This window comes from Oncorhynchus nerka, linkage group LG19 (assembly GCF_034236695.1).
Source record: "Oncorhynchus nerka isolate Pitt River linkage group LG19, Oner_Uvic_2.0, whole genome shotgun sequence".
NCBI classification, from domain to species: domain Eukaryota; kingdom Metazoa; phylum Chordata; class Actinopteri; order Salmoniformes; family Salmonidae; genus Oncorhynchus; species Oncorhynchus nerka.
Window position 1 is genome coordinate 23752092 of NC_088414.1, and position 72089 is coordinate 23824180.

The following is a 72089-nucleotide window of genomic DNA, read 5'->3' on the forward strand; positions in this document are numbered from 1 at the left end:
GTGTGTGTGTGTGTGTGTGTGTGTGTGTGTGTGTGTGTGTGTGTGTGTGTGTGTGTGTGTGTGTGTGTGTGTGTTACTAAATTGCTCCATCCCCCATGTACAAAGTATGTGTTTGTTCAAAGGGAGACTGTGGCTATTCCTTTGTTGCCCTCCGCTGTCCCACATTAGGAATCAGACGTTATTCCCCAGGCAGCCCAGGGTTTCAGACGCCCCACTAATTGGCTGTAATCCCCTTTTTAAATGTGAAAACCCGCTAGCCTCCAGTCTCACAGTTTACAAGCAATTAATGCATGGAACACCAATATCGCTGGTCACAACTGGTGTCTCAATATTCTGATCTCGGCCCATTTCTGGGGCGGTTGACTCTTTCAACGTCATGGACCCAGTGTAAACAGACATGCAGCGGGGCCTGGTGGGGGTGAAGTTTGGAGGAGGGATTTGGTCGGAATTGTCAAGTGTCCGTGGAGACGTGGGCTTTTGGAATGGAGGGATTGTTCCTAGGCACTGATGAAATAATAATGCACACAGAGATTGGAGGGGCTGAAATCTGCACATGAAAATCGTCTCTCTTTGCGCTCCTTACGTATAATGTGCCGCCGATGACAATCCCTGCCGCTCACAGTTTATATGCAAATAACTTCCCTCTCTGATCCTCCTCCTCCTCCTCCTCCTCCTCCTCAGAGAGTCGCCAGCCGAGAGAGATAGAAGAGAAAAAGAGATAAGGTGGATGAAACAGAAAAGAGGGGCTTTTTTGTTGTGTTTTGTTTTCGTTTGTCTTGTTTATTTTTAAAAGTATTTTTAAGAGATGATAATATATTAACATTTTACCATTTGTTTTTCCCGAAAGGAGATATGCAGAGTCTCTGTACATTTTGGAAATTAGAGACTTTTCCTTTGTGTTTAATTGGAACATATCGCTGGGCAAAAGCATATATAATAAAATCTGTTGTGTAAATGAAATGTTAAGTAATAATTATATTATTTTAGTCTACAAACATCTCTCCTTCACCTCTGAAGTAAATGTTTTATTTATCTTCTGTCCACCTGTACTTTGTCTTATTCTCTCTGGTCTCTCCATTCTCTATCCTCCTTCCTCTGTCTCTCCATTCTCTATCCTCCTTCCTCTGTCTCTACATCCACTGCCCTCAGCCTCCCGCTTGGCCTTCCTGTAGAGTTCTAAGGCCTGCTCCTCTCAGACGAAAGAGAATAGGAGAGGAGGATAGAGGGAGGACAAGATTGAGGGGGGAAGGGGGGGTGAAAAGAGAGGAGGCATGTCAGCCTGCTCTCCTCAGTCACGGACAGTTAGTTAAAGCAAACACGGGTGGGCCCCCGAGAGACCGCGGGGCGGCGGGGAGTGCCAATCACGGCCGAGCCCAGGGCATTCCTGAGCACTGCACGCCTTAAGCAACTTTTTATTAATTTAATAAACATCCCAGAGAAACTGAGTGGTATGGATGCCTCTGTTTCTGTATGATATGTTAGATTAAAGACAGACACAAATGTCAAGTTCAATAGCCTTGTTCAAGCATTGTACAAGTTCCTACATACGGGGTCCAGGGAACAGCCCAGCTAGTCGATTACCTATCAACTAGACTCTGTAACAGCCTCCTCCCATCTGACACCACCCACCAGCCATTAACCGCCAGCCACCAGCCACCAGCCACCAGCCACCAGCCACCAGCCACCAGCCTCCAGCCTCCAAGCACCAGCCACCAGCCTCCAGTCTCCAGCCTCCTCCCATCTGACACCACCAACCACCAGCCACCAGCCACCAGCCACCAGCCACCAGCCTCCAAGCACCAGCCACCAGCCTCCAGTCTCCAGCCTCCTCCCATCTGACACCACCAACCACCAGCCACCAGCCACCAGCCACCAGCCACTAATTTTATTTCACATACACACACATTTACTGAGGTAGTAGGCCGAAATAAACACATTTGTGGAGTGGTTTAAAAACGAGTTTTAAGGACTCCAACCTTAGTGAATGTAAACTTCTGACTTCAACTGTATATCTGTAAAGTAGAAACATAAAAAGCATGATATATATTCAAATCTAGTACTATGATGATGACTATTATGATTTTACTTCACAGAAAATAAAAAATCAATCTGATATTGACAAGATCAGAGATGTATGTAACAAATAAAATAAAAGTTTATTGGTCGCATACCTAGATGTTACATCTGCTTGAGTTTTTAGCTCCAACAGTGCAGTAATACAATATCAATACAATACCAATATGCAAATAATCCAGAAAGTCCAAAACAAGAAGGAAATGCATCCCCCATACAATAAACATGTATCCAAAATGAAGTTGCAGGGGTCTTTTTGATGCATTGGCCAATACAGTACTGTAGCAGACACTTTTATCCAAACTGACAACAGCGGGAATCAATTTAAAAAAGAAAAAAAAATGTATTCACATTTTCAAACAGTCCATTTATATTTTCCAACGGAGCTATACATTTGGGTGAGGTTTTTTTCTTACCTGAGTTGCCTCGTTTCACTACCAAAAATAAAATGAAACCATCTAGTGTTGAGCGAAATAACAACACAATGTCAAATACAGGTAGCCTAGTCAAATAATTAACATCCAATCATATTAACCGTTACTCTCTCGTGGTAATTCCACTAACGGGAATGCCTGACCGCTTGAAAGATGTTTTGGACACTACAGTGAAAATGGTTCACTTTGTTAATAAAGCAAGGCCCCTGAACTCTCGTGTATTTTCTGCACTATGCAATGATATGGGCAGCGACCATGTAATGCTTTTACAACATGCAGAAGTGCGCTGGTTATCAAAGGGCAAACTATTGAGGCGTTTTTTTTTTAAATTGAGAGACGAGCTTAAAGTTTTCTTTACTGACCATCATTCTCACTTGTCTGACTGCTTGCACGTTGACGAGTTTCTCACACGACAGGCCTATCTAGGTGATGTTTTTTCTCGCCTGAATCATCTGAAGCTAGGATTACAGGGACTCTCCGCAATATTCAATGTGCGGGACAAAATTGAGACTATGATGAAGAAGTTGGAGCTCTTCTCTGTCTGCATTATCAAGGACAACACACAGGTCTTTCCATCATTGTATGATTTTTGTGTGCCAATGAACTCAAGCTTACGGACAATGTCAAATGTGATATAGCGATGCCCCTGAGTGAGTTGGGTGCGCAATTACACGTGTACTTTCCCGAAACGGATGACACAAACAACTGGATTCGTTATCCCTTTCATGCCCTGCCTCCAGTCCACTTACTGATATCTGAACAAGAGACCCTCATCGAAATTGCAACAAGCGGTTCTGTGAAAATTGAATTGAATCAGAAGCCAATGACAGATTTCTGGATAAGGCTGTGCTCAGAGTATCCTGCCTTGGCAAATCGCGCTGTTAAGACACTGATGCCCTTTGCAACCATGTACCTATGTGAGAGTGGATTCTCAGCCCTCACTACATACAGGCACAGACTGTGTGGGAAGTGATTTAAGACTGAGACTCTCTCCAATACAACCCAACATTACAGAGTTATGTGCATCCTTTCAAGCACACCCTTCTCATTAACATGCGGTGAGTTATTCACAATTTGGTGAAAGATGGTGAAATAATTGAAATTATTGATTATTATTATATATTTATTTGTGCCCTGGTCCTATAAGAGCTCTTTGTCACGTACACATGGTTAGCAGATGTTAATGCGAGTGTAGTGAAATGCTTGTGCTTCTAGTTCCGACAATGCAGTAATAACCAACAACTACTACCTTATACACACAAGTGTAAAGGGATAAAGAATATGTACATAAAGATATATGAAGGAGTGATGGTACAGAGCGGCATAGGCAAGATGCAGTAGATGGTATAGAGTACAGTATATACATATGAGATGAGTAATGTAGGGTATATAAACATAAAGTGGCATAGTTTAAAGTGGCATAGTGATACATGTATTACATAAAGATGGCAAGATCCAGTAGATGATATAGAGTACAGTATATACATATGCATATGAGATGAGTAATGTAGGGTATGTAAACATTATATTAAGTGGCATTGTTTAAAGTGGCTAGTGATACATTTTTACATTCCCATCAATTGCTATTATTAAAGTGGCTGGAGTTGAGTCAGTGTGTTGGCAGCAGCCACTCAATGTTAGTGGTGGCTGTTTAACTTTCTGATGGCCTTGAGATAGAAGCTGTTTTTCAGTCTCTCGGTCCCTGCTTTGATGCACCTGTACTGACCTCGCCTTCTGGATGATAGCGGGGTGAACAGGCAGTGGCTCGGGTGGTTGTTGTCCTTGATGATCTTTATGGCCTTCCTGTGACATCGGGTGGTGTAGGTGTCCTGGAGGGCAGGTAGTTTGCCCCCGGTGATGCGTTGTGCAGACCTCACTACCCTCTGGAGAGCCTTACGGTTGTGGGCGGAGCAGTTGCCGTACCAGGCGGTGATACAGCCCGACAGGATGCTCTCGATTGTGCATCTGTAGAAGTTTGTGAGTGTTTTTGGTGACAAGCCTAATTTCTTCAGCCTCTTGAGGTTGAAGAGGCGCTGCTGCGCCTTCTTCACAATGCTGTCTGTGTGGGTGGACCAATTCAGTTTGTATGTGATGTGTACGCCGAGGAACTCAAAACTTACTACCCTCTCCACTACTGTCCCATCGATGTGGATAGGGGGGTGCTCCCTCTGCTGTTTCCTGAAGTCCACAATCATCTCCTTTGTTTTGTTGACATTGAGTGTGAGGTTATTTTCCTGACACCACACTCCGAGGGCCCTCACCTCCTCCCTGTAAGGCCGTCTCGTCGTTGTTGGTAATCAAGCCTACCACTGTAGTGTCGTCCGCAAACTTGATGATTGAGTTGGAGGCGTGCATGGTCACGCAGTCGTGGGTGAACAGGAAGTACAGGAGAGGGCTCAGAACGTACCCTTGTGGGGCCCCAGTGTTGAGGATCAGCGGGGTGGAGATGTTGTTACCTTAGTTTGTCTGGGAGCAAGACATCCTGGTCTGCGACGGGGCTGGTTTTCTTTTTGTAATCTGTGATTGACTGTAGACCCTGCCTCATACCTCTTGTGTCTGAGCCATTGAATTGTGACTCTACTTTGTCTCTATAATGACGCTTAGCTTGTTTGTTTACCTTGCGGAGGGAATAGCTACACTGTTTGTATTCGGTCATGTTTCCGGTCACCTTGCCCTGGTTAAAAGCAGTGGTTCGTGCTTTCACATCGTCAATGCACTTTCTAATAAACTCGCTCACCGAATCAGCATATTTGTCAATGTTGTTCTTGGACGCAATGCGGAACATATCCCAATCCACGTGATCGAAGCAGTCTTGAAGCGTGGAATCAGATTGGTCAGACCAGTGTTGAACAGACCTGAGCGCGGGAGCTTCTTGTTTTAGTCTCTGTCTGTAGGCTGGAAGCAACAAAATGGAGTCGTGGTCAGCTTTTCCGAAAGGAGGGCCGGGGTGGGCCTTATATGCGTCGCGGAAGTAGGAATAACAATGACCGAGGGTTTTACCAGCCCTGGTTGCGCAATCGATATGCTGATAGAATTTAGGGAGTCTTGTTTTCAGATTAGCCTTGTTAAAATCCCCAGCTACAATGAATGCAGGTTTCCAGATATGTGGTTTCCAGTTTAAATAGAGTCAAATGAAGTTTGTTCAGGGCCATCGATGTGTCTGCTTGGGGGGGAATATATACGGCTGTGATTATAATCGAAGACAATTCCCTTGGTAAATAATTCTAAGTCTGGTGAACAGAAGGACTTGAGTTCCTGTATGTTGTTATGATCACACCACGTCTCGTTAATCAGAAAGGCCCCGCCACTCTTCTTACCAGAAAGATGCTTGTTTCTGTCGGCGCGATGCCTGAGGAAACCAGCTGGCTGCACCGACTCCGTTAGCTTCTCTCCAGTGAGCCATGTTTCAGTGAAGCAAAGAACGTTACAGTCTCTGATGTCTCTCTGGAATGCTACCCTTGCTCGGATTTCATCAACCTTGTTGTCAAGAGACTGGACATTGGAGAGTAGTATGCTAGGGAGTGGTGCGCGATGTGCCCGTCTCCGGAGCCTGACCAGAAGACCGCCTCGTTTGCCCCTTTTACGGCGTCGTTGTTTAGGGTCGCCGGCTGGGATCCGATCCATTGTCCTGGGTGGAAGGCAAAACACAAGATCCGTATCGTATAGTGTGTGTGTAGCAGGCTTACAATGTTGGCAAAAAACAACATTTGAGAGTGTGCTGACCCTGGTGCTATAGGGGGTACACGCAACTGGAGGTTGAATGTTTGACTATAAAAAGTTTGGGAACCACTGCTCTAATGAATTGAGCCACGTGCAGCACCTCTACATGACATAAGTATAATACAATACTGTAAAATACAATACATGATTAGAATACAGGTGGAAGATGTATGATTGCCATCCCTATGAGCGTACCACCCTCCTTCAGGCCATGGATGAGGCAATGATTTCAATCCAGACCTATGACAGGCTTGAATTTCCCATACCAAAAGGTTATTCCCCAGGTGCATGAACAAGTAGCATATTTACTGCGATTTCAATGAGAAACTATGTCCAAATGCTCAAGACAGGCTTGAGGCAAATTAGTGCTAAACATCATGTTTCTTTCATTTCTTTCATTTTATGATATTTGAAGGATCTCTTCAATGATCACACCTTTGATCACACCCAAATTATGGACATTTGATGTTCAGTCAATTTTAATGAGTCGTGCAAGTGTATTGCCTAACGTGAAAACAGTGTAATGTACTGTAATTTACAGTACTGTAGCATACTACATTCAAGGGGCAATTTAGATTTTTTTAAATTACTATTTTATTAACTGGTTGAGAAGATATCAATATGTTTTGGTGATTAAACCAGTAAACTCATTATATTTCACAGTAAACTTATATTATGGATCAATGGTTGTGCGGTGAAAGACGTCTACAAACAAAATGAACGCACAGTGAGAGATTCTGAACGGAAGAATGGCTGTGTCACAAGTGTTACTAGTTTGAAGTGTTGTACTAAGAGTTTAGAACATTCACCACATGCTTGTGAAAAGAGGCACCAAAGGGATTTCAAAAACTGTTAGGAGGTAATACACCTCTCAGATGATGAGAGGTGCTGGAGCAGAGGACCACAGGTGTGTGAGGATACAGCAAGCTAACTAACAACCAGCACAGCAGCACACAAATATGCAGAGGGGAGACATAACCAGGCCCTTGTCAAACACTGGAGGTGCCCATTCCCCCTATATTATGACTTTTGTGTGTGTGTGTGTGTATGTGTGTGTCTGTGTGTGTGTGTGTCTGTGTGTGTGTGTGTGTGTGTGTGTGTGTGTGTGTGTGTTTCCATCTGCATTTCTTATTTTTGCACTCTGTGGCCCTCTGTCAATATCTCTGTTTTTCTCTTTCTCCCCTCTCTCTCCCTCTTTCACCATTTCTCACTGTATCACTCCATATATTCATGAATTCCTGTTTGTGATGAAAACTTATGCATGAAAACAGAGGGTGGAAAAAACAAACAGAGAGTGAATGGTGACGGAGGTTCGTCTGGCCTGGGCACCGCGCGTAGCGGCAGACGCAGGGTGGTCCTGAGGGACATGCCAATGCGGGAGACTATGATTCCATCTCTCTCTCTCCATCTCCTTTCCCCTCTCTTTCTTCCTTTCCACCCACCCACCTTTCATCCCCCATCTTTCTCTCATTCCCCCACCTCCCCCCCCTTTCTCCTCTCTCCCTTCTCTCTCTCCCTCGCAGTGTCAAAGCGAGTTACAGGCAGAAGAGCACTCCCTCTTAAATAATTCACAAGTTGATTAATAGACTCACAAGGGTATAATTAGACAGGGGAGAGACAGTGGCTAGTGTAACCAGTACAGTGCTTAGGGGAATTAGAGAGGGAGCGGGGTTACTGAGGAAATAGAGAATACGGAGGGGGTGGAGGGGGGCACCTTTCTGAGGCTAGGCGGTGTGTGAAGCAGCCTCTCCAGGAGCATTGAGCCAGGGTTTGTTTGATGTGTAAATTGGACAGTTTGAATCCGTCTCCTTTAATTTTTCACAACGTACAGGGCCCCCTGGGTACTCCACCACTAAAATAAAATTGTCCTCTCATCTTCTCACTTTTTAAACCCCTTTTCTTTTTTATTCGCTGTATCATCTCCATACTTTTCAGTTATCCTCCTCCGATCAGAGTATAGGGTTTCACCTGTATTCGTGTCATGCAGCCATCAGCATGAAAATGCACTTACACTGCGTCTAAGGCCTCTTTTGTATTCTGAAAGGGATGTGCTTTCCACTGCTAGACCCGTCTTCAACACAAACAAACAAACAAACAGAACAATGAAACAACAGATCTCACTTTTCAGCTCAGACATCATTTCGGTTGTTGCTGATCTCTGTCTGCTTCACTTCCACTGTTAAAACAACAACAACAACAACAACAAATCTACTGAAATACATCCAGACAGATACACAGACGCAGTGTCTTTTCAGAGGCTTTTCTCCCCTTCTGCAAAGTCACTTCTGACTGACTTATGATACTCATATCGGGGCACATGTTGTTCTTCCTCCCCGATCTCTCATTCTTTGGTGTTTCATTGTCGATTTCTCAGATTGTTTTCTGCAGACAGACAGACAGACAGTCCTCTGTGTGTGTGTGGTTTCACAGTGAGGATTGGAAATGTGTGCATCCAAACAGGCCCGATGTGTCCATCCAGATCTGGGCTCTGATGTGCTGCGTGTCTGGCCGCATGTCGGCTTGTCAGCTCTAATTTATCCCTCTCTGTTCTTTCTATTTTCTATCTTCTGTCTCCTCCAGATGTTGCGCCCGGTGTCAAAATGGATCTCTAGATTTTCCACTGCTGAAAAAGGGGGAGAACATATTCTTCTGTTTGTACAAGCTGATAGATACACTTTGAAATTCAATTCCATTTTCTTTCATGCCACAAGACACGCAGGAGGAGATGAGCCCCATTTGCTGAGATCTGTCTGCGACCTTGATGCCACTGGCGCTTTCTTTCCTCGGTTATTTCTTTAGGTGTGTTGACTCATTTATTTGACTTGATTGCCCCCCCCCAAAAAAAAAAATGTATCCAGTGCTCTACCTCTCTGAGTCTATTGAGTCTATTGAGTCAATGTCATTGGCCCTTTCTTTGTTGTCCCCTCTAGCAATACCAACTAACGATGTTCTGGCACCAAAAAGCCCTGGTACGTGTTGTTCTCCTGCCACGCCACCAGGGGGCGCTGAGAGGAGCAGTAGCCCCTGCATGTGTTGATTTATTTATCTGTGATGGATTAAAGCCTGTATACCTGATAAAGGGGATGTCAGAACAGCTTTGACAGCCACAGAGGCGGCAGAGTGTGCACGATTTGGTCGCCGTGCGGTGCCGGCAGATACAAGGAGCGTCTCTGGCATCTTTGAAGTCTTGACAGACGAGAGTCTCTGAACATCCCCTTAATCTTGCCTTCCCTCAGAGAAGCAGCGCCAGCCAGGTATATGAGCGTGCTCACTTCTCTGGTTGCCTTGTTCTCTTAATGACACAAACCATTCAGCGACCATGCATGATAGCATTTCATCTAGCATAATGTATGGTGGCTGCTTTCTTCAAACGCCCCAGTGCCTCTCTCTGCATAAGCCAGCTGGAGATAGCAGCAGACACAGACAGGCCTTTGGCACACTGGGATATTGTGTGATGTGTGCGCTGTTTGATTGTGCCTCATTGTTTTTGTGAGCCCACTAAAAGCAAACACAAGGAAACTGCCGTGTAGAATTGTCTGGAAAGCACATCATTGGAGATGTGCTTTGTACCTGGACGGCTGTGTGTGTGCCTGTAATGGCCTGTAGTAGATATCGACGACATGTATGTACTTATCATCATGACAGTGCTAATGGAGAGCACTGAACCTTTAACCATCATAACCATGCTACTACTTCAACACCTACTGTATACCTCATGTCTCATACTGTACCTGGAGGATATAGTCAACCATAAGTGAAGGATATAGTATTGATACCCTTTACATGTCCTTCTCTTTGGTTAGTCTCTACCATATCTATCTTTTCTCCATGTTGATCCTCTCTCTCATCGCACTCCCATGACTTGCAGTTACCCCTTTCTCTCTCTCTCCTTCCCTGTGGTTGAGTCTGGAACTGGGGCTGTGTAGAGTAGACGTAGTTGATGTGTAGTGCTGCTGAGGCTGCTGCTGCTGAGAAGGCTTGGTGGATGTGTGGAGCTGCTTTGAAGGCTTGGTGGAAGTGTAGAGCTGCTGAGAAGGCTTGGTGGATGTGTAGAGATGCTGGGAAGGCTTGGTGGATGTGTAGAGCTGCTGAGAAGGCTTGGTGGGTGTGTAGAGATGCTGGGAAGGCTTGGTGGGTGTGTAGAGCTGCTGAGAAGGCTTGGTGGATGTGTAGAGCTGCTGAGAAGGCTTGGTGGGTGTGTAGAGATGCTGGGAAGGCTTGGTGGGTGTGTAGAGCTGCTGAGAAGGCTTGGTGGATGTGTAGAGCTGCTGAGAAGGCTTGGTGGATGTGTAGAGCTGCTGAGAAGGCTTGGTGAATGTGTAGAGATGCTGGGAAGGCTTGGTGGGTGTGTAGAGCTGCTGAGAAGGCTTGGTGGATGTGTAGAGCTGCTGAGAAGCCTTGGTGGGTGTGTAGAGCTGCTGAGAAGGCTTGGTGGATGTGTAGAGCTGCTGAGAAGGCTTGGTGGATGTGTAGAGTTGCTGAGAAGCCTTGGTGGATGTGTAGAGATGCTGGGCAGGAGAGGGCACTGGGGTTAATTACTCCGTTACTGGGTGGCTCAGGAAGTGGCTGTTTAAACAGGCCTCAGTCAGCAGGGGACTAGGCCTCATTACTCCAGCTAAAGCTGTGACCCTTCCCCACCGCCTAGCCACCACCTCTTACCGCCGTTTTTTTAGGCATGCCAGAGAATATTCTCACAGAAGAGGTAGAGAGAGACAGAGAGAGAGAGGCGAGGTGAGAGAGAGAGAGAGAGAGAGAGAGAGAGAGAGAGAGAGAGAGAGAGACAGAGAGAGAGAGAAAGAGAAAGAGAGAGAGAGAGAGAGAGAGAGAGAGAGAGAGACAGAGAGAGACAGAGACAGAGAGAGAGACAGAGAAAGAGAGACAGAGAGAGAGAGAGAGAGAGAGAGAGAGAGAGACAGAGAGAGAGAGAAAGAGAAAGAGAGACAGAGAGAGGGAGAGAGAGAGAGAGACAGAGACAGAGAGAGAGACAGAGAAAGAGAGACAGAGAGAGAGACAGAGAGAGAGAGAGAGAGAGAGAGAGACAGAGAGAGACAGAGAGAGACAGAGAGAGAGACAGAGAAAGAGAGACAGAGAGAGAGAGAGAGAGAGAGAGAGAGAGAGAGAGAGGGGAAAAGGATGGAGGGAGAGGGAGAAGAACAGTCAAATAAAACAGAGTGGGGATCTTGGGTTTAACTTGTGTGGCTCTATTGCATCATTACCTGAGCTGTGGCAGGGCTACAATTATCCCCCAAATACCCTGGCGTAACTAGAATAGCATCTACGAATCCGATTACCCCCTTCAACCACACCTCCAACCCCCGCACCCTCTCTTCCTCAGGTGTCTGATGGCACTGGCTGATAATGACGGTGCTCTCATTTGCAGAAAGGACAGTGAGTTGAAATGGGGTCGAGGCTGTCTATGAACAGGACACGGTGGAACAGTACAGAGCTGTCACTTTACTGTATCAGTTCTTATTATTTATATTCCCAGGAGGCACAAGGGCAGGTGCTATAACTTCTCATTATTTCATCGTCTTAACATTTTGACCTGAGTTGTCTTACATGTACGGTATGACAGTTTGTGGCAATTAGTTTGTCTGACCATCCAAGGAAATATCAAAACACCCCCTGAAATGGAAATATAACACAATTGTACTGCAGGTGTGTATAAAATATATTTGTCCACCTCCCTATAGACTTTCCTCATCCAGAGGACTTAAAAATGGATGTTCTCCAATTATAAATGAGAGCTGTGTGTGGGAGAACTAATCCAAGGGTTTTGATAAATGAGTTGTAAAGGCCTCAGTTGTGGCCTGCTGAACTGCATGATCAAGTTTCAAGTCAATTCCTCTTTGTCTGCTCCTAGAACTCAACTAAAAATAAATAGTCATTTTGACTGAAAGACGCTTTCTTTCATATAAACACCCGCACGCCCGCACACACACACACACACACACACACACACACACACACACACACACACACACACACACACACACACACACACGCAAATGTCTCTGGAGAGGCTGTCAAACACTATCAATAAAAATCCAATTTGATATGAGGGAAAATGCTTGATTTGTGGGAGACATTGGATCTCCAAACTATGTGATTTTAGCTCAAATCCTGAACAGAGCTTCCACAATATAATTGAGGGCAGAAATCAATAAAAGCAGCTGGATATGGCTGGCGGTGAGCTGTGGTGTGCACAAGCGCATCCATATTGAGAGTTGTTGGCTGTTCGATCTGTGTCTGGGATAGGCTCAGCTTCACTAGCCTAATCACACATGGCGCCGGTCGATGCCAGGACTTAGCCATTGGCGCTCTCCATTGGCATATGTTAAACACAACTCTCCCTTTCCCTTCCCGGTTTAAAAAGCTACACCTGAGATCCTTGACCATTTAAAGCCAAAAAACAGGGATTATTTTAAACATAGCCCGAGGTGAGGGTGAAATTCTCTGCTCCGGTGACCTGGGTGTGTGCTGGGTCGGGCAGCGTAGGAGAGAGGGACACACAGGATATTTATGGTATTGATTTTTCAAAGTAGATACAGCGAGATTTAGAGGGGCTTGACTCTTCAAATTCTCAAGAAGGGAAGTAGGAGGGAGGTTCAGAGGCATTCATCTGCAAAGCTGTGCTATGTTGTGGAATGAGGCCTCAATGTATATCAGAAGAATCATTAAGCCAGGGTCAAGATGGAGCTGCTGCTCCTCAGCTTAGCCTCTGCTAGCTAGGTGGTCGTAGTCTGTGTCAGATAGGAAAGCGGAAGTGAGAACTGACAAGAGTTCTCAGTGATGTAGAGATGGTGATTTCTCCCTTTTCGTTTGGCGTGAGCAAATAGAATGAGCATCTTGCAGATTGATCGTGGAATATTGTTGTGTACTAACTCATATTTCATGTCCAGACAGTGCTCAATTTCATTCACCAGATTGACCTGCTATCCTCTCTGTGAATGTAAGCTTACAAAGGATGCACTTATTTATTGATAGAAAAAAATGATGCGCTGTTCAGGTTAGACATAATTAAACTCTTTTCACCTTCTGTATCCCTAGTCCAATCTGTATCCCTAGTCCACTGGATACAGTAGGACTATTTGTCCTACCTCCACCGAGCAACACAGTCCTTGCTCCCCAGCTGGTTGAGGTGTGGCAGACAACCATCGGGGTCGATTCCCTGCCATGACTCCTCACCCTCCAGTCACGACTCATGACTCAGGAGCCATATTTAGAAATGATGGGTGATCTCATTGTAATTGTCCTTTGGAGTGCCCCAATTATGCCATTAAGGGCCCCTCAGTGATGAGGCTAATGGCGGGAGACCTCGTTTGCATAGCATTCTCTTAATTGAGCCTGAGGCCTGGCGTGAAAACAAGACTCCGATTATGTTACTGATGGAAAGGGAGGACGTTGGTCTGACCTCCGGCAATAATTTCCCTGACAGCTATATTAATTAACAGCTATTCCGTTACATGGGCTTTAGGAGGGATAAATAAGTGGGCATGGTGACGAGGTGTGTGTGTGTGCCCTTGTGTAAAGGCCCTGAACTAGGGCTGTGTCTGAAATGGCATCCTACTCCCTATAGAGTGCACCATAGTGGCCATAGGATGGATCCTCTTACCCATCATTCCCTAAAGGAGATAACCTGGCCTGTGCCAGTCGGTTAATAAATCACCACACAAAGCCTCCACTAATACTTTTAATTGTGAATGAATTAGACTGTTTTATCTGGAGAAGCTATTGTATCAATGTATTGGTATGACCCAACAGCCGGGTCTTAGTTTACTTGTGCCTGCGCTGTGCCCTTTCCATACAAAGCAGTTTGGATATTAGATTGAGATACTGTTAGCTATTGTACAGGAACCATATAGTTATTGTTTAGAATACAGATGTAGATTTCCTATTTAATTAAGACAGCCTCTCTCTCTCACACACACACACACACCTCTTGTCTGTGTGTGTGTGTGTGTGTGTGTGTGTGTGTGTGTGTGTGTGTGTGGATCAGGATGTAGCTTATCTGAAGTAGGTGAGCCAGGCAGCTCTTTTGTTATGTAAAGAGGTGCCATGTGATCCTGTAGTATAAAATAGGAGAGGAAAAGAAACCGTTCAGATACACTTCTCTCATCAGATAATTAACCATGCATTTTCCCATCCTTTGCATAAGTGTCTGATCGACTTTCAAAAAGCTGATCGGCCAGAGAGAGAGAACCTCCTCAGAGATGTCCTCCGGGGCTCCAGCAGAATGCTAGAATGCTGTTAGCTCACTACAAAGTTACAGTAGGGGGCCGCTGCTGGTGGGTGGCACACATTTACAAATACTTTCAGAAAAATCCATTATGGCATGGAGTTGTTGGAATTGATGTTTCAGAAACTCTTTGTCTTGTATCATATTAAAAATAGTCAACTATTGATGTCCACGTGGAAGCCAACGAGAGAAAATATTTTGATAAAATACATTATATGTCCATGTCTAGAGTTTTGAGGCAACACTTTTATTCAATATGTAGGCCTAATTTTCTGATGCCATCTTGGCATCAAGTGTCTATACTACATTCAAAAAGGCCATTTGACAATGTGTTTTGTTTCTCAAAATCTGCACAAAATTCGTGGTCTTCCTTCCATGGTCGCTGTAATTCAGTAAGTTTATGTAATTAAAACTAGTAATGACAGCTGCGTATTTTCCACATGGTTAAGCTGAAGTATGTTTCTCATACATTTGTCCCCTTTCCTCCCTGTCAAAACTTCCCCTGCACCTGTCACAATTAGAGTTTTGTATAGCCCCCATGCTTGTCCCATACCCCTTCACAGCTCCCCTGCTGCCAGTTTTTAACTACACTCCACTCTGGCCTCTGCTCTACTTGTTACAGACCCAACATGAGTGCAAACAATCAAAGTGTTTGGGAATGCTGAAAAATGCATGGCTATCCGTGACAGACAGATAAAGCAGGGCAATTAGCCACGTAATCCTAGAGCATCGTACTGAATCATCAGCCTCAGCTGTCCCTTCTCTCTCTCTCTCCCTCCGCTCCTCTATCTCTTTCTCTCTATTAGATAAATGTACTCTGTGTCGTCTCCCCATCAAATCAAGTAACACTTCCCCTAATTGGCTTATAAATAATACAGCAGGACCTTCATTATAATTTCATCAGTGGTAAACATTGCGGGGGCAGTTGGTAAAGAACCTATCCCTCATTAATTTCTTAATTTGGGTAGATGGAATGAAGGGGAAGTGATGGAGAGATTGAGAAAGGTAGGGATGAGAGAAAGAATGCGAGAGATGTGGAGATCGGGTGAACAGAGACTCGTATCACCTCAGGCAGAGGAGGAGGGAGTGAGGGGAGGGATGGTTGAAAAAACAGGAAGGAAGATGCTTTTGTTGCTGCTTTTGTTAATAGATGTCAGATATTCAATCCAAGGGTTTTGTCAGTAGCTCTCTGCACGATAAGCGATGTGGGCCTACCTCCCCTTAAAAAAAAAACACACACACACAACCTCGCTCCCTAGTCTTGGTCCTTGTTCTTTTTATACCAACGTAATGAATATTTCATATAAAAAAACATAAATATTCATTTTAACGGTTTCGCACAGTAGTTATTACCGGTATTTCTTACAATAAATAAATAAATAAAAAATACTCATTATAATTTCTGCATAACCAATCCCCGAAATAATCTCATACATCCTCAGACACTTAAACACACACACTCAGGATTATTTACTCTGCTAACAAACTCATTTATAATCAGAACAATAGTAAGCCAATGCCTTATCTCCTTTGTTGATTGATTATCTGTCCAGAGCTACTACAGTATCATTACTATGGCGAAGAGAACTCCTCAACCTGTGATAAAGGCCTATGTGAGAGATATAATAGACATCGTTGTGTCTCGTTGTATTTACTTGCATGATAAAAAGACACATCATTCGCTAACACTGACAATTGCTTTATGATTCCATAATACTGTTTAAGGGACTTCTACATGAGGTATGAGGTGGATGAATATGACACGCTCTGATCTCTGAAAGACTGATATTAAATAAATCTCTCAAATGAGCCATTTCCATTCCTCTTCCTGTTGAAATGTGGGAATATAAAAAGACACAATGAGCCCTTCAGCCGTCAAAAGGAGAGGAAAGTATCCTGGGTACGATTCTGGATCCAGTCAGACACCTGAAGGCAATCTCTCTTAGCTGTAAACTCAACACTGTCACTATTATCGAAAGCTGCCACCTCAGTGGTGTCATAACTGATGGGTAGAGACATCCTAAAAAGGAGAGTGTCAAGATTTACAACTACAACACATGTACTATGTGTCTCACACAAAGAAGAAACAAGCTGAATAAAGCCAGGTATAAGTTAGACTTCTCTTTTCACTTGACCTCTGACTCATCTGGACTGATCCAGGAAAGGACTCACTGACCAATGACTCCGCCATTCACATCAACTCCATATCATACAAATCCTTTTAGCTAGAAGGCCATTCTGGTCGCTAAGTGGAGCCAACATGAAAACACGCCCAATGACGTGAACCTACCAGAAGAGCTAAATGCCTTCTATGCTCGCTTTGAGGCAAGCAACACTGAACCATGCTTGAGAGCACCAGTTGTTCCGGACGACTGCGTGATCATGCTCTCCGTAGCTGATGTGAGTAAGAGCTTTAAACAGGTTAACATTCACAAGGTTGCATGGCCAGGCGGATTACCAGGACGCATACTCAGTGGTGGTGAGTGGTCAGACTTCAGCCACCCAAGTCATAGACTGTTCTCTCTGCTACCACACGGCAAGTGGTACCAATGCAACAGGTTTAGAACCAACAGGACCCTGAACAGCTTCTACCCCCAAGCGATAAGACTGCTAAATAGTTAGTTAAATAGTTAACAATAGGGGGACTCATCACATAAACTGCTGCTACTATTTACTATCTATCCTGTTGCCTAGTCACTTTATTCCTAATTATATGTACATATCTACCTCAATTACCTTGTACCCCTGCACATCGACTCGGTACTGGTACTCTGTGTATATAGCCAAGTTATTACCTTGTACCCCTGCACATGGACTCGGTACTGGTACTCTGTGTATATAGCCAAGTTATTACCTTGTACCCCTGCACATGGACTCGGTACTGGTACTCTGTGTATATAGCCACTCTGTGTATTATTACCTTGTACCCCTGCACATGGACTCGGTACTGGTACTCTGTGTATATAGCCTCGGTACTGGTACTCTGTGTATAAGTTATTACCTTGTACCCCTGCACATGGACTCGGTACTGGTACTCTGTGTATATAGCCATGGAGTTATTACCTTGTACCCCTGCACATGGACTCGGTACTGGTACTCTGTGTATATAGCCAAGTTATTACCTTGTACCCCTGCACATGGACTCGGTACTGGTACTCTGTGTATATATGGCCGGTACTGGTACTCTGTTATTACCTACCTTGTACCCCTGCACATGGACTCTGTGTATATAGCCAAGTTATTCTTGTACCCCTGCACATGGACTGGTACTCTGTGTATATAGCCAAGTTATTACCTTGTACCCCTGCACATGGACTCGGTACTGGTACTCTGTGTATATAGCCAAGTTATTACCTTGTACCCCTGCACATGGACTCGGTACTGGTACTCTGTGTATATAGCCAAGTTATTACCTTGTACCCCTGCACATGGACTCGGTACTGGTACTCTGTGTATATAGCCAAGTTATTGTTACGCATTGTGTATTTATTATTACTTTTCTATTATTTCTCTATTCTTTCTGTCTGCATTGTTGGGAAGGGCCTGTAAATAAGCATTTCACTGTTAGTCTACACCTATTGTTTACGAAGCATATTTACAAATAAAATTGGATTTGACACACCCCCTCAGACTTATTTAACTCTGGCTGAGACTGGCCGACACCATGTTGAAAATGAGCTTAATTAATGTAGCAGTAAAACACAAGCCTCCCTGCTCATGCCCTTTGTACTGCTACTTCTCATTATTAGTTCCACTCCAGCGGCCCCATGCTCAAGAACAAGCAGCGTCTCTAATGATGGACATGTCCCCCTCCTCCTCTCCACCACTGGTCTCGGGTCAGTGCCCCGGCCCCTCTAGGGACAGAGAGGAGGAGTCTACACGTTAAAGGACCATGTTAAGTCTGCTTTAAAACAAACCCCCCCAGACTCACTTCATTAGCAGGAACAAGTTAGTTAGAGGATGTGCCTCAGTTTGGAGTAGTTTAAAAACTGAGGAGAGAAAAGTATTATCTCGGGAGTTGTGAGCGGAGTGAAGTGACTTCAGAAAAACCATTTGTTCTCCCTAATGTTTCTTGTGTGTTTATTTTTGGGGTGCAAACATTGCAGACAGTCGTGTTTATCTCAGCGTTAGGGAACTGTCTGTTACCTACGTAAACAAGCATTGCAGACAGTCGTGTTTATCTCAGACTTATTTAACTCTGGCTTACCCGTAAACAACCAGAAATGAGCTTAATTAATGTAGCAGTAAAAACAAGTCTGCTCATGTTACCTACTTAAACAAACATTGCAGACAGTCGTGTTTATCTCAGAGTTAGGGACAGGAACTGTCTGTTACCTAGTCTGCTTTAAAACAAGACTCACTTCATTGCAGACAGTTAGTTGTTTATCTCAGAGTTAGGGGAACTGTCTGTTACCTCAGAAAAACCATTTGTTCTCCCTAATGTTTCTTGTGTGTTTATTTTTGGGGTGCAAACATTGCAGACAGTCGTGTTTATCTCAGTGTTAGGGAACTGTCTGTTACCTACGTAAACAAACATTGCAGACAGTCGTGTTTATCTCAGAGTTAGGGAACTGTCTGTTACCTACGTAAACAAACATTGCAGACAGTCGTGTTTATCTCAGAGTTAGGGAACTGTCTGTTACCTACGTAAACAAACATTGCAGACAGTCGTGTTTATCTCAGAGTTAGGGAACTGTCTGTTACCTACGTAAACAAACATTGCAGACAGTCGTGTTTATCTCAGAGTTAGGGAACTGTCTGTTACCTACGTAAACAAACATTGCAGACAGTCGTGTTTATCTCAGAGTTAGGGAACTGTCTGTTACCTACGTAAACAAACATTGCAGACAGTCGTGTTTATCTCAGAGTTAGGGAACTGTCTGTTACCTACGTAAACAAACATTGCAGACAGTCGTGTTTATCTCAGCGTTAGGGAACTGTCTGTTACCTACGTAAACAAACATTGTTTAGGGTAATAAAATGACTATGGAAGATTCACTTTTCCATATTAGACTAATTCAATGGAAAAATACTCAAATGTACAAAGACTTTAAAAAGTTTATTTACACATCAGGAAAATATCGTCCAATGAACTCTTGGTTACAGATCAGGGTCATGGAAAAGTCCCGATGACCCAATGAAATACGATAGAGACATGAAAGTTGTGAAACAGCACAGTGACAAGGACAAAAAGGATTTACAGCACCTGATGAGGGAGGTGTGAGTGCTGTCATATTTGGGTACTATAGGGATCAGCATCTCTGGCTTTTACAGGACTCTGTTAGTTGACATGAGATTGCCAAATAGGACAGAAGATTGGATAGTCCAGGTGAGACAGAGGTAAGAAGTCAACATGAACACAAAAAAAAAACACTAAAAACACCAGATGATCCCATAAGACTTTCCAGTGTAATGAAGCAGCTGCCGTGTAAATGGATGGAGAGATATTTGGGTTCTGCAAAATGCATCTGTATCAGAGGCTAATGGGAGGAGCTATGGGATGATAGGCTCATTGTAATGGCTGGAATGGAATGAAAGGAACAGAGTCAAATACGTGGTTTCTATATGTTTGATACCGTTCCATTTATTCCATTACAATGAGCCTATCCTCCTATAGCTCCTCCCACCAACCTCCACTGAGTTCTGTATACATGAGAGCATAGGACATATCAAATTCTAACTAGATAAACAAACAAAAGGAATAGCATATTAAATAAAAGCGTGAAATGGTGTTTTGAAGGTTTTACGCGATCCAGCCATTGACATGAAGGCCATAAATATTGTTATGCATAGAGAAGAATCCTCCTTTTGAAGTCTTGTGAGAGCTAAGACAGAGGAAGAAAGGGAGGGGAGACGGTAATTACTGGTGGAAATGCTCTTTGACAGATTGTTCTATTAAAGTAGGAGGTTGTTCAAACAAACACAGCTAACCTCTAACAGCACTGGTCTCCACCTATCAATGACAAGAACATTCTCACCTGAAGAAACACTTCCCCTTGACAAACAAGACACTTACTGGGAGCCAATCACATGATGGAAAAACCTGTATGCTCCTTATAATGCAAGTTTGTCTATGAAAACTTTTATGCTCCGTATAACGCTACAGAGTTGGTCGAAGAAAAAGACGGGTCATTTTGAACGAGAGAATATTGAATGGTAATAATTCGCAAAGTGCTAGTTTCTAATGAATGATTCAAAACCCGAAGACGTATTTTCAGTGTGGATCGTCAAAATACTGTGGTGTCACATACTACCGCCATATCGAGCACAGAAAACAGGCAAATTATCCAAATTTACTCAACTACTAATCTCTGAACATGTCTACTGATGACAATGGGCTGAGGATTCTGGGTAAAACTCTGGCTCTCTCATCAAGTGTTGAGAGCTGCGAGCCGGGCTAGCCCCAGGGCAGCCTATCATCTCCAGTGACACCAGAGGGAGGGTGGAACCTCACCCCTCTGCCTGGCCTGTGCATGGGGATGTAAGGGATGAGACGACAAGATGGAGAGCAGTGCTGTTACTAGCCCAGTCTACTAGGTCCAACTCCATCTTTGATCACTGGCCACTGACCTCCATGTTCCCGAGATATGGGGAAGGAGTGGGAGGGGGGCGGCGGGGGGGGAGAGCACATCAAGTACACATCCTTCCCAAAGTAAAACAGGGTTAATTGTATTTAACAATATGCACTCTTAACCCCCCCTCTGATTAGAACGAGCATCACATCTGCCTGCCGCCCGGCTCGGTTCCTCATTACTGTGGAATCTCATTACAATCAGCCCCCCATGGGAGACACAGCTTCAGTTTGAAACACTTTCCATCCCTCTCTTCCTACCTCACACTCCTCTCTCTTTCTCTCAGTCTACAATATCGGAAGTCCTCATCTAAGAGTCATTTTTCTCTCCCACACGCAGCATGGAAATGGCTTTACACTGCCAATTAAAAATAACATACATTTAGATGGTTTCCCCTCAGTCAGTGAGGATATGTATGTGTTGCTCTCTAATGGCAGAAGTAGACCTAAAATAAGGCTGACACGCCAAGGCCCCCCCCTGTTTTTGCCTAACAGAATAACACACACGTGTTTGGAAATGTAGGGAAAAATGAGGAAAATAAGGAGGTTAACTTATGGGTCTGTGAACTCAGAGAAAAGGTTAGATCCATCTCCACACACTCAAACTTTCTCTCTTAATAAACCATATTCATATCAGTGGAGTTTCAAATGTATATTCAAAACCTTTATTTTTTTTTTTAAATTAAAAGGTTGTGGTATAATTCATTTAAACATATAAATAATGCTTGGCAATAAGTAACAAGTAAAAATAAAGAAAATTGTCCATCTAGTCCAAGCAGGCGCACAAGTGTTGCAGGCAATGTAACCCCGGCTCTCCACGAGCCTGTCCTATAGTCCTAGAGGAGGGGGGAGTCGCAGAATGTACAAGGACCCTGAAGTATCCTCTTGATCCAGTCGGGGTCTGCAGTGAGGAGGGTGGAGGGACACAGGGGAGGGGGGGGGCACACTAAATAATGAAGCTAACATTGAGTATTTTATCAGATTCATCTGTTCAATCACAAATCACCTGCTCCACTATTTGAGCAGTAAACAGACAACAGATTGATCACTCAGCAATGTTAGGCTTATTTAAAATCATATATGCTGACAGTCTGACAACTAGTAAAAACTAAGCCTGAGAAAAATGTACGTACATTCTCAAGTACTTTCTTATATTGTGTCAACGCTGAATAAGAAGATATGCTGATCAGAGAGCAGGATGAGAGTGAGCTGCCAGTTAATACCTGCCCTGGAGAGAGAAAGAGGAGGACGGAGTGAGTGTCAGAGAGGTAGAGAGATGGAAAGTGACTAGCTGCTTACCCTCAGGCACTGGCAGTCTGGCGATGCTATCCTGCAGCAGGCAGCGTCTGTACGCGAGTGTCTGGCACGCCTGGTAGGACAACACACACCTAAAAGAAACGGGCATACTTCAGATGAGCACTAACACTGTAGGAGGGATATCTCAATAGTGGCTTCCTCTCCTTGTCTCCTTCCCTTCATTTGCAATGACTGGGAGGGGAAAAAAAACAGAATAGGTGAACGGAAATTCCTGTCTGACATCCTTACTCAACACATCCCTAGGAGATGGGGAGAGGAAACCACTGTAGACGATTGAAATGTGCTGTGGGACATAGAGGCTGCAGACTGTCCCAAACTGTCCACCAGGGGCAGCATATCCCATCCAACTACTGAGCGGTATGGTGGGATAGAGGAGGACAGGAGCATATCAAAAGGTGGTTCTGTGATAATAAACAAACAGTCAAAAAAAAAGCATTTAGCTGCTGTGTGTGGAGTCACTCGTCAGTGTCAGCCCAGTGTCTGTGGACCTTTGGAGACTTCTCCTTCTGCTTAGTATTGTTCAGAATTCAGAGGCTTATGCGCCCTAGTTTATATCGAGGAAATCTCAGAAAATGTGATACGGTGGCATTCATCAGTAAATGCAATTGACTAATGACTAATTATCAATTATGAAAATAATATGGAAGGTCTAAGAATTAGAAACCCTGGATTTAGATGACAGGAATCAGGTGATTGGTGGTTGAAATATTGAAGAAAGGGTTGATGGCAATTACCTGAGCCACATATGTCCGTTGGAGCAGACAGCCTGCTTGCGGTCTGTGAAAGGCAGCACCTCCTTACACAGACTACAGTACTCAGGGAATGTCTGCTTGTTCATCTTCTTCTGGATGTGACCTATCAGGACCTGGGGGTGCAGAGAGCAAGACGTGTTGAATCATGCACAACAACAGGGTACTGCGAATGTTCAAACAGTCGTCTATTGCTCAGGCTTATAGCTCTGGAATAGGACAACTGAAGAGCTAACCTGTGCAGCCCTGTCCTCATACGTGGGGTCGCTGGTGAGGAAGTCACAGACACCCCGCGTGGGGATGCTGGTGTTCTCAGTGATCCAGGTGTGAAGGTACACCTCCCCCAGAACCCTCTTCATGTGCTCCCTGGTCAGGTGGGCCTCCACCGCCTCGATCCAAGCTATCACCTCCCCCGTCTGCTCCTCCAACGCCCGGGCCTCTGGGTCCTGCAGCTTCGACACCACCTCCTCTTCCCCTCCTCCACCCTCTCCCACGACGCCCCCCTCCTCATCCTTCACAAACACCTTGGAATCCTCGTGTGTGGGGCGCCAACGTGCCTCCACAGGGGCCTTCTGCAGGGACTGGTAGAGGACGCGCACCAGGAAGAGTTTTAACCTCCACAGGTAGGGGGAGCCTGTGTTGTGTACCTTGTCGTCCAACTCCTCCTGCAGCAGGGCCGGGATGCGTTTGTCCCTCAGCACCCTCCAGCGCACCAGGTCCAGCAGGTCAGTCTGTTTGAACAGGCTCTGGACCGGGGACTCCAGCAACTCTGCCGCCGCGTCATTGGGTGTCTTCAGGGTCACAAACTGGACCTGGTAGGGCCTAGAGACCGGGTGCTGACCGTTGGTCATCCCCTCAGTACTGACCAGGGCCAGGTACGCCCCGTGGGGGCTGACCGCGATGCCGTGTATCCTCCGACCTGCCAAACCCTCTGGCAGCACGATCTCCTCCTGCTTAAAGGCCACGGCCATATCGGTAAAGATGGGCGTGAGCTTCTTGACCGTCCCGTCCATGGAACAGGTGTAGATGGAGCTGCCCTGGCGGCTGGCTGTCATGGAGACGATGGGGGTGGAGTGCAGGCCCGTGACGTGCGAGTTGTGCACGTTGAGGCCCGCCTTAGAGATGAGCAGCAGGCACCAGAAGAGGTAGGAGCCCCTGGCCGCCACCACCAGGCTACAGTTACAGTTCTGTTTGGGGTGGAACAGGGAGATACACTTGATGTTGTGTACAGGGATCTGGTCTGACTCCTGCCAGAGGACCACTGGCTGGCGCAGGGTGAAGTAGCCCTTCACCGCCTTCAAGTTGACGGGCAGGATCTTGACGGGCCCTAACTTGCTGCCCACGATCAGGCCGCTCATCTTGCGCCCGCTGTGCTCGTACTCCCACCAAGCCAGCACGCTGGGGGACAACACCCCAGACTGGATGGTGTTACAGGACAACACAGAGTCCTTCCCCAGAATGGGCAGGCAAAACTGCCACACCACCAGGTCTCCGTTCTCCATCAGCACGGCCAGCAGCACCGTTCCCACGTCTTTACACTCGTTGTTGGTCTGGACGTGCTGCGTGGTGCACACACTGGACCACTCCATCCGTACAGGGGTCTGCATGCGGTAGCGCCTCTGAAGCTCAGCCAGGTCCAGGAGGTTAGCCTTGGGGGGCTGCCCACCCGGCACGGAGTAGCCTCTGCTCTCCAGGCTCTCTCCATACAGCTGGGTCAGGTCAGCCACCATAGTCCACTGTAGACGCTTGGTGCTGCTGTGGATGGTCAGCCGGTGGTCCAGGGTGAGGGAGGCTAGGAGGCACCGGCCATTGGTGTCACAGCCCAGGGGGACCAGCTGGTGTACAGGATGCCCTTGTGGACGCCCACGGTGGGGTTGAGCACTCTGTCCAGCATGAAGGACTGGCTCGTCGCAGGGTCACTGGAGCTGGAGAACTTGTCTTTGGCCCTCAACAGCTCTTCTGCTGGACCTACCTGGTGGACAAACAAAACAAATGTTAGTCATAAGTCATCTCATTTGATGGGGAGAAAATAAAAGCAAGTTCTAGATAATATCTCAAATCCAAAACTTTTTGCATCAACATGAACCTAGATTGCTAGATTAGATTGCTTGCCTGTCCAATATATAGTATGTTTGGCAATGGGATAAATTGTTAATTGCAGGCATCAGTCAAAAAGTAATCACATCAGGCAGGTGCTAGATACTTTTGGTCATGTAGTGTATGTGGACACCTGCTCGTCAAATATCTCATTCCAAAATCATTGGCATTAATATGGAGTTGGTCCCCCTTTGCTGCTATAACAGCTTCTGTATGGACCTCACTTTGTGCATGGGGGCATTGTCATGCTGAAACAGGAAATGGCATTCCCCAACTGGTGCCACAAAGTTGGAAGCACAGAATTGTCTAGAATGTCATTCCTTGCTGTAGCGTTAAGATTTCCTTTCACTGGAACTAAGGGGCCTAGCCCGAACCATGAAAAACAGCCCAAGACCATTATTCCTCCTCCACCAAACTTTACAGTTGGCACTATGCAGTTGGGCAGGTAGCGTTCTCCTAGCCTCCGCCAAACCCAGACTGCCAGATGGTGAAGAGCGATTCATCACTACAGAGACCGCGTTTCTACTGCTTCAGAGTCCAATGGCGGTGAGCTTTACACCACTCCAGCCGACACTTGGCATTGCTCGGCCATGGAAACCCATTACATGAAGCTCCTGACAGTTCTTGTGCCGACGTTGCTTCCTGATGCAGTTTGGAACTCGGTAATGAGTTTCGCAACCGATGACAAACTATTTTTACGCACTACATGCTTCAGTACTCGGCAGTCTCGTTCGGTGAGCTTGTGTGACCTACAACTTCGCGGCTGAGACCTTGTTGCTCCAAGATGTTTCCACTTCACAATAACAGCACTTACAGTTGACAGTTCTAGCCGGGCAGAAATTTGACGAAATGATTTGTAAAAAAAACTACGTAAAGGTGACATCCTATGACGGTGCCACGTTGAAAGTCACTGAGCTCTTCAGTAAGGCCATTCTCCTGCCAATGTTTGTCTATGGAGATTGCATGGCTGTGTGTTTAATTTTATACACCTGTCAGCAACTGGTGTGACTGAAATTGCAAAGTCCACTAATTTGAAGGGGTGTCCACATACTTTTGTATATGTAGTGTGTATATTCTGACTCTGCCACTGTGATAGAGGACTAAACTCCACTGAAGTGAAGGACGTTTCTATTGACTCCACGAATGGAGTGGAGAAGAGACTAAGGCTTTGTGGAATCTAGCTCAGACTACATCGATTCACATATGTGTGTCGCCTGTGTTTGTGCCTTTATTTGTTTGGTATTTTGACGATCACACTATTTAATGTATGTCCCACCACCTACAGGATTTCCCAAATGATATATAATATATTTTAATAAACTAAATCAAACAACGTTCCTGTTAAAAAAACAGATCTGATCCCTACACAGGCTCAAGGGGAACCTGGGAGGGTGGGTCTTCCGGCACCAGTACCCCTTGCAAGTCTGAAGATGTAAAATCCTTAAGTCCCAAAAGCTTTTATGCCTCAGCCACAATAATGTCTTGTTTCTTAGACTTCTTTTAGACTTGTGCCGTACAGTTGACAAGTTTGTCCATGAACACCACAAAATCCACCTTTTTAACAAACAGGGTATCTTTTGACTGGCAGCAAACATTTACTACAGGCTGTGGTGGTACGTCTACCATCTCTTCACTAGCATCACTTGTTTTCTCAATTCTTTTAAATTGCCTCCGCATAGGAGATTCGATTGACCGCTCTAACTTTTGCCAACTCAATCTCCTTCACCCTTACAGGGCGCTCCTGGAACTCAGGATCATGATCCCCACCACAATTGCAACACAGTCATCCTTCTACACACCGTTTTTCAGTATACTCTCTCCATCTGCACACACTAGAAACATGGCCAAATCCTTTACAATTCTTACAACAATGGTTTGGGGACGAAAGCTCTTACATTTAAATGTTTTATTTAACTAGGCAAGTCAGTTAAGAACAAATTCTTATTTACAATGACGGCCTACCCCGGCCAAACCTTAACGATGCTGGGCCAATTGTGCGCCGCCCTATGGGACTCCAAATCACGACCGGTTGTGATACAGCCTGGAGTCAAAACAGGGTCTGTAGTGACGCCTCCAACACTGAGATGCAGTGCCTTAGACTGCTGCGCCAATTCGGGAACATAACCAAGCTTCACATGTGTAGGCATTTGCTCTTTATCAAAAAACAACAGGACCGACAGACTTTCTTATTTTTCTCCATTCACCCATCAGGGTCAGACGGCAGGCAACCACACCGGGAATTCTCTTCAGGTATTCAACCTGAACATCCGTCGTCACCCCTGAGATTACTCCATTGGTGGGCGCTTTACTCCGAAGTTCAAAACACAAAACTTCTGTTGCTCGGATTATATTGAGGCTCATTGCGATCTTCCTCTGTTCTTCAGAAATATAATGAATCAAAAATAAGACCACTCCTGGTCACTTTGACAGACTCCACTTTCCCCAGCGCATACTTCACCATTTGACACCTCAACCCGGGTTTCCTCACATATGCAGTCTTACTCAACAAACGCATCCCAACAAGAAGCGATTCATTGTCATTCATACACTTATCCTGCACTCCAATTTTAGACCATGTCCTTTTTTTGTTCCAGTTTTCGATACTACTGTTGTCCCTTCAGAACATTCGTCTTCACCAACTTTGCTCAACGCGCTGCTTGATTCCAACTCAGCATCCACTTCCTCCATCTTTTCCTGAACCTGAAACCGTAGTCCTCACAGAGGTTGTATTTGACTAACATCTATAGAAAAAGTATGGATTTCAGCAAACAAAGAAAAGCACTCAACTACAGAGGACAAACATGGGCACAAGGTAGGCATTTCATCATTTACATTTTTTAAAGTATTGACCTTGGGCAAATGGTTTTAGAAGTGGGGGGGGGATTATATATTTTTTAAATGATACAGTTGGATAAACACTCCAAAATAGCCCTACCCGACCACATTTTGAATCACATTCCAATGATAAAACTGGGGGGGTCAAATGCAATTTCAGAATGTGGAGGGGAAATGTCCCCATCCCCAGTGAAAGTTGCACCCTTTTTAGGAGATAGATTCCACAGAGCCTGGTCTCTGCTCCACTCCGTTGGTGAAGTCATCAGAAACGTCATTCAGCAAGGAGTGGAGTTTAGTCCTCTACCCCTGTGAATGAACTCAGCTGGAGCCCCTCCTATGAGACAGGTAAAAACAACTTCACAACTTCTATTTTGGTAATGCACGGTTTTGAGGTATGGAATGAACGCGAAGGCAAGCTTGCTAGCTAGCTACATGTGTGAAAGATTCACCTTCAGTTCACAGACTTGGTCCGGCACGGGAATGGAGGTCCGGTGCAACACCAAGTCTTGCTTATTGCCGTGAACATCGCACACTACCTCCATCAAAGAAATACCACTTGTGCTAGAGGCCGAGATTCGGTGGTCCTCAGACCACGTGAGCGGCTCCAGGCCGCTGACCGGACTCAGTAGCTTTATCACCGGATCCCTCTTCACGACTGGCCCGAGTGCTGCCCAGGGATCATTCTCCCGTTCGGCTTCGGTAAGTTGTCCTACCTCTACCCTATCCGGAGCGCGATTTGGGCTGCAAGCGGCCATTTTCCATGTGAAACATAAAACAATGCGTCACCACAGAGTTTCTGATCCGTCACTACGGCGAGGAGGAGGGACATCTCATACCATTAGGAAAAAGATCCGCAAAGCTTCAGTGTATAGATCGGTTGCAGTGCAGAGATCACTAATGTATTATGCCTAAATTAAGGTAGAGATAGCTAGATAACATCAGCAAGTTTGATATCCAGCCATGATTATGTATCTGTCTTCATTTAGTCCACGAGTTAGGAATATTGTTTATGGTAGAATATGAAGTATTACAATGTATCATAATACAACACAGTGATAAAGGTTGAGATAACCGCATGACCGTCTCTGGATGGTATTTGGTATTTATTAGGATCCCCGTTAGAAAAATAAATAAACTAATGTTTTATTACCCTACCAACTAACCCTATACTCATTAAAACCCACCACCTTATTCCATTACTAACCCAATCTGATTCTATCCCAGGCCAACAGCCTGAGAGGAATTTGTGGATTTTTATTAGGATCCCTATTAGCTAACGCCGTAACGTTAGCTAATCTTCCTGGAGTCCAACACTAATTAATAAGACATTACAAACAATTACAAATTAAGACTTTACAAACATTTAACAAGTAGACAATACAGACAATTAAAATACCTGACAGGAAACACATTTAACATTCAGTTGATGCGTTCTATTTCCTGTCCAGTCATATGGTCTATCACATTAGATGTTCTTTCTATTTCCTGTCCAGTCATTTGGTCTATCACAGTAGATGTTCTTTCTATTTCCTGTCCAGTCATATGGTCTATCACATTAGATGTTCTTTCTATTTCCTGTCCAGTCATGTGGTCTATCACATTAGATGTTCTTTCTATTTCCTGTCCAGTCATGTGGTCTATCACATTAGATGTTCTTTCTATTTCCTGTCCAGTCATTTGGTCTATCACATTAGATGTTCTTTCTATTTCCTGTCCAGTCATTTGGTCTATCACATTAGATGTTCTTTCTATTTCCTGTCCAGTCATTTGGTCTATCACATTAGATGTTCTTTCTATTTCCTGTCCAGTCATTTGGTCTATCACATTAGATATTCTTTCTATTTCCTGTCCAGTCATTTGGTCTATCACATTAGATGCGCTTTTATTTTTTTCTTGAAGGTGGATTTACTTTTTGCCTGAGAAGTATGGATTAGTAAAGAGTTCCATTCAGCTATGACTCTATATAAAACTGTAGATTTAAGGCGATTTGTCCTTATCTTGGGTTGTCTTAGATGCCCTGAATTTACCTGTCTGGTTTGGTGGTTATGCGTGTTGCTAGTATGAACTAACTGGCCTGAAAAATCTTGTGGTTTTTTGAAAGATATAACATCCCTAAAGAAAATTAGAAGACTGGATAGTCATTTGTTTTCAACGTGAAGCCATGAGAGATTTTGATGCATTTGGATAATATTCATGGACCAGGGATTTACCATATAACTGGACAGTACTCTAAGTGTGATAGGACCAGGGATTGACCATATAACTGGACAGTACTCTAAGTGTGATAGGACCAGGGATTGACCATATAACTGGACAGTACTCTAAGTGTGATAGGACCAGGGATTGACCATATAACTGGACAGTACTCTAAGTGTGATAGGACCAGGTATTGACCATATAACTGGACAGTACTCTAAGTGTGATAGGACCAGGGATTGACCATATAACTGGACAGTACTCTAAGTGTGATAGGACCAGGGATTGACCATATAACTGGACAGTACTCTAAGTGTGATAGGACCAGGGATTGAATCACCTGATTCAGAGTGCTAGATGTTACATACTCTGAACATTTTCTTGTAACAGCAATTAATTAATCAAATCAAATGTATTTGTCACATGTGCCGAATACAAGAGGTGTAGACCTTACAGTGAAATGCTTACTTACAACCCCTTAACCAACAATGCAGTTTTAGGAAAATACCACAAAAAAAGTGATAGATAAGAATAACATCTATGTGTTCTGACCATGATACAGCTGCGTCCAACATTTTTTTTAACCTTTATTTAACTAGGCAAGTCAGTTAAGAACAAATTCTTATTTTCAATGACGGCCTAGGAACAGTGGGTTAACTGCCTGTTCAGGGGCAGAACGACAGATTTGTACCTTGTCAGCTCAGGGATTTGAACTTGCAAACTTCCGGTTACTAGTCCAACTCTCTAACCACTAGGCTACCCTGCCGCCCCGACATGACACCTAGTAGTTTTTTTTTCACTTGCTCTACATGCGTTCTATTCATCAACAAATTACATTGGGTATCATCAGCAAGCAACCTGGGGCGGCAGGTAACATAGTGGTTAGAACATTGGACTAGTAACCGAAAGGTTGCAAGATCGAATCCCCAAGCTGACAAGGTAAAACATCTGTCGTTCTGCCCCTGAACAAGGCAGTTAACCCACTGTTCCTATGCCGTCATTGAAAATAAGAATTTGTTCTTAACTGACTTGCCTAGTTAAATAAAGGTAAAAATAGATGTATCTTGAACCGTTTTAGAAATGTTCAACACCATTTTGTTCATATCAACCCACTCAGACAGCATTCTCAGTTCACTACTCAGTACATCTGTCAGCTCATTACATTCTGATGCTGCGCTATACATTGTAGAGTCATCAACATACATTGCCACTCTTGCTTTGTTCATAACTGAAGGTAAATCATTAGTAAAGATAGAGTACAGCAGTGGGCCTAGGCAGCTTCCTTGAGGAACACCAAAGTGTATATCTTTACTGTTTGAAAAGCTGCCATTAAAGAACACATTTAGCCTTCTCCTGGATAGATAGCTTTCCATCCAGGATAGAGCTGCAGACTTAAAACCATAACATTTGAGTTGACCTAGTAACAGTTCATGATCAATTACATCAAAAGCAGCACTGAAGAGACACTACCACTCAACACACCCTGTAACTCTTCTGAAGTCAAATCTCGTACCCACAAGTACTTCTCTGCAGCTGCCACCACAACATCTATTTTCTGTGACTTGCGTACCATCTCTGCAGTACAGTTGATAACCATTGCTATGAACGCTAAGAAGCCAACCTTACTGAAAAATACTGTATATCACTCATTGGCATATCCCTCTGTTCAAGAACAGATCTACTATTCACAGGGATCCTCTCAGAATCCCTCACCCTTGATCCACCCTCATACTTTCTTCACTGCCTCAGAATACGACACCTGCCTCTCTGACCCTGGCCTCCTGAACCTGCCTCTCTGACCCTGGCCACCTCAACCTGTCTCTCTGACCCTGGCCACCTCAACCTGCCTCTCTGACCCTGGCTACCTCAACCTGTCTCTCTGACCCTGGCCACCGCAACCTGCCTCTCTGACCCTGGCCACCTCAACCTGCCTCTCTGACCCTGGCCACCTCAACCTGCCTCTCTGACCCTGGCCACCTCAACCTGCCTCTCTGACCCTGGCCACCTCAACCTGCCTGTCTGACCCTGGCCACCTCAACCTGCCTCTCTGACCCTAGCCACCTCAACCTGCCTCTCTGACCCTGGCCACCTGAACCTGCCTCTCTGACCCTGGCCACCTCAACCTGCCTCTCTGACCCTGGCCACCTGAACCTGCCTGTCTGACCCTGGCCACCTCAACCTGCCTCTCTGACCCTGGCCACCTCAACCTGCCTCTCTGACCCTGGCCACCTCAACCTGCCTGTCTGACCCTGGCCACCTCAACCTGCCTCTCTGACCCTGGCCACCTCAACCTGCCTCTCTGACCCTGGCCACCTCAACCTGCCGCTCTGACCCTGGCCACCTCTACCTGCCTCTCTGACCCTGGCCACCTCAACCTGCCTCTCTGACCCTGGCCACCTCAACCTGCCTCTCTGACCCTGGCCACCTCTACCTGCCTCTCTGACCCTGGCCACCTCAATCTGCCTCTCTGACCCTGGCCACCTCAACCTGCCTGTCTGACCCTGGCCACCTCAACCTGCCACTCTGACCCTGGCCACCTCAACCTGCCTCTCTGACCCTGGCCACCTCAACCTGCCTCTCTGACCCTGGCCACCTCAACCTGCCTCTCTGACCCTGGCCACCTCAACCTGCCGCCTCTTTTACCGGGCAACTCTGATCCCCAGAAACATGGGCACCCCTACAGTTGACAATGTTTTCCACTAAAGCAACACATTCCTCTGTTCCATGTGTTCCTGCACGCTTCCCACATCTTGGAATCTCCCTCCTACACACTGCTGCAACATGCCCATAAACGTGACACCTGCAGCTCTGCAGTGGATTCGGCACAAAACCTCTAACAGAATAACTCATATATCTTAACATGACTTTGTCAGGTAAAGACCCTGAATCAAAGCTCAAAAGAACAGACTGCGTCACCTCTGTTTCACCACGCTACTGTAGAAATGTGCTGTATCACCAATGGTAGGCATTATAGTGACATACTCTTAATAAATAATGAGTTATTCCTTACCTGACAAGCGAGACATCAGTCATTTAATCTGCCTAGTGGGCTTTGCGAAGGACACCTAGTGGGATCATTAATTGTGAAAATATGAAAACTCTCCTGTACTCTGCTGTAGATGTGGACTCTGGTTCATGTCTCTCTGAGACCACTCAGTATGTGTTGTGAGATGAGACACTGAACACTCCTGGACAGGGCAAAGGGCAAACTGCTGTGGTCTCCTGAAGTGCAGAGAGCTACAGAGACAGACAGTGATTTGTTGCAGCCCTAGAGTACAGTAAAACGTCTCTCATCAGAGCCACAGCCTGACTCTCACTGAGGTGACAGTGGGATTTCACCAGGCACAGTTATTTGTCACAAAGCAAATTGTTACAAATCTGTGAGACAAATATAGAATAGCGCACCGACCGTGTCTTAATCTCAAATTTTCTGTCTTTTGTTTCGATAATCGAAATGAATAAATCAATTCACGGACCTTGGTATGTTTCATTCGTAATGAAGCGTGTAGCATATGAATATTGCAGACACCTGCTGTGTGTCTTTGGTGGGTTTTTGACTTGGGATGATCCCAGCTCGGGATGTAGGCGAATGTCGGATTAAACATTCATCAAACGCTGTCACATTAACTCACTTCACTTTCTGTCATCACGTGTGTCGGAAGCCTTGTCCAGCCTGGGACAAAGCCCTCATCCTTCCTTCCTTTTTTGTTTGATAGTGAGTTTATTCCAAAGTCTATATGGTATTCATTTACTGTATAGGATATATATAGTGTGAGGCTTAAGGTTACGGACATGGATGGGGTCAGCAAAGGTCAATTCACACCATTGCCAATTTCCACCTGCTGTCATTGTATCCTGTAGTTTTTACCTTTTAAACCCCCCAAACCCTCAGTAGACTACAATCCCGTGTTATGTGCTTGTGTACAGCATCAGTGGAGGTGGTTGCCTGTACGTTGTGATGTTCTGATGCATGGTTCATCATACGTGTTTGAATCATTCAGTCTCACAGTCACCTCCCAGAGGGGAGCTGCTGCAGCGCATTACCAGCTACACACAATCACGGCTGTAATCATCATGACGATAATGAAACGTGTTTAGAGCACATCGGCGTGGGTCATTCGGCTCAGGAGACCGAGGAGATGTTAGTTAGTGGGACGGCAGCCGCGAGGCGGCTCGATCGGGTGCTCAGGACCCTGCCGGTATCCCAGTGGAGACTGGCACGTCGGAGATTAGCGGTCATAGCGGTGGGCTTTGCTCACCTTGAGTGCCGTCAACTGTGAAAGTCTTACCTGACAGGTGTTGCTCTCAATCAGTGCTCCTCTGCCCCCCATGCTGTCCTTGGGGGGGAAGTTGGGGACCAGGCAAGCCACCCCATCCTTTCCCTGACGTCTACCATGGCAGGCAGGCCACTGAAACACACTGGGAGACCCTTGGTACCTACTATAAATCCCCTTTCAATGAGAAGTCAAGGATTTCTCATCTGTGGGAACCAGAACCACAACACTCAGTCTGGTTATTTTGAGTTGTTAAGTCACCCCAAAAGAGGGCAAGGTGACACAGTGTCATGATTTGTTGTAGGCCTATTTTACCTGTGAGCCTGGTTTGAATGAGTGCGTAAAATGTGAAAAACCTTAATGATAAAGTTGTTGGCTGTAACAATAATATTTTGTCTGCTATGCATGACTTCTCTCATTCAGCCAGCAGGTTTCATATTCCCTTACCTTACATCTAGAAACAACGTACACCTAGAAACTTTACAGTTAGCCATGGATTAGGACTTGCAATTGATATTTGTGTCGTTTGGGAATGTATCTTTGAAGCATACAGTACCAGTCAAAGTTTGGACACACCTACTCATTCAAGGGTTTTTCTTTATTTTTACTATTTTCTACATTGTAGAAAAGTAGTGAAGACGTAAAAATGATCAAATAACACATATGGAATCATGTAGTAACCCAAAAAGTGTTAAAAGCAGCCAACAAGTCCTCAGCATATGTGGGAACTCCTTCAAGACTGTTGGAAAGGCATACCTCACGAAGCTGGTTGAGAGATTGCCAAGAGTGTGCAAAGCTGTCATCAAGGCAAAGGGTGGCTACTTTGATGTATCTCAAATATAAAATATATTTGGATTTGTTTAACACTTTTTTGGTTACTTCATGATTCCATATGTGTTATTTTATAGTTTTGATGTCTTCACTATAATTCTACAATGTAGAAAATAGTAAAAATAAAGAAAAATCCTTGAATGAGTAGGTGTGTCTAAACTTTTGACTGGTGCTGTAGATAACTATAGACGTTTGATGATGAGTTATATATGCTCTATAGAGCTATTATTGTGTAGTGTGTTTGTATCTCTCACTAGGAACTGTAGCTTATTAAAGGAAACATGAAAATTGATTGGAAAAAATAGTTCCTGGGAGACTAACGAGCAATTCTATATATCCACAGTGATAATGGCTGAATTATTCATTGTGTGTAATGATTAATTAAAAAAGGCCTCAGGTCCTGTGGCAGGTACAGGCTGCTGAGGCACACACTGGCATTCCCAGACGATGTGCTAAACATCTCTCTCCTCTCTGTCTCCCCTTCTCCTTCTCTCCCTCTCTCTCTCTGTTCTCCCTCTTGGTTCTCTACCCCTCATATGCCTTCCTTCAGTGACTGCAGACCTCAATTCAAATCATTGCACCCTTAACTGCAAAACATGAGTCATTTTAATTGCAATAATCTACTTAATCGTCTCACTTTTAATCGTCTGTCTATTATAATTCCTTTATAGGCTTCCAAGTAAATTAACACTGTTAACTCCAATAATTTTTCTTACATGCTGGACAGCATGAATTTGGGCCAGTGTCTTTATTGTAATTTTTATCACATCTCTATGACGGCACACATTGTTCAGTTTCTTTTTTGTCTGTCCAATAATCTCAATTGTGTCCCAGTGTTTTCAGAGCCTGGTGGCTTGTTGTTCGTTGCTGACAGGGCCAGGTGTGACGTGGCTGTGGCTGTCCTGTTGCCTTTCCCCTGCCCTGGTCTTGGCAGCTGGTGGTAGGCAGGCCATGCCCAGTGGCTATGCAAGGGGAGGACCAGGAGGGCCGGGGTCCAGGCCTCTGTTTGGGCCCTGCTAATGGAATGGGACTGGACCGCCCATATGGCACTTGTGGGAACACTGGGGCTCTGGAGGTTGGCACACAGAGCCACCAGTCTCCCGTTAGATATTGAACAGGACAAGGCCAGACCCGTGGGCTCGCCCATTACCCGCCCAGCATTATGGATCCGTTTGGTGAGTAGAGATAACAAAGATTGAGGCCTGTGCATGCCTACTCTAAGGACACCCTGAAGAAGTCAATATACTTGTACAGAAGCTGCTACAAGCACAATTAAAGGACAAATGTCGTCATTTGCTTGCCATTTTTGTAATGCGTTCACTGACCATGCTCCTCTAACTTACAATTTACCAAACCATCAGGTTCAGTGAAACAACAACTGAGAGGATGACCTTTAGTTGGAGGTCAAGGAAAAGTTGGTCTGCCAGGAACCATGAGAGGCTAACCTAATGTACAGACTAGAGAACAGCCAGGCTCTGTGATGGGAAGGCAATGAGATGGACAGGGGGAGAGCAGTACCCCACCACTATCCCACTCTGGCACGGGCCCTTTCTGGCTCTGATCTGTGCATCATATGACTAGGCCGGGTTGGGGGGGAGGAAAGCCACATGGGATGGGAGGAAAGAGGAAGGAGGGAGGGTGTGTGTGTGACGGGGCTACAGTACAGTCAGAATGACTGCCCTGAGCTAATGCTTACCCTCTAGATTACCTTTGTGCTCCTTACTGTACCACACATGCAGTTGAAAACAGAGCTAAAATGATCTCTTCAGGGTGACACCTGCCATTTGTAACGCAGACCTAAAACAGAGAACGAGAAGAGGTCATTCATATGAAGTCAGCAGAAGCATACAGCTTGACCCAATCCTGCCCTTGTTTCCTCCTAATATATACCTTTAAAAAGTGAGGCCAGACTTTTAAACACTTCACTCACTGAACTCTTCTCCTCCTCCTCCTCCTCCTCCTCCTGCACCAACCACCTCCCTGGAACTGGAACAAAAGCCACCGCCACCTCCCCATCTCCCGCTTTTCCGTTTTATTGGTGACAGCTGCCGCGAAACAAACTGGGGAGAGAGAGAAATGATGTGTCAGTGGAAGGTCCTTTAGCCCGCGCTGCTAATCTGTCACACGGCGTTTGTTGTTTACCATTCCTCACTGCTCGCTCGCTGACTGGCCGGCAGTGCGCACGCCGCCGTAATGGCGACAGATGCTGACCCGCAGAAGTGTGAATCTTGCCGATTTCTCCCTGCTGTCAACCTGTAAATTACAGCTATCGGGAGTAATTAGACCCAATAAAAGCCTTCCGAGGTTCACCCCCCTAGCCCTGTCACACACACACACACATCTGACAACACCACACCACACACACACCGTTGGCCTGACAGTGACCTGAGAGTGAGGGATTATGGGATGGACTGCAGGCACTGACCAGTCACTAAATGACACACCATGTGTCACTCCTCTGATTTTTCTAGACATTTGTCTGGCAAAATGGTTAGGAAGGTCAATGCCCTTGTATAAATAGTAGCCAGCAGTGTTTACCATACAATCATTCCAAAAGATTTGAAAGATTGTGCTTAAAACCTAGTACTGTACTGTAAGTCGATGTTGAAATGATGAGGTTCCATGGACCTTGTAAGTAGCCTCTTAGCAGGGATCTTCAGTAGAACTCTGTCTGGTCTTCGAGTGCTTTAGTACCAGTAATAGCAGACCTTCTGACAACAAAAAAGTTTTACCTAAACTTGCAGAGGTGAATCTGACTTGGTCTAGAGTTTGAACCTCTACCAACACTCTGTGCTTGTTGATCTGAGCGAGGCCTGTATACACAGATCAGTCCATGGACAGTGACTGTTCCTCTCAGGGCCATCCTCTCAGACTGTAGTTCCCAGTGCCCTCTCCTTGCCCTGGCATCCATGTACAAGCCGGCTGCACCACAGTTCCCACCACTACCAAGCATGCTCTTAAAAGCAGGGGCGGTGCCCCTTTAAGTAAAACACCTAATATGAAAGGTCACACAGCCAGGTCTTGTCATCCTCTCCCTGCCTCTCTGTCCTCCTTCTCATCTTCCCCCTCCTCCCTTTGCTATCCCTCAGCGCCCACTTCCTGACCATCAGAGCCAATCGCTTTCCAGCCTCACCTCCTCCGCTACCAATCTGTCACCCGGGCACGGGGGGATGCCACCCCGCCGGCCGCCTTCCGTACACTGCAGTAATGGCTTCTGGCAGCCCCAGAAAGATAAGTAACCGGCAGAAAAACGACAGAGAGAGAGGGAGGGAAAGGGAGGGATTGGGTAAGGGGCAGTTAGTTGAAGACCCACTCTCACTTTCAAACGGCCCCCTCCTCCTCTGCCATTATTCGACCCCCGTCCCCCTCGTCTCACCCTGCTTTGGCCCAGTCGCTTTGCGCGATACGTCAGTGAATAAATGAGTCGTTTTAATCCGACTGACAAGCTGGCATTCCCCAGCCCTGGCCTCCATCTGTACTGGCGGCCAGCACAGCAGCAGGCCCCAGGCAGCCCGGTGTGCCAATCCAACACACAGCTTATCCTGGCTGTAGCTTCAGGGACAGAAGGGTTGGAGCTCCATGCGGCAGCTACACTCTCCACCAAAGAGCTATTTATATAAGAAAGGGATTAGCCGCCACAAGCTTTGATGGACTGGAAAATAGAAATACATTTAGAGCTGTTTACTCATTGTCTCCTGCAAAGCTTCTGTTATCGTTACAGTAAAGATACTGTAAAAGTCAAGGTTATATTGAAAAAAGAAAAAGGAAGCATATACATTCAAAAGGCTGTTTGTCTGATGTGTTTCACAAGGTCACAAATCGATTGTGGTATGTAAATGTCCTAAGTCAATAATATGTCAGTGATGCATTCGACTTTATTAAATGTGAAACTCCTTATCGGGTCATAGTCTTTGGCGAGTCCACCGACGCGAACTGTGGCAACACCATGGAGAGTTTCATATCATTTTTTGTTGTTGTTGACCTCGACATTATGGATTCGGCTAATCAACTGATATATTAGAGATGATCATGTATTCTGATAATTATATAATGCCTCAACCCCGGATTCCATTCTTCCCAGCACTGAGGGGTTCATTTTGCCCTGTCATCTTTGGCACAGCTTCGGACCACATGTACCATCGTTCCCTCCATCCTTCATCCTCCCAGAAACCCAGAGAGAAGGGGGAAAAAAACTGGCCATAGGAGGTGCTAAACTCTGTGTTCCATTTCCTCTCTCCTCACACACTGCTCTACTCCCACCATGGTACTTCTCTCTCTCTCTCTCTTTCCCTCTGCCATGTGTCACCTCGAGAATCGTTGGGAAGGGACCGATAGCATTTGAGTGGCCAATTAAGCGCAGGAGCTTAGCTCGCCACCCTCCCGCGGCCCGTTCAGGCACGTCACAGGTGAGAGGTGTGCCATCTCCACTCGGAGGCATCGCTGCAGCCTCCCCCTCACACTCCTGCCACCTCACTCCTCTCTGCTGACTTCCCGCTGTCTGTTTTCCCCCTTCTCTCTTCCCTGTTTAAAGGTCCCCCATAGATTTGATTGCAGCTTATCCCTGGAACAGGAGGTGATGACTGTTTGATCCATAGCTGCTGAAGCCTGTGCCAGTGATACACTGGGGTTGGGATGGATACAGATTATTAGTAGGAGAGATACTCTGACAGTCTTTTGCTGCCTTTGGTGAAAGATTTAGCACTGCTGCCTTATATTAGCCTGGTAAATACATAAATTAAATATTGTTTGTAAGCAAGGTCAACATGTACTCATTATCACTAGGATTCAATAATGGCTTGGTTTAAGAGAAAATGACAAGACTGACTTCATGAAACAGCGAGGAACGTTTGAAGTATAAAAGGAGTAGTTTATTCCCTTTACAGTGGCATCCAACCAAAGTCCTTAGAAGGAAGGAACGCTATAGTGGATTATTTAGGTTAGCTAGACCGTGACAGCTGGGCAGCATTGAACACCAACCAAATTGACTTAAATCACACTTTTTTTAAAGTATATTTTGTGTAAGTAAGTTAATATCTCAGAATGGTGTCTCATGTATTATTGAACACCAGGGCAGAGACAGTGTAAAGGGACGTCAAATGTTTTGAATGTGGATTGGAGAGGGGGGGAGGGTAGAAGGGGACTAGGGGTGGGCAGGGTTTGGCACCTCCCTGTGGCCACAGAGGAGCATGGGCCCTGTTAAGGACTTTGTGAACGATACCCGCCTCTCGAGCCATTCCATATTAACCAAGTGCTTTGTAAGTGTGCCATCATTACTATTCATCACAAATAAATACTTTAGCACAGAGCTTAGCGTCCCGCTGTTTTACAGTTATCCATTATTTCTGTCGACCGGCTGTCTGGTCTGGTCTGGCCCCTTCCCTCTCGCGGCTTGCTGCCTCCTCTGTCACTGTTCGTTCCCATGCCCTTCAGCCCAGTGGCCAAGCTTCCCTCCCTGCCCAGTGGCCAAGCTTCCCTCCCTGCCCAGTGGCCAAGCTTCCCTTCAGCCCAGTGGCCAAGCTTCCCTCCCTGCCCAGTGGCCAAGCTTCCCTCCCTGCCCAGTGGCCAAGCTTCCCTTCAGCCCAGTGGCCAAGCTTCCCTCCCTGCCCAGTGGCCAAGCTTCCCTCCCTGCCCAGTGGCCAAGCTTCCCTTCAGCCCAGTGGCCAAGCTTCCCTCCCTGCCCAGTGGCCAAGCTTCCCTCCCTGCCCAGTGGCCAAGCTTCCCTCCCTGCCCAGTGGCCAAGCTTCCCTTCAGCCCAGTGGCCAAGCTTCCCTCCCTGCCCAGTGGCCAAGCTTCCCTTCAGCCCAGTGGCCAAGCTTCCCTCCCTGCCCAGTGGCCAAGCTTCCCTCCCTGCTCAGTGGCCAAGCTTCCCTTCAGCCCAGTGGCCAAGCTTCCCTTCAGCCCAGTGGCCAAGCTTCCCTCCCTGCCCAGTGGCCAAGCTTCCCTCCCTGCCCACTGGCCAAGCTTCCCTTCAGCCCAGTGGCCAAGCTTCCCTCCCTGCCCAGTGGCCAAGCTTCCCTCCCTGCCCAGTGGCCAAGCTTCCCTCCCTGCCCAGTGGCCAAGCTTCCCTTCAGCCCAGTGGCCAAGCTTCCCTCCCTGCCCAGTGGCCAAGCTTCCCTCCCTGTCCAGTGGCCAAGCTTCCCTCCCTGCCCAGTGGCCAAGCTTCCCTCCCTGCTCAGTGGCCCACATTCTCTGCCCTCAACTGAGCTCTAGTGCCCACAGGACAAGGGGGACAATGGTCTGCCCTGCCTGCCCTGCGGTCTGCATGCTCACCAGATATTGTCCTTCACTATCCCTGTTTCAGTCTTCTTTCTCTCTATCTTTCCTTCTCAAGCTATTTCATTTCCCTCGTTATCTTTCTACTATTTCACTCTCTCTCTCTCTCTCACACACACACACTTAACACGTGATCACAGACACTGGGGAAGAATTCCACTGAACCCCGTCCTCTGTTAGCGCCGGTGTTTTTTTGGAAGGTGATCCGTCTCTTTCTCCTGCCATCCGCTGGTTGGTTCCAGCGCTGCGCGGCGTGTGTGCTGGCGTGGACTGAGCCTGGGCCAGTGTGTTCCGGAGCTGATGAATTGCAGGCGAGATGCGGGGCGGCAGCCGGCGAGGAGCGGCGGCGAGCGGCCGTCATGCAGCATCAGCGTCTGCCTGTGTGATGGGGGAAATCGGAGAGACAGCGCTGACAACTTAATTTAACACAGAGCTGGGGGAAGCCAGAGTGCCACTGTGCTCTGGATAATTGATAACTCTGTCATATTGCCACCACACCACACCTGATTAGAGAGAGGGACAGGATGGACAACATTAATGCAAAAAGTTGCACCTGACCAATATACTCCTACTGCATTACAGATAGATTTCAGGATATTTGTGTACCTCTATGTGTAATATGCATGCCAATTGTGTCCTATGTGCTTGCAAGTACATGTGCAAGTGTTCATAAGCACTGTATGTGTACATGAATAGGCCTATGTGCTTACCTGTGCCATGTTCCTGTCTTTTTGAATGTGTGTGCTTGCATTTGAGTTGTGAGACGTCCGCACAGTATATACAATACTAACCATCTTCGCTCTCTGGCACCTGTCTGATGCTCCTGGATACTGTCACCCCTCACTGAGCCTTTGTGGGCCTCTGAGGAGAGAGACAGCTTCCTGGTTCCCCCTGACGTCCCAGGCTGGAGACCCTGTTGTGCTGGAAACTGGTTGACTGCTAATGTCTATTAATTACACCTAGGCACTCTAATATCAACATCTGGCTCCTCCATGCTCCTTGCAGTGATGCTGATACTGTGTGGTAACACCTTGTAGATGCGACAATGTAATAGCATGGGCTGTGATGCTACAGCCCTGCTACTATATGTCTACAGTATTACCTAATCAAATACTAATGAGTTGTAAGCATGTTTACCCAAACATGCAATTAAGTGAAATGGAATGAAATTGTATTATTCAATCTGTTCTTCTACAGTGGACCAGACCATGCATCCGCCCTCTCTTAGGTCAAGGAAAAGGAGACCAGGTAAGAGTAGCAGCATGTAAACACAAAGACCTCTTGGGTGCTTATACTATTGACAATGAGCTAATAATAATATCTAGGGGTCCATCCTCCCAGACCAACCCTCTCCTCGTGGCCATAACAGGACACCGCAGTGCCCTACCCTGCACTACACACCAGAATAAATGAGCAATTGACCACAAAGTGTCAGCCAGTCATAATCCCCTTTTAATTTTCTTTTGGGGCCTGAGCCTCTCCTGCATCCCTCCAACCTGGTTACTGGCTGATGACAGCATGGCCTGAGTGACAGCGGAGGGCTGTGGGGGTCTTTACCAGGATTCGAGGGAAGAAAATACAATAACCAGGCAAGTCCGTCTCAGCCCTCACACAGCCACCGCTCTGTTTGTCTTACACTTGAGAGGGATTTATGTCCCCACACACACGTTCACACACACACACCCATGCACACGCACGCACACTCTCACGAACACACACGTTCACACAGTCGCACAAACACACACAGGAACACACAAATGTGCATGCTCACACACACACACACTCGCACAGATACATGTATATGCATGCACACTCAAACACAAACCCACTAATACTACTCTATATGAGGTTATTTATGTCTTCATTTATACAGCTTGGTCTCAATGTGCGGGTCACAGTGCCACAGCTGTCCAATCCTCTACAATCCCACAATGCCAAGAGTGATACCTCCTTTTGAACAGCAATTTATTTGCCGTTATTCAAGAGTTAAAGGTCTCCAGGTCATTAGAATGTGTGCTTTCACAACGCGTAGGAAAAGAGCAGGCGCTGAATGGGATTTCACTCTCCCTTTACGTAATGAAACAGAGATGAACAGCAGATGCTGGCTAGAACTCTGTCTGGGAGAGAAAAACCCCAAATAGCGCACATCTTTTGTAGCATATTTGCCCGAGAGGTGGGTTCAGTCAGTGGAACAAAATGGAGAAGGTTAACGTTATCCTAGCAGATGAAGGAATACTTCATGATGTTCACTCACCGCAGGAATCTTCTTGCCAGCAGCATTCATTGTTACAGTGTTATACCAGTGTACTGGCGGTGACTGTAATGCCGTCATTGTGTATAGTCACACAGACAAAGGAGTTCTCTCACCTCAGATAATGTATGCTATTTATCTATTTATTAAGCAACAAAAAACCACACTAAAAAACTTTTCCCCCTCAAGTGAAAGTCCTTATTGGTAACATAAGGGGTAAGCATATTTTTCCAGTCCGGTCTCATTTAAGGTAATTCCTATGTGAGTCTGGCTGTTTGATCCCGTTGCCCATCTGAAGTAATTAAAGGGTTATTAGTGAAGAGCTATTCATGCTCACTCTCTCCTGCCAACTGTTTCATGCCATCTGCTGCCTGTGCACGTGCTTTGACATTGGAAATATGCTGTGGAACCAGCGCTGGGTGGTGTTCAACGCATAGGACATGAACAGTACGGTAATCATGATCTGAATGAAGAGGCATTCCTCAACGTATGTGCTTCTTTGTGTAAATGTGTGTGTGTGTGTGTGTGCAAAACAGAATTGTTTTTGAAAACCTAATTGTTATTTGTGGACTCATTAACCTGTTGTATCTCAGCCTATGCTAGCCAGTTGCATCATAGCAACAGCTTTACACTAAATCTGTAGATAATGCTATTCTGTATTCTACATGTAATATCTCTCTCTCTCTGTCCCCACCTCCTCCCTCCTCTTCTCACTCTAGCTCTCCCCTCTTTATTTTCAGTAATATTGAGGGGATTAGCCCTGCTGGCCCTTTGGTGGGTTACTGTTTCATTTTATTCTTATTCAAATCTTAAGAAGCTTTATTATTCCCGCTTGATACTACCTCAATAATCCAGCCCACACCTGGTTCTGTGTGTGTTTTGGTTTTCTCTGTCCTTTTGGGGACCAGAAATTCTCACAAGGATAGTAAAACAAGTGGGGACACCTTTCACTGTTTTTTATTTCACATTTCACAAGGAAAATGGCTATTTTAGCCTTTAGTGTTAGAATTAGGGGTTGGGGTTACATTTACATTTACATTTAAGTCTAGGGGTAAGGGAAAATAGGACATTGAAAGGGAATCAATTGTTTGGCCCCACAAGGAAAGTACAACAAACGTGTGTGAGTTGTTCAATGGGGACATGCAATCTGTTCTGCTCATCAACATAAACATTTTGCAATGTGGGTTTGTGCTTTTGTGTTGATGATTTAAGGAAACCATCTTCGTGTTGGTTGTTAGTGTTTACACAGACACAATCTGAAGGCTTTATTATACTGGATGACAGTTCTGTTGTTGCCATTTAAGAAAGCTCTTTGTTTTGTTTACCACTTCAGACAAACACCTGAGTTTCTGAGCCTCCCATGAACTCACTCAGTGGTTCTTATCACTGATGGGCCTCCAGACAGTGCTTGTTATGGTAGATATGTGTGTGCTATATACCTGTACTTGCTTACAGCAAACACCTGAGTTTCTGATATCTCCTCATCTAACAGGAACACGAGCAGTGTTGTCACAGCAAAGCTTCATAGATCAGACACTCAGTGATTTCTCCTGCAGTTTCAGTGACCTGGGGCAGTTTATTTAGCAACACAATGCAGCGCTGTGCACAAAGACATGTCGCTCTGCATGGTTTAGACTTTCCATTCTATTTTTAACTTTTCATATGGCTTCTGTTGGGGTCTGTGTTGATCTAATGTTCTGCCTTTGATACCCTCTCCCGGTAGTTGTATATGCAATGCAGTCCTACATGTATTATGTGATGCAGAATTGTTTTGGTAAGCAAGACAAAAAGTTCAATATTTATTTTAGTTTCATTTAACATGATCAAATTAATAGTACGTGTGATGTAAATGCATACGTATATATATTGCCACGTTCATCGTTTGATGGATTGGACCAAGGTGCAGCGTGGTAGGCGTACATTTTTCCTTTATTTTAAATGACACCGAAAAACCAACAAAATACAGAAAGGAACGTAAAGCTACATGCAGTGCAGAAAGCAACTACACACAAACATAGTCAGGATCCCACAACTAAAGGTGGAAAAAAGGCTGCCTAAGTATGATCCCCAATCAGAGACAACGATAGACAGCTGCCTCTGATTGGGAACCATACCCGGCCAACAAAGAAATAGAAAAACTAGAATGCCCACCCAAATCACACCCCGACCTAACCAAATAGAGAAATAAAAAGTCTCTCTAAGGTCAGGGCGTGACATATATATACTGTATATATATATATATATATATATATATATATATACAGTGCCTTGCGAAAGTATTCGGCCCCCTTGAACTTTGCGACCTTTTGCCACATTTCAGGCTTCAAACATAAAGATATAAAACTGTATTGTTGTGTGAAGAATCAACAACAAGTGGGACACAATCATGAAGTGGAATGACATTTATTGGATATTTCAAAAATTTTTAACAAATCAAAAACTGAAAAATTGGGCGTGCAAAATTATTCAGCCCCCTTAATTAAGTTAATACTTTGTAGTGCCACCTTTTGCTGCGATTACAGCTGTAAGTCGCTTGGGGTATGTCTCTATCAGTTTTGCACATCAAGAGACTGAAATGTTTTCCCATTCCTCCTTGCAAAACAGCTCGAGCTCAGTGAGGTTGGATGGAGAGCATTTGTGAACAGCAGTTTTCAGTTCTTTCCACAGATTCTCGATTGGATTCAGGTCTGGACTTTGACTTGGCCATTCTAACACCTGGATATGTTTATTTTTTAACCATTCCATTGTAGATTTTGCTTTATGTTTTGGATCATTGTCTTGTTGGAAGACAAATCTCCGTCCCAGTCTCAGGTCTTTTGCAGACTCTTTTGCAGGTTTTCTTCCAGAATGGTCCTGTATTTGGCTCCATCCATCTTCCCATCAATTTTAACCATCTTCCCTGTCCCTGCTGAAGAAAAGCAGGCCCAAACCATGATGCTGCCACCACCATGTTTGACAGTGGGGATGGTGTGTTCAGGGTGATGGGCTGTGTTGCTTTTACGCCAAACATAATGTTTTGCATTGTTGCCAAAAAGTTCAATTTTGGTTTCATCTGACCAGAGCACCTTCTTCCACATGTTTGGTGTGTCTCCCAGGTGGCTTGTGGCAAACTTTAAACAACACTTTTTATGGATATCTTTAAGAAATGGCTTTCTTCTTGCCTCTCTTCCATAAAGGCCAGATTTGTGCAATATACGACTGATTGTTGTCCTATGGACAGAGTCTCCCACCTCAGCTGTAGATCTCTGCAGTTCATCCAGAGTGATCATGGGCCTCTTCGCTGCATCTCTGATCAGTCTTCTCCTTGTATGAGCTGAAAGTTTAGATGGACGGCCAGGTCTTGGTAGATTTGCAGTGGTCTGATACACCTTCCATTTCAATATTATCACTTGCACAGTGCTCCTTGGGATGTTTAAAGCTTGGGAAATCTTTTTGTATCCAAATCCGGCTTTAAACTTCTTCACAACAGTATCTCGGACCTGCCTGGTGTGTTCCTTGTTCTTCATGATGCTCTCTGCGCTTTTAACGGACCTCTGAGACTATCACAGTGCAGGTGCATTTATACGGAGACTTGATTACACACAGGTGTACTGTATTTATCATCATTAGTCATTTAGGTCAACATTGGATCATTCAGAGATCCTCACTGAACTTCTGGAGAGAGTTTGCTGCACTGAAAGTAAAGGGGCTGAATAATTTTGCACGCCCAATTTTTCAGTTTTTGATTTGTTAAAAAAGTTTGAAATATCCAATAAATGTCGTTCCACTTCATGATTGTGTCCCACTTGTTGTTGATTTTTCACAAAAAATACAGTTTTATATCTTTTATGTTTGAAGCCTGAAATGTGGCAAAAGGTCGCAAAGTTCAAGGGGGCCGAATACTTTCGCAAGGCACTGTATATATATATATATGAGTCATTTCCAATTTATATAGTTCATTATATATTTAAATGAATGGGATTATTTTAATCAAGTTAATCTAGGGGCTGTAAAGTGACTTCATTAAACTGTTGTCTGGCTGCTTAGATAACACAGAGGTGTTATAGCCCTCCATCTCTCTCCCTCTCTCTGTCTCTCTCCCTCTCTCCATATTTCTCTGTCTGTCCTCTGTCTGTCCCATTCTCGCTCTCTCCCTTTTCTGTCTCTCGGAGATCTGCTCTGAGCTTCCTTGCAAACAGAGACATAACCAAATCCCCCCTGCCACAGCACCGGGGTCATGCCATCAAAATGACTCTTTTTATTACAGTTCATAAACATCGGCTCCCCTGGTGGCCCCGGGAAATTTCACATAAACTTTGATCAAACAGACGTTAGCCTCCCTTGTCCTGAACCACCTCTCTCCACGTGTGAAAAGAGCCCTGCTCAATCACAGGCACAGAAAACACGGCAAAAACAGTGCAAATAGCAAGGCAGTCACTGATATATCAAGTCATTATTGACCGGACCACTGGGGGAATATATCTCATAAAAACAATACGTTTCTCTTTTCTCTCTATTTTTATAGCTCTTGTTGAAGGGGAGTGCTGTGTCACCAGTAAACTTTGTGGCTCAAAGGTTTTTAACCTGCATAGATTTAAATCAGTTTTATATTGATTGCTTTTGTATTAAAGTTCATTTTCATGGTCTGGCTCGCCAGTTCTATACATGTATCTATCCATCCAGTTTTACAGGCCTGTTGAACCAGTGTTGTGGAGAGGAAGTGAAGTCATATCCTGTTGGTAGAACCATGGCGGAGGGGAACTGTAATGGCTTTTTTGGACAATATCTTACAGTAATAGTATGTGCTATTACCATTAAACACTATGTTCATTGTTACTTTAATGTGATTTGGTGACAATGGGAAAGGTTTGTTACATTTATATTGTCTAATTTTCTATTATTGAAACTTGATAGTCCTTGTAAATACAGAAAAAGTACAGACGGGAACTGTTTTTCAAGTCTGACTAAACAGTGTGCTGCATGTCTCTGGGTACAGCAGGGTAACCTTAGAACCAGAGAGATAGGGTGGCCTGTGCAGGATGTACCTGGCAGGGTTATTGGAGAACCTCTGCCCCCTACCCACACACCTTTCTTCCTCTTTGATCCTCTGTGATTTTCCAGTCTGTTCCTGGACCAGCAGACACCCTCACAGTAGCGCTGCAACCCGGTGTGTGTCCTCAGGTGCTCCTTGGTGTCTTCGGGGAGGTAGAATGAATCTATAGTGTCTGTGAGGACGTGTGTGTTTGAACACCACACGGTGCAGACCTAGGTTCCCTATCTACTGGGACTAGTTTTTCAAAAGGTATCTATCTGGATTTTGCTTATCGGATAGGATTAAATGCATATAAATTGAATGAATAGAACGGAAGTCCCCATTAAAGTCAATGATTTGTCCGTTCTATTCATTTTATTTCTATGCATTTAATTATATCTGATAGGCGAAATACAGACAACTTTTGAAAAACTGGGCCCTGGTTTATCTCAGCTTTTCCTCCTCCACGGCCTCCCCCTTACTTTCCCTCTCCGCCTTCATTAGCTGCTCTAACTACTGTACATCTTGTCTGTTCTATCTCGTCTCCTCCATTGCATTCTTTTACCCGTCTCCCCATGTCTCTTTCACTCAACCATCAGGTAATCCACAGCTTAATTACTGTGTATCTGCCCCATGGGTCAGGTACTGATGGTCAGCCCAGCGGTATGTGTCCTTTAAACCTGATGAGCATGTTATACTCCCTACACCACCCCATCTCCCTCTCTCGCTCTCTCTCTCACTCTCGCTCTCTCACATTCTCTCTCTCTCTCTCACTCTCTCACATTCTCTCTCTCTCACTCACTCTCTCTCTCTCTCACATTCTCTCTCTCTCACTCATTCTCTCTCACTCACTCACTCACTCACTCTCTCTCTCGCTCTCACTCTTTCGCTCTCTCATTCTCTCTCTCTCTCTCTCTCTCTTTCTTTCTCTCTCTCTTTCTCTCTCTCTCTCTCTCTCTCTCTCTCTCTCTCTCTCTCTATCACTCTCTTTCTATGTTTTGCAGTATAGGATGGGCAGATACATTCCTTGTGCACGTAAAAACAGCAATGGTCCTCCCCCTGAAAATGAAATCCTATGTTCTTTGTCTACCAGAATTCGTATAGCCTGTCAGAGTGAGAGAGACAGAATGTGCAAGGTTTACGCTGTGTGTACGTGCGTGCATGCATTCATGTGTGTGTGTGTTCATGCTAGTATGTGTGTCTGCATGTATCCGTACCGAAGCTGAGGGTTCTAGGTTTGGAGCATCCACTCTTGGCACTCCTAGGTCTGTGGAGACCTGCATCTGTGCAGGATCAAGGGGTGCAGGGCTGCTAGCACGGAGAGCCAGCCTAATCACATGCCAGCTGCAGTCCATAATGCCTGTGCCACATCCTTGGCAGCCTAGGCCTCTGCCCTTCTCTCTCTGCTCATCTTGGCACTATAAGAAGGGTTTGCTTGTGTATTTATTCCTCTTCTGTTCAGGGCTCAGGATATATCAGTGTTACAAACTTTACCATGGCTGAATGATTAGAGAACGTGTTGTTTGACTGAAGGACACGTGATTAGACAGGTTGGTTGATATTAAGTGTCATTAAGCCATGTAGTTACCTGGCTATTACATGTATATATATCTTTTTTACCTTTATTTTACTAGGCAAGTCAGTTAAGAACAAATTCTTATTTTCCAATGACGGCCATGGAACAGTGGGTTAAGTGCCTTGTTCAGGGGCGGAACGACATATTTTAACCCTGCCAGCTCTGGGATTCGATCTAACAACCTTTCGGTTACTAGTTCACCTCTCTAACCACTAGGCTACCTTCCGCCCGATATAATGTAATGGTGTGAATAGCTTGCATGTTAAAATATTTACAGATAAACTCAGTGAGATGTATTTAATACTTCTTTTTATAAACATACTCAATACAAAGTGTTATGAGAGAAGTCAGGAAAAGTTTCTTCCCATGCACGAAAATGTCTGCCTTGAGACGTCTGCGATAAGCAGGCTTTAAAGTACCGTTCTGAGAGTACCGCCTTTTTTCACCTTGTGTATATATTTGTTGTTTTCACTGCGACAATATAGTGGTTCAGTCTGGGGACTGTTAAAGGAACGGTACAGAGTTAAACTGGGACTCTCAGTACCCATCATCCTCCAGTGTTGTGAGGCTCTATGAAGAATGTGGCGCCGTGGCGAGGAGGCGTCACATCCAGTTAGCAGAAGTGCGACGTGCTAAAGAGGTTAAACTGCTGCATCTGGCACAGACAATTGTATTGATAACCGTTTGAAGATGCTTCTCTCCTCTACCTGGCATCACACTCCTCAGGCTTTATTCGTCTTGCCACTCCAGACTAACTTCAAACCCCCGGTGTGTGTATCCCCGTTCAGCTGTGTGGAACAGGGTGAGGAAGCCCTGTGCTCTGTTTGCTGGTGTTGCTAGCTATCTCCATTATAGAAATCCGCCCTCTGATCTACTAAGCTATATGGCATTGTTGTCACGCCCTGGCCATAGAGAGGCTTTTATTCTCTATTTGGGTTAGGCCAGGGTGTGACTAGGGTGGGCATTCTAGTTTCTTTATTTCTATGTTTTCTATTTCTTTGTTTTTGGCCCAGTGTAGTACCCAATCAGAGGCAGCTGTCTATCGTTGTCTCTGATTGGGAGTCATACTTAGGTAGCCTTTTCCCAACCTGTGTTTTCTGGGTAGATGTTTTCTGTATACTTTATTTGCCTTACAGAACTGTTCGTTTTTTCTCTTTGTTATTTTGTTCGAGTGTTTTGATCAATAAATATCATGAACACTTTATATAAATATCATGAACACATTCCGACGAGAGACGTAACAATTGTTTTTTAAAAAGGACATACCAATGATAATTTTGCTATTTGATTTTGAATTTTAAGGCCCCTTGAAGTATCAGACAAAAATAAACAAAAATGATTTGATGCAAAATTGAATTTGGAACAAAAGGAAAGGAAGTTTGTTGTGAAGTGTCTGTCCTATATCTGAGAGATAGAAGACATATCAGGAAACTGTTGTATTTATTCCCTTAGTTTATGCACTTAACCCTATCCGTATATACTTCCATTCACTTTTTAAATGGTCCCAGGGACCTTCAGACGAGTCTTGCAAGGCTTGTGGGCGTCCTATAGCCAAACGGAGTCTAATCTTTCACTAGAGTGGTCAGCTCTGGATAAGAGCGTCTGCTAAATGACTTAAATGTAAATGTAAATGTAATAATAGTTTGTAGGCCAAACCGTTCGGATGCTGCAGAGGTTTTCGTGAGACTGATTTTTGGGGTGTCTCATGGTCTGACAAACACCGCTCAAGCTCTGCTACCTTTCACCGCAGATGTGGAAGGGCGATATCGGCGGATGCGATGTATTGAGACGCACCCCAGATATCTCTAGCTTTCACAGACAGATTTTGATGGGGATTTTTGTATTATGTTAATTAGATTTCCACAGGGCCACCGAAATTGTAGGCTAAGGGTTAAGCACAAATGTCATAGCCTATCTCGGTGTCTCTCTTGACTTATTAGTTGATTTACTTTTTGTTTTTTTACTCCTCTCTGCTATCTTGTCTTCTCTCTTCTCTTCCACCTTCCTCCTCCCAGCTCTCTATCTTTGGCTTGTTAGCCTGGGGTCTTTGCCTTGGCCTGGAGCTATAGCTCAGTCGGGCAGCTGCTTGGCCAGCCCTGGGGGTCCACAGAGGCGAATGGGAAGTCAAGGAGTGGTCGTTGGAGGTAGAACATCTCCCCCAGCAGTCAGCCTCACTGCTGCTACTGGCCTCACATGTCCAATTGACCAGCCTATACCCAACACACATGCACACGCGTGCACACACACACACACACACACACACACACACACACACACACACACACACACACACACACACACACACACACACACACACACACACACACACACACACTCAATGAGACATTGTTGCTCGCTGTCCACACTGCACTTACTATAGTTGTAGTAAAACTGGTGAGAATTGCCACCGTGACCCAGTAAGGGTCCTTAGGTCTGTTTGCCTGTTAATGGCTGGTGACAGCAAAGGCACAATGGGGCAAACAAAACAACGATGTCTTCATCATGTTCTTTATCATGTTCTCCTTCATGTTCTTCATTATGTTTTCCTTCATGTTCTTCATTATGTTCTCCTTCATGTTCTTCATGATGTTCTCCATCATGTTCTCCTTCATGTTCTCCTTCATGTTCTCCATCATGTTCTTCATCATGTTCTCCTTTATGTTCTTCATCATGTTCTCCTTCATGTTCTCCTTCATGTTCTTCATCATGTTCTTCTTCATGTTCATCATCATGTTCTTCTTCATGTTCTTCATCATGTTCTCGTTCTCCTTCATGTTCTTCATCATGTTCTCCTTCATGTTCTTCATCATGTTCTCCTTCATGTTCTTCATCATGTTCTCCTTCCTGTTCTTCATCATGTTCTCCTTCATGTTCTTCATCATGTTCTCCTTCATGTTCTTCATCATGTTCTCCTTCCTGTTCTTCATTGGGTTCTCCTTCCTGTTCTTCATCGTATTCTCCCCACCATGGCTTTATGTCTGGGTCTCAAACCCCTGTCTAAAGCAAGAGAGCATGTGGCCATTTCCTTAGCTTGGTAGTTCACTCTAATCAGTGCCACCTCTAGCCTTTTGGGGGTCCTATGTGAGATTTGGTGGGGGGGCTCCCCCACCTCACGGGTAAACTAATTTCATGCAATTCTACTCATGCCATGGGGCAGAGAAAAGAGAAAATGTTGCAGTTTCAATGATAATATCCTGTAATTCTACACATTTTATCATGAGGTGGAGAGAAATTGTTGAGGTTTTAAAGCACATTTTCTGCAATTCTACACATTTTGCAATGGGGTGGTGAGAAACCTTTGCAGTTTAAAAGCTCATTTACTGCAATTCTACACATTTTGCCATGACTTATTGCATGTTCACATGATATCTGTGTGAGAGTGACTAACAAAATCCATGGGGGCCCATTGGAGATCAGGGCCTCTGGGCATTTGGTGATGATTAGGCCTACTACAAGGTGTAGATAGCTGGCTAGACTACCTTACCTAGCAATCTAAAAAATGTTAGCTGACATGGCTAATTAAGTGACTGTCAGTGACTGACATGACAAGTGGAAAACTGCTGATGCACTATCACATTTTGAAATTGCACCTTGTGTTTTCTACTTTTCTAACTATTTTCTAAAACATTTTTTTTTTTTTTTTGTGGGGGGGGGGGGGGCAATGTACAGCTCGTAGTCTGCCTATAGAAAGATGCAGCTCTACCTGTAGTGTGATGTTTGCATTTTTGTCTTCAGTTGAACTTATGTTCTTAGCCCCTACAACTTTTACTTGTCTTTTTCAACTCTAATTTCCAAAAACTCCCTCCGCCCCGACCCCCACTCTCAAACACATTGAACAGTGAGACAACTGTAAGACAAAAGCACACATGGTCCTCTCTTGCTTTCTGCCAGCTAGCAGCAGACAGGGTATGAGCGTCAGCCAGACTTCACACGGAAGGGTGTTAAATATACATGTATACCACACCTCATGACTTATTGATGCTTCTCTCCTCTCTTTATGTTTATGAGGTGAGAGGCCTCCCTGTGGTCCTGTACACTGACCCAGGGGTCCACCGGGGTGTCCGAGACACTGCCTGTTCCTTATTATTTAGTTCACTTAAATTAGACCGTAACATGTGGACTCTCCTCCATATATGCATGCTGTACACAGGGAGCACATAAATAGTCATGCTACCTTGGAAGAGGAGCTCCTCCATTGTCTAGGAGCTGCATTTATCATCACTGGGAATCATATTTAAGTAGGGTGATGTTTGGGTAGAAATTGACATTATATGGTGGATCAAGATTACCGCTCTTACTGTAGAAGACAAAGACATAGATAAGAAATCCATTATACAGTTTCTGAATTCAGTAGAGATTTAGGGAATTTCACCATCCTCAGGCTTAGGTATTTTTTGTTCAGGCCAAATGGTAACTAGGTAGCTAGATAATTAGTTTTGCTAATGGTACCAGGTCTGCAGTGTATACAGAGATTTGGAGGCAGCAGAATGCCTCCATCCAGCAGGAGGTGCTATAGTGTGATGTGGAGACTGGTGGGCACTTATGGTCTTTGAGGCTGCTGTCCCCTCACTCTACTGCAGGCCTCTGTTGTGGTCAGGGTCAGTCCTGTGTGAGACATTGTTAATGCTCGGGGGTGTATTATCCCAGAAACATTGCTCTGTTCGGTAGTGGGGGGTCAGGGGAGGGGTGGACATTGCCTTGAGAGGCTGCTTAGGGACCTCTGCGGTAGACAGGAGCTCAGGCCGGCCCTAACACCACAATTTATTGATTAGATAATCTCTGTGTCATGTGATGCCTGTGTGGCTTACACTGCCTCCCTGCTGGGGGTACATGGCAGTAATCACTGACTGGGGGGCATGCCTTGAACAGGAGGCGCCACCTCTTCATCTGTTAGTCCTGATTTCATTCATCTTCCCTTCTCTCTTCTCCTTCAGCTCTGAGAGGGAAGCGGGAAGCTTAAGCTTTCATTATTTGCTGAGATTGGTATGTCAATCTCTGCGCCCCTGACCCATGTTTGTAGTTCTCCCAGTTTTATCAGGGAAATTATTAGCGGGGTTATCTCCTCTCTGCATGGCAAAGCTTTTCTTCCTCCTCTCTCTGCCTCATAACTTGGGCCACAAGAGGATTTGCTAACCCTGACTTTGCCACAGGAATGACTTACTGTTTTTTGCCCTGACTCCTTCACTCTCGCCAGTTTCGACTGATATTTCAATATTCTCTACGAAATGTGTATCTTTCAATGTGCCAGAATACAAATTCTTGGTATTTTTCTCTTTTCTGTCCCCTCTCCCATCCTACCCAATGATATGGTAGAATAACGTGTGTTGTTCTTGACTTTGTTTGTGTGAGAGAGAATGGCGGGCCTACAGAATGATGGGGTGAGAGAGCTATGGTTAGGGGCTGTTTTTCCTTGGTTCAAATAGTCCGGGTGGCCATTTGATTAATTGGTCCTAGACGTGGCGCTTCGGTACCGCTTTCCGTGCGGTAGCAGAGAGAACATTCTATAACTTGGGTGACTGGAGTCTTTGACACTTTTTTGGGCCTTCCTCTGACACCACCTAGTATATAGGTCCTGGATGTCAGGAAGCTTGGCCCCAGTGATGTACTGGGCGGTACGCACTACCCGCTGAAGTGCCTTGCGGGCGGAGGCGGAGCAGTTGTCATACCAGGCGGTGATGCAACCGATCAGGATTGTGTATTGTGTCATTTTGGAGTGTAAATAAGAATATCTTTCTATGCACTTCTACGTTAATGCGGATGCTACCATGATTACGGATAGTCCTGAATGAATCGTGAATAATGAGAAAGTTACAGATGCGTGAATATCATACCCCCAAAACATGCTAACCTCTCACTATTACAATAACGTGGGAGGTTAAGCATTTTTCGGGGGGTATGATATTTATGCCTCTGTACATGTCTCATTCATCATTATTCATGATTCATTTCGGGTGATCCGTAATCGTGGTAGCATTGTATAATTTAAAATCTAAAGTTCCGTTGGGCCAAAATAACAAAAACGTTTCACTGCCCCAATAATTTTGGAGCTCACTGTATGTGTTCACCTTTATACTTCATACACAGCTTAGTTGCAAATGTTCAATAGTATCCAGTGTGATATTGTCATGCAGTATTACTGGTTGTCGGTCTTTTTTTATATCAAATATTAATGACAAATGCTTACGTATTATCTTTACCTCCATTATTATAAGTCTATGGGTATAGTGGGAATGTATTTTTCACTGCAACAGTACAGCCTATGTTCATGGCCTACATTTAAGATTAATTTGGTTCAATGACTATTGCAAGTAGCCTATTATTTTCGTTTTCTAACAAATATGGGAAACTTAACTTGATTTTTTTTAAAGGTTGTGGATATTAAGTTACAATAAGACTTTATAATTATTCACTATTAAATAAATACATCACAAAATAGTTAATAATTTGAAATTCAATTGGATATGCAGTTGCTAAATAGGAGAAACGGCCTCAAGTATTTTATTAGAACTGTTTGTAAGAAAAGCAAAATATGCTATTCTGTATCATTTGGTATTTATCGATTTGTCCATTCTCTGAGGCTTCCTCTGGATTAAATAACGTTGCCTGTTGATTTGAAAAGTCTGCAGTAGTAACCAAATCTACAGATAAAATACTGATTGAAAAGGCACTGTGAAAAAAGACTATCGCCCACTCTACAACGCAAATTGCGCTTTGATTGACTCTTAATTTCCTCTGAAGGTTGTTTTGTTTAGTTTTTATTCTGAGTCAATGAGTTTAATCAGAGTCACTGATCCTCTGAGTCTAAGCCTCCCCGTGTTGTGTTTTTGTTTTGTCGGGAGCTCAACGAGACTCTATCCGCACTTCATTAACCCTGAGCCGGGGACAAACCGCGGCAAGAGCCGAGGGATTTGCACGTATCCTTTCACATGCAAAAATATCAGCGTCATCCAGCAAGACAGAGAGCTTTCCCTGTAATCAGCTGCGCACTTCGCAAGAATAACCCTTTTCATAAATGTTGAGGGGGGTCATCGTTATTTGAATCAGTCATGGATCCTTATGATATACTTCTAATTAGATTTTTTTTGGTGGGAAGGTGGGAATTTGGTACAGGTTTTCCTCTCCCTTTTTTTCAAGTCCCAACCAACCACGGTGTGATGTGTAGCCTTTTAAAGGCTACTATTTCTCAGTTCTCAGTCGCTGGTGGTCAATGGGAGAAGGGAGAACATGTGCCATGCGAGCGGTGACTATTATCGACTTTCAATTAAAAGCTAATAAAGTATTTGGTCTAATCGTTAATATCCTATTGGCCAACTCTGTCAGACTAAACTCCCTAACCGTGTGCTTTATAGTCTGATATTTTGGTTGGTTTAAAGTTAGACTCCTATTAGGAGTGAGGTTGGGGTGGAGGGTGGGGTTGGTGGAGCAGAGGCACTGCGGAGCCGCTGACCAGATGTCCCAACGCTGATCCGGCCCACAGTCAGCGTCGCCCGGTCACAGTCAGCGTCGCCCGGTCACCAGCTGTTGGAGCCGTTTGGCAAAGAGCACATCACAAACACTCTCAAGGAAGAGGCATGGAAGCAATCAATTTCCAAATGGGATCATTTAAGGCACTTAAACAATTGCACACTTACATTAATATTTCGTCTTCATATTGTTTATGGAAAACTAATGAAATTGAATTATTAATGTAGTCTGCCGGTGTAGGGTATAGGTCTAGTGTATTAGCCTATTTGCAACATGTGCTAGCCTAGCTGAATAAATTGACCTCTTTTTCCAATGATTGACGCTCGATGCAATTGCTCGAATCCGTAGCAGCCTATTTCCATGATTTATTAGACCTATGTTAGATGTAACCGACTTCACGTTTGAGGCATGGCGTGTGTGTTTTAATTGTCGTTGTGTGTTTTATTATATACATATTCCCATGAATGTAACGTTTGGCAGAACTATGAGCCTAAGCCAAGGCGGATGAACGTTGAAATCCATCTGTATTTATTCATGTCAAATATATAGCCTACCAAAATACATTTCTAGTCATAACTTATAAGATAGGCAAACGTTTTAGATATCAATGCAGAATAAAATGTCTCAAATTGAACTCTCACCGCTCCAAAGCGTTGGATAAATATCCAGGCGTGTTTTAAAGGTTAAGTTGGTTAATGTTCCTTGCTCTGGCGGTGACATTCTTTATGAACATTTTTAGGTTCGACAAATCAAATCCATGACATTAAACAAATCGTGAGGGGGGTTGAGGGAGTGTTTTACAGACATGTTAAAAAGTATTCAAACACGGTGTTTCTAATATACTTATACGAACCTTAATTGGATTTTATCAGGCATATTTATCACAGGTTAGTTATACCATGACTCTCCTTTGTCTCAACAGAACACGTTTTGTTGTTTTATGATGAAATATAACAAATTATAATCTTTGTTTGCAATTACATTCTGGCATTATATATATGAAAGGATGTCGCCGTGTCATTTTCCTGTACAGTTTGGCTAAACATGAGGTTGTCATTAATGATCAATGTCATTAAGTAATCCATTGATAAATTGGAAAGTGAGCTGTTGACTCGAGCAATGATTGCAGGACCAAATCCATTTGTCCATTTCTACTTCCGGGAGAAAACGCCACTTACCAGACCTTGAATAACCCCAAAACAACAACTAATCAGATATTAGATTGATTATAAAATATAGCCTTGATAAAATAAAATAGAGGACTAAAAGTATAAGGCCTACAGCCAAAGTCTGATGCTCATTTCAAAAGTTGACTTTGTGTATCAAACGAGTGCATTGCTCTTTGGTTGAACTCGAAGGTGAGGATGGTGATGACGAAGACGATTAGCCTACATGTATTCCATTTGCAATAAAAATCGATGTGGGCCCTGTATTTGTCATGCGTGGGTTTTGAAAGATATAACGTAGTCACGTTATTAAATGAAATACCTTTATTTACACGTATACAAAAGTAGATCCCCCTCTAGCGCCGACTTAAGATGTTTGAACAGTTTGACAAAAGGTTCGTTTAGCTAACACACGGGGAGGAGAACAAAAAACGATCCAGAAATAAGAGAACCAATCCACAAATGAATATCTGCAATATACATTTTCACTAAAGAGAGTAAGTAGCCTAACAAGGTTTCCACCGGTTTCGTATGAAATAACGTAAGTAAGTAATGCACAACGTATGTTTAATACACCTATCAAATCAACAGGCACACGACCCAAATTGGCAACCGACTCAGTCTTCAATCATTATTTGTTTATCAAAAATGAAGGGTTTGCAAGGATACATTGCGCCTTCGTAAATTGATTTAGGCCTACCTCTTACTTTGACTCCGTATTTGATATCATTCGGACTTTAGGTAAAAACCTTATGATTAAACATTTTTAAATACATGTTCATCTCATGGACCTTCATTGTCCCCCCCCCTGATTATCTCTGAAATGATAGGGAATAAACCTTGAGCTCTTGCTAATCTATAGTTTTTGTACAGAATCTTTGTCATCTGAAGGAAATAAAAAAAGGAATGAAAGAAAAATATCTTCAAATCAAGATACTTTAAAAAATAGAATTCAAAATATTCGTTTTTACATGTCTACGTCTGCTTATTCTTATGTTGTTCCTTTGTAAAAAAAAAAAGTGAATGAAAGTCAACTGGTCTTTGTAAAGAGAAAGAGAAAGAATAACTGTTAGGAAATGCCTTTGGCTCTCTTCTAATTATTCAACTCAATTGGGAATGCCATTTCAGTTTACAGACCAATACATTTGTCAATGTTTTTTCTCTCCATTGTATCCTGACAACAGCCTAATAATCATAATAATAGTAATTTTATGATTTCTTAAGTCTGAGTAAAAGTGACATTGCCATAAGACTTGGTGCCAGCAACTAGTATCTGTAAAACGATCGTGTCCTTTCTGATGTAGCCCACGCTAAAGATTTTTATGGTAAACAAAAATATAAATATATAAGTTAAATACATAGAGAAAAATAAATAGGCCTAAGTTATAAATAAATAACTTCAGTATGGTAAAAACCTGTCCACTTTAGAGAGTTGGAAATTTAGTCATGAAGTTCATTGTTTGATGCCAGGTTCTTTTGTCACCAGTTTGAATCGTTTTTTTCTCTCTCGTTTAGAGTCCCAGACTGCCAGGTATGGCATATATCCGGAGAGGCCGTCTCACCGCTGCTGTGTTGGCCGGGGAAGCACACCGGAGAGAAGGGGGAGTGGGGGTGGTTCACTACCCCCCTGCAGACCGTGGAGAAGAATCCGCGGAACGAGAGGTCGTTGCAGAGCGGGAGGAGGCGCCGAGGGTCCTCTGTATAGATAGAGCGCCGCTCCGGGGTCCAGATTGGACATCAGGCTTTGAGGGTAGAAATATGGCGACGGAAACATTCTCTGAAGAGCAGAGTAATTTCCAGCCTCCGCTAACAGTTCCAGTCCAACCGCTGTCTGCCTCTTCCACTTTGTTCTATTCGGACAAGAAACAGTATATATTAGTAAGGGAACTCTTATCGTAAAGTTCTAAATAAGTTTGAAAAGTACAGTTCAAATATTTTTATTATAGGACTCAGATCATAAAGTTTAGAATTCAATCACATCTGCATGCATAAAAAAAAACATATTTGGGGAAAACCCGTTGAAAATGTATGCACAAATAAGATACGTGGTTCAATTTCAACGAAATTAAAATGTTCTTACTGGATGTAGGCCTTCCTTGTTAGTAAAAACGTTAACAAAACATGTAGTATATTTTCTTACCACAAGATACATTTTATTTCCCATTGTGGGGTTTGAAATGCACATTTAATTTCAGTCATTAAAGTTCAGTAAGTTGGAAACATCTGTATTCAATGGGTGAATTTTCGGTTTGGGATTGTATTGGTGTCATCATGGCGTCGGAAATGTGTTTGCCACTATTTTTCAAATAAAGATTCAAAGTGTGGCTACTCTCAGTGACGCACTTCGGTTATTCTGTTAAATCATTCCCCCGTTACGCGTATTCACGCGGAAGGGTAATCTGTCAGATTTAGATTGTCAATTGAAAAGCACTCCTCTATTAGGTAAATTATTTATAATGATAATAATTGAGTAAATGTAGTAGCGTGGGTGAATTATTGATATGGCATACATGCAACGATAGATTATTAATGCACCAAAGTGTTGTGTTTTTATATTTATTAATGTCGTTTTGCTGTCTGAATGTCAAAGCTTCATTAGGAAACCATTTGTTTTTTCCCCCTCCAAAAATGAATAAAAACAACAAATATTTCTACCGTCTTCCGTTCCGTATTTGAATCACATTGTTCAAAGTTTTAATGCAGTGCCCAATTGCCAATATTTTAAGATTTTTTTTCTGTTATAATTTTCTCCTTTATCGTGAAGAAATTGATGCAGTGTGTGCAAGTTTTGAGAAATAAAATCGATCTATGTGACCTGCCTGCATTATGTGACAAATAAATTTGTCTGACTGACATGAGAAAATCATTCTGTCTATAGGTGAAGAGCTGACAGGTGCACGCGTGCACACATATTCTATTTTGAGCTCACTGCATTCATCCATTAAGCCTGTATCCCACTATCAAAATACTTATCGTCCTTTTAAATAGGTTATAATTCGTGTAATTAAACTAAAGGCAACCAAGTGTGGCAGTGCTTACCTCCTGTTCTGGTACCAGGTTTTGACCTGTGTGTCTGTGAGGTTGAGGGAAGCAGCCAGCTCCATTCGGTCTTGCACGCTCAGGTACTTCTGCCGTTCGAAGCTGCGCTCGAGCTGGGCCAGCTGGTGGTCGGTGAAGGCTGTTCGCGCCTTCCTGGGTTTCTTCAGCCGAATGTGATGCGGACTGTCCCTACTACTCGAGATCTCTCGGCCTCCTTCCTCTTTCACTGCTCACAAGAATAGGACAAATATTTTATTTAACCTTTAATTTAACAGGGAGTCATTCTGAGACCACGGTTTCTTTCGTCTGTAAACTATACACAATTATAAACTGGCAGGTTCAAGCACTGAATGCTGATTGGCCGACAGCTGTGGAATATCTGATCGTATACCACTGGTATGACAAAACATGTATTTTTACTGCTCTAATTATGTTGGTAAACACTTTATAATAGCAATAAGGTACCTCGGACTTGTGATATATGGCCAATATACCACGGCTAAGGACTGTGTCCAGGCTCTCCGCATTGCGTCGTGTTAAGAACAACCCTTATTAGCCATGGTATATTGGCCATATACCACACCTCCTCGGGCCTTATTTCTTAAACATGAAACACTCAACAACAAGAAAATACATATATTTCAAATGTTCATAAAGCCTATCAAATTGATGGGTAAGAACATTAAACCAACTTTGTCTCAGGATTTCGTATTATTCTGTAAGTAAATGCAAACACTCCATTTAGGATGATTTGTTACTTTTGGTATGGTTACATAAGACATGTTTTTAAGGCAAATGAAAGTAGGGTGGATGGGTGGGCATATAGGTTGCGAGTTCGAATCTCATCATAGAAAAATAACATTTGAGCTAATAAGCAACTTTTCAACTAATGACTACTTTTTAGCTACTTTGCGACTACTTAGCATGTTAGCTAACCCTAATCCTTCCCTTAACCCCTAGCCTAGTTAACTTTAGCGAGCTAGCTAGCTAACGTTCGTGAGCTAGCTAAAATTCATAATATATCCAATGTTTTGCATATTCGTAACATATTGTACGTTTTTAAAATTCTGACAATATTGTATATTTAGCAAATTCGGAACATATAACATGAATTTGAATTCGTAACATATCATACGAAATGCGTGCTGGACATTAACAAATGAATACCAACCATACGAAACGTAACATAGGAAACGTAACACACCATACTAAATGGAGTGTCTATGATTTAAGTACAGAATAATGCGAAATAGGCAGCAGGTAGCCTAGTTGTTAGAGCGTTGGACTAGTAACCGAACGGTTGCATGATCGAATCCCGAGCTGACAAGGTAAAAATCTGTCGTTTTGCCCCTGAACAAGGCAGTTAACCCACTGTTCCCAGGCTGTCATTGAAAATAATCATTTGTTCTTAACTGACTTGCCTAGTTTAAAAAAGGTTTTAAAAAATGCTCTGAGACCAGGTTGATGAAACAGGCACGTAGGCCTATAAACCCATGACAGACTGGGATTTCATCAAAATATAGGCCTAGCTACATTTACAAATGGACATATTTCAATGTTTGTTTTTCAACATTCATATAGCCTAGTCTTGGTGATCCAATGTTGGAGGACTTTAGGCCACTCTCCATTGCGCCTAGAGATTTTATGAAGATGTAGCATATCTAAAAAAAATGTATGTCCCTTATTGTTTGCACATTTTAAAACATTGTTTCTGCAATGTACTGTGTGTAAGATTCCCATTTGTTATATTCTTTACTTTGCTGTTGTTTTGGGTCTTGAACTGTAATAAACCATGTTCAGTTCATTCTCCCCCATCCCACGCTTCTCTCCAAAAAGAGGCTACACGACGTGAGAGCTCTTGCTAGCTGAATAGTTGAGTCGTCTCTCAAGAACCACAATAATCCGGCTAATTGAGCCACAAGGGAAGGGAGTCTTTCAACCGCGACCGGAGAAACTTCACAGGGCTGCGGTTAAGAGCGAAATAAAGAGTCGGCCGGACTCGCGCGTTACAAATCTGATTAGCACTGGGACAAATTGCATCAAATCCCCAAAATATTAGGAGGCGGATTCGCTGAAATCAAAGCAGCGTACTAGTCCCTACAAGGTTTATGGAGCAGAATTGACTGCGTTGATATCAATGAGAATCTGTCACACACACACACACACACACACACACACACACACACACACACACTGTATCCAAAGTAGAATGATGTGTTATTCATGTTCATGTTTCTTTTTGTAAACTGGGGTGAAGTCATTGACCTGCAGGAAAAACGTTAAACTCTTGCTATAAAAGATGATGTAATAACATTGTTCACTATAGTATAAATAACACGTGGGCTTAAATGATATGACTAATTTTAACCAATAGTCTAATGATTAATAACAATAAGAATAAGAATACTAATAATATATCCTTATTATAATCTGTTTTTGTCACGGCAACCTGCCATTTTCTTAAGGGGTGGATATATTTGTGTTTTGGTTGTATAAGTTAATCAGATAAATATTTCTGCTTTGCTTTATCTTGGCCAGGTCGCAGTTGTAAATGAGAACTTGTTCTCAACTGGCCTACCTGGTTAAATAAAGAGCAAATGTATTTTATGTATTGACTAATTCCTGCAAGAAGGAATTGACCTCGCCTATCAACGGATGACTTAGTTGTATCCAGGAAGGAATTGACCTCGCCTATCAACGGATGACTTAGTTGTATCCAGGAAGGAATTGACCTCGCCTATCAACGGATGACTTAGTTGTATTCAGGTGCTGCATCATTCAACTGACAATCGAGGTGACATGTATGTTGTGGCTGACATGATTGGAAACCGACAGATCTTTGATGGCATTTATCTGGAGGCGACCCTGTCATATTTCCCCCAGCTTTTCTCTTGCCTCCCTGACATCAACAGATGCTTTTAAGACGTCTGCTAATGCAAGCAAATGCGTTTGAAAGGAAAAACGGGTTGACAGCAAATCATTGGAGAATATCAACAGTGTGGATGTAATACTTAAAGAAAAGGCTAGTGTATTATTTTTCAATTAACCTATATAAACTGTAACTATAGCCGATAGAGCTCCTGTTGTCCAAGATAATATTGTTGGTAAACTTTCACCAAGCGATTAATCTCTATAGGGTTTACAGTCATAAGTGTACATATCATGTTCCATATCATTTCATATTTGATTAGATACATATTAGATGGGATTCATTTTGTGCAAGCATAGATACAATACTTTCTCCCTTGTCTTCCGAGTCAAAATGTAAAACCTTTAAAACTTCTAGAGTTAAAATCAATGATATAGCAAATCAACTGCTACTGCAGGCTAGCCTAATATCTGCATGAAGCTAACACACAAATGCAGAACAGCAGGCCTACACAAATTAAATGTGAAATTATGTGATAAATAGACCTAAGTGTAATTGATTTTAAAACATTATGTTTGTTTACATCAGTCTTTTACCTTTGTATTCGCTGTCTGACGACGAGTTGCTATGCATTTTGTCCATGAAGTCCTCTGCGAGCTTGGAGGCAAGTCGCCCCGTTTCTTGAGTTGGCAGGCCATTACTGGAGTATGGGGCGCAGGCGGCCAGCGGTTTGCAGTCAGCTAGAATATCTCTGATCAGAAAGGAAGAGGTGACGGTCCGCGGTTGTGACCCGGCGGAGATCTGTCCTTGTTGGAGATGAAGCGGCAGCCCGATAGCGTGACCTTGCCTCTGCGATGCCTCATCCAGACACTCCCTCCTCGGCGACCGGGGAGAGGAGCAGCCGCTCTCTAGGTCTGACCTCGGGCTGAACTCCAACGGTGACCGGCACTCTCCCACCAAACTGTCCCCTTTCGACATGACCGGACTTCCAGGTCTGTGGGAAAGTAAAGAGTCGATCCCAAAGCTGGACCCATTGGTGGATGCCTCCATTGTTTACCGGCGAAACTGAGTTCTTCGAGGCCTCAACTCAAACTATCATTGGTATTCGAGGCAAGTTCAGGTTGAGCGGCGATTGCTGAGATGAGACTGTCTCAATTTATCCAGCTGGAAAATCCAAAGATGTTACAGAAATCACAAATATTCATCCACGATGTTTTCTCCTCTTCTTGATTGAATTTTATAGCTGGCAAAATGGCAAAATCTCCAGGTTATCGATGTTACATCAACCCTGCATCCAACTATTTTGTCCTAAGTACAGCACTCTTCATAAAATCGATGCAGCTTGGTGCTATTCTCTGTTGGGAAGTTTGATTGATTTTTCTGGATCCAATTTTTTACAACATTTTTTAGAAATTAAAACTCGTCGGTAAGATTTCTCAATTATTTCTCAATTTATTTCAAATATTGACAAAAAGCTACATTGATTTAGAGGCAGTGGAGCGGCATTAGCGCAAGGTAAATAGGCAGGCGATTCAGCACCACGTTTCAGCACCACGGACAGAGACAGCAGCGAGTGTTGCAGGTAGAATTCAAGACCTGGAAATGACGCAGCGCGAGGACACAATTGCTGAAATGTTAATCACTTAAAAAGTGGTTCGCTTGTGTGACCCGTGCGGCGCTCGATGGCAGAGGAAGGTAAAGGCATCCTGAGCCAGCATAGAGATGCAACAAGAGACTCGAAACCGGTGGGCAGCTGCAGTCGAGAAGACGTGCACTGTAAAACAGAGGTAACGCGGGTTAAATAGACATAACTGTGAACGAAAGCACAGAGATGAAACTTGAGGAAAACTCAGGAGCTAGGTTTTTAAGGACGCCCCGTCCACGTGAGTCCCCAGTGACAAGACTTCATTGGTTGAGGGGACTTTTTGGGTGCTGACGGGCTTGTGGAGAGGAAAGTGGACCCCCCACATTCTCACTCATCCCTCCTCCTCGCTCCCGTTCTTTGATTAAAAGAGACATTGAATTCACCAGGATACTCAGATCCAACTGTTTACAGACATTTTTCCCACTATTTGCTTTCATTATATCATTGATGAGGCTTATAATGGGGTTATTATGTGGAGCTGGTAGGACTTTTCTCTCGCATCTCGTTCAGTCAAAACTTAACAGGCTTTTTTTGTTGAAACATTATGGACAATTTTTTACCTTTGCATTTATTGAGTCAGAATTGAGGTTAATTGTTTTTCCATCTATGTTAGAGTTGTTTTATAAATATCAAAATACTTGTATAAAAAAATATTAAGGGTGTATTTGATAACTTTTTTTCTGATTCAAAATGAATTCCGAAACGATTTGTATATTATTATTATTATCAGCAGCATCAGTATCAGCATCAGTATCAGCTTCATCATGTTGTTGTTGTTTTGTTACTGGTATGAGAAATGCATATCATTATAATATTTATTCCTATAGCCTAGATTTAACGTAGCCTGCATTCATTTCTAATGCGTTGAGGACACAGCCAATGCTGTGAACTCATTGTTTAAAAAATTATTATGACACAAATAATATTTTTATTTTATCGGACAACAAATGTGTTGTTGTTGCATAGGCATATGCACCGAGAGCAAGACTTTCATACATGCATAATTAGGCCACAAAATACTACTCCATACACGTCTTTTCTGGGGGTGAACAAAGCTCCAGCATCGAATAGTCAACGTTTAGCTCATAATAAGTAGCCTATCTAATAGTAATACAATGCTAATGAGGAATAATAGTCCGAACAGCATGTGCTGAAAGGATGGCGTGACGCAAACTTTAATGTGCATGAAATGCCATTGTCTCCACTTTCGTTTTTTTCCCCTCCAAAACAGTTAGCCCCACATGACTCCCCGACAGGCCCTAATAATCGAACCCCCCATGTGACCGACAGATTGGAGGCGAGCGTTGGTCTCGACACCGGCAGGTTAGTGAATCCTCTCCCCGCTTCCATAGTGTCCTATCGCGGCTGCAAGCTGTCACATTAAGGCGGGGACAGAGCTGGAAAAGAGTAGCCTTCATACTCATCCTAACGTTGTATTTCTTTCCAATTTAGTCTACTTGGGCTCCGGAGGTGGGTTATGGACATTTCATTTGAACAACTCCTGTTCCTTGCCATTTAAAAAATAAAGAAACTAATTAGCTTTTTTTTTATATAGGTCTATCTATTTTACAACTCAAATCTGGCCTGAGTTTACAATTCTCAGATGAACAATTACATGGCTAAAATATAAAGTACATAATATAGTAACAACTATATGCAAAATAATTCAAGTGGAAACACATTGCTTTGGGTCTGTCTTTTGTAAAATAGTTGTCGTGATTACCTTTGTACATTTATATTTCTGAGCTACCCTTGCAAGAGTAATCTAAAGTAATTTTCTGTACACTTTCCCACTTTATCGAACAATTCCACCAGGGAATGAGACCAGACTGTAGACTTGCTTATGGTGTGCTGATCTCTTTGTCAATATGTTCCACTGCTACCACTTGTCTCTTGCAAGTGTATGGATGGTCAGGTGTACACTTCCTTTGTGTGTGTGTGTGTGTGTGTGTGTGTGTGTGTGTGTGTGTGTGTGTGTGTGTGTGTGTGTGTGTGTGTGTGTGTGTGTGTGAAGGTGAGAGATGTAATGCAGTGTAATGACTTGGCTGGTCAAAGGAAGCAGATATTTTCATTGTGTGTTAATGTTTGAGAGATCTAAAGCATACAATCACTTTCTATCACATTTCTGTCTTAAAGGGTAATACCACTCAAAACGATATTTTGGGATTTGTTTCATTAGTCCGCTGTTGATACAGTCCCATAATGTTTTGCATGTCAGCAATCAAGTTTTCAAGATATAGTACTTTCAACATACAGAAACTGTCACATTATGATGCATTTTGTAAATATGACATAATGGATGAAACCAAATTTATTTTAATTTTATGTCTTGCACACACATTTAGGGTGTTAGTCAGTTTTTTATAGTCCAAGGTTGGTGTCACAGTTGTAAGTAATGGTCAATATAGTCTGTCAATTTTCAAAACTAATAATTGTGTATCTGAATAATATGTGCATAACAAATGGTTTCCTCACACTGTAGAAAGTGCAGCTGAAATGAAGAATATTTATATCTAGACTAGCAACGTGGTCTCATGACAATTCGTATTATTCTGTATGTAAATATGTGTCGGGCCATTTAGTATGATATATTACGTTACATTAGGTTATATGAATGAAATAGCAGTTGTACAATATCATACAAATTATAGGATGTATAGTATCATACCTCTTACCCTGTCGTGCAATAGCATACAAATTGGATGACCTAACTTTATATCTTTCTCTGAGACCAGGTTGCTTGTTAAGCATAACAACAAAGGAGAATTACTGGGAGAATTGAATTTGGCGGTTAAAGGAACTAATGACAAAGGTTAGGATAATCAACAAACGTAAAAAGTTAGGAAAACTAAAAGAACAAAGCTTAGGAGAATTTACGTAGCAGGTTAAGTGAATTGGGTTAAGTTTAGAATAACAGTTAGGGGAAGAGTTAGCTAATATATGACTCAAACACTCAACCTTTGGATTGCTAGATGGTCAAGGATTACACCCATCCATCCTCCCTGACCAACCTTCCTACTTTAGTTTCTTAATAAAGTAAACTAGTAGGTATCATTGGTCTTTGAGTTTCTCAGAAATACTTCAAGTATGTTTCATATGGCTCTGAGGCCAGTTTGTCACTTATGTTAATATTTTCTTTCCAGACACTGACTAATTTATGCTGCTAGAAATCCCTTTCCAGGCCTCCCGTGTGGCGCAGTGGTCTAAGGCACTGCTTCGCAGTGCTAGATGTGCCACTAGAGATCCTGGTTCGAGATCCTGGTTCGGCCATGACTGGGAGACCCATGGGGCTATGCACAATTGGCCTAGCGTCGTCTGGGTTAGGGAGGGTTTGGCTGTCAGGGATGTCCTTGTCCCATCACGGTGATCACGCTCTAGCGACTCCTGTGGCGGTCCGGGTGCATGCACACTGACACCGTCGACAGGTGTACGGCGTTTCCTCCTACACATTGGTGTGGCTGGCTTCCGGGTTAAGCAGACATTGTGTCAAGAAGCAGTGCGGCTTGGTTGGGTTGTGTTTCGAGGACGCACGGCTCTCGACCTTCGCCTCTCCCGAGTCCGTACAGGAGTTGCAGCGATGGGACAAGACTGTAACTACCAATTGGATACCACGAAATTGGGGAGAAAAATGGGTAAAAAACAACAACAATAAGAAATCCCTGTCCACTGTGAGTAATAACACTTAAAGGGGCTCCCATTCACTCTGGGCAATATGTGAAAACAATATGGTGATTTTTATTTATTCATTCGATTGGATGTGTGTTAAATATATATCTAGATTTGTTTTGTAAAATACGTGTCGTCTTTGGATAAACTTTGGCATCTCTATCGTTTTGGGACATTGAGTATAACATGGCTTTCGATAGGAGATATGTAAAAAAGATGACTTCACACAAACAAACAGCATAAAAAAAACATCAGGATTGGCACATCCAGACCAGTCAGGGATGCAAATGATGCACCTTAAAAAGCCATCAGGTAGGGGACTTGACAGACAATAATGAGAATCGCTGAATCTTTTATAAGGTTAACACTCAAATTTTCCAGTCAGCTGTCACACAAGAAACAATTTAGCACAAGCATGCGGGGGAAATAAACCTTCATCATCTCATTAAAGTTGACAGGGCCCAGGACCGGCAGCTCTCAGCGCCAGGCAGCGCCACCTCATTTTGTGTTGGTAATTTGCAGCAGAGACAGACCTCTCTCCACCAGAAAGAGAGAGGCAGAGAGAGGGGAGGTAGAAATTATGAGGAAAGCAATAGCGAAGGGGAATGGCAGAGGCTCTTGGAGTGAGTGCAGAAGAAAGGGGAGGAAGGATGGAAGGAGGTAGGGAAGGTGGGAATATGGCTAGCTCACCAGGAGTCTGATTCTCCTTTAATTGGAAGCATTGGGCATTGTCAACTGAGGATTCTCAGCCACTCATGACAGGTAGAGCCGTCAGAATGATAACCCACTTGTCAGTGCAAAAGACCAATAAAAACAAACCACTTTTGATTTAATTGGAGAGGCCTAGTCTGTGTGTGTGTCAGAGAGAGTGAGTGACTGAGTGGATCGCTGGAGGGCAGGGGTAAGGGGTGCATGTGTGTGTGCGTGTATGTGTGTACAGTTTGGTGTCTGTAAAATAAATCATCACTCTAGCCTTCAGTAGCACTCCCTTCATCACCCCGCTGCCCCTCTCTCATCCTTGGCCAGGCAGGAGCCAGGGGAGAGCCAGGGGAGAGCCAGGGGAGAACGAGGTGAGAGCCAGGGGGATTAGCCAGGGGAGAGCCAGAACCAGTAGCGGTGCGTGGGTGAGGATGTAGTTTGAGGTTTTGATGTTGGTGTGCTGTGCCTTTTTTTCTCCACACATAGTGTTGTGTTCCTTCCAAACAACTCAACTGTAGTTTCATCTGTCCACAGAATATTTTGCCAGTAGCGCTGTGGAACATCCAGGTGCACTTTTGCAAACTTCAGACGTGCAGCAATGTTTTTTTTGGACAAAAGTGGCTTCTTCCGTGTTGTCCTCCCATGAACACCATTCTTGTTTAGTGTTTTACGTATCGCAGACTCTTCAACAGATACGTTAGCATGTTCCAGAGATTTCTGTAAGTCTTTAGCTGACAGTCTAGGATTCTTCTTAACCTCATTGTGCATTCTGCGCTGTGCTTTTGCAGTCATCTTTGCAGGACGGCCACTCCTAGGGAGAGTAACAACAGTGCTGAACTTTCTCCATTTATAGACACTTTGTCTTACCATGGAGTGATGAACATCAAGGCTTTTAGAGATACTTTTGTAAACCTTTCCAACTTTATGCAAGTCAACAATTCTTAAACTTAGGTCTTCTGAGATCTCTTTAGTTCAAGGCATGGTTCACATCAGGCAGTGCTTCTTGTGAATAGCAAACTCAAATTTTGTGACTGTTTTTATAGGGCAAGGCAGCTCTAACCAACATCTCTAATCTGGTCTCATTGATTGGACTC

The 72089-nt window shown here is 44.0% G+C and overlaps 2 protein-coding genes, 1 long non-coding RNA gene and 1 pseudogene across 3 annotated transcripts; 1 reads left to right on the forward strand and 3 right to left on the reverse strand.

Moving 5' to 3' along the window:
• Window positions 1-10042: 10042 nt before the first annotated feature.
• Window positions 10043-13405, reverse strand: LOC135562534 (salivary glue protein Sgs-3-like). Its single transcript, XM_065005035.1, has 2 exons — window positions 13328-13405; window positions 10043-10735 (listed from the first exon to the last, which is right to left on the reverse strand). Exons 1-2 carry the CDS (start codon window positions 13403-13405, stop codon window positions 10043-10045), a joined length of 771 nt encoding a protein of 256 aa, XP_064861107.1.
• A 6101-nt stretch (window positions 13406-19506) lies between these two features.
• LOC115101224 (general transcription factor 3C polypeptide 4-like) lies at window positions 19507-28839 on the reverse strand (annotated as a pseudogene).
• Window positions 28650-43198, forward strand: LOC115101225 (uncharacterized). The gene is made up of 3 exons (XR_003859268.2): window positions 28650-28734; window positions 42807-42857; window positions 43127-43198. It is a non-coding gene; the product is annotated as an uncharacterized LOC115101225 (long non-coding RNA).
• Window positions 43199-59213: 16015 nt separating this feature from the next.
• LOC115101226 (barH-like 1 homeobox protein) lies at window positions 59214-66766 on the reverse strand. Its single transcript, XM_029620551.2, has 3 exons — window positions 65582-66766; window positions 62117-62342; window positions 59214-60927 (listed from the first exon to the last, which is right to left on the reverse strand). Exons 1-3 carry the CDS (start codon window positions 66033-66035, stop codon window positions 60636-60638), a joined length of 972 nt encoding a protein of 323 aa, XP_029476411.1. The 5' UTR covers window positions 66036-66766; the 3' UTR covers window positions 59214-60635.
• Between the last annotated feature and the right edge of the window lie 5323 nt (window positions 66767-72089).

Bases quoted from the DNA above. Each gene is read 5' to 3' on its own strand.
- LOC135562534 (XM_065005035.1), bottom strand. From the start codon at position 13,405: ATGGCAGGGAATCGACCCCGATGGTTGTCTGCCACACCTCAACCAGCT. The intron at 10,736-13,327 runs GTAGGACAAATA...TCTCCTGCCCAG, and splicing joins GACTGTGTTGCTCGGTGGAG to CATCTCTACACATCCACCAA.
- LOC115101226 (XM_029620551.2), bottom strand. From the start codon at position 66,035: ATGGAGGCATCCACCAATGGGTCCAGCTTTGGGATCGACTCTTTACTT. The intron at 62,343-65,581 runs GTAAAAGACTGA...TCTTGTGAGCAG, and splicing joins GTCAGACAGCGAATACAAAG to TGAAAGAGGAAGGAGGCCGA. The intron at 60,928-62,116 runs GTAAGCACTGCC...TTGTCCGAATAG, and splicing joins ACCTGGTACCAGAACAGGAG to AACAAAGTGGAAGAGGCAGA.